General features: G+C 38.8%; 1 long non-coding RNA gene across 1 annotated transcript; it reads left to right on the plus strand.

The window, feature by feature from the left end:
• Window positions 1-14,267: 14,267 nt before the first annotated feature.
• On the plus strand, window positions 14,268-60,708 carry LOC137147623 (uncharacterized). The gene is made up of 4 exons (XR_010918264.1): window positions 14,268-14,330; window positions 14,649-15,002; window positions 57,683-57,832; window positions 60,336-60,708. It is a non-coding gene; the product is annotated as an uncharacterized lncRNA (long non-coding RNA).
• The last annotated feature ends 9,273 nt before the right edge of the window (window positions 60,709-69,981 follow it).

Genomic DNA, 69,981 nt, shown 5'->3' on the forward strand with positions numbered 1-69,981 from the left:
CTCTGGGTAAATGGAGATATGAACTGAGGACATTTTAATACTTTTATATAAAATATTGTTCGTTCATTTTATTCCATGATCCTCATATGCTTATAAGCATTAAATGAAAGCAGGACAATTCTTTAGGGAATGTTGCAGGATTTTTTTCAAATGATCTCTTCACCTGTGTTTACAAATAAGAGATTATTGAACCAAATAAGATGCACTGTTAAAAGAATCACTGATATAACTTTGATAATGGCAACAGTAGCGAAAATATTGAAGAGAACCTAATTCACTTAAGTGCCCAAAGTCTGTGGCGTCTAAGGCTCCTAAGTCATTTAGGCACTTTTGAAAATGGGATTTAGGCACCTAATAGACTTAGGCTCTTTTGAACATTTTATGTTTGTGTGTGTGTGTGTATATACGCACACACCATAGTTCATAACTTATGGTGCCTCATTTCTGTTATATCTCTTATTAGTTATATCTCTCACCCCTCATTTAAAATGCATGTAAGAAAATAACTTGTAGTGTCAACATTTCTCCTTACAACCCCCTTCTTCAACTTGCTGCATTTGGGCAGACTCCCACACCACAGACTTAACTGGGGTTCTGCATAAACTCATGAGTCCACCGGTGTGGAGTCAATTGCAGGACTGAGGCCAGAAAAAGCCCAGTGTTACAGCAGCGTATCCCAGATTGGGTATCAGAACTGAAAGTCATTAGCCGATAGTTCTCGCCTAACTGAAAGGGGGAAAATGTAAATCCCATTGAATGACTTTGTGCGCTTTTTGAAAAGGGTAAATGAAAATCACAAAAGCCATAAATATTAAGACACAAAATTTCAAATCTAAGTTTAAAGTTAACCTCCTAAAGCCATATTTAGGCAATCATATGAAAATTACTGCCATGCCTAATACAGAGTTAGGAACCTAACTTTGGGATTTAACGTTTTGGCCAGAATCATTTCTTAAATATTATTGGGACTAAGAAAATATTAATTCTTTCAATTATTCTCTATTACAAATGTCAAAAGACTTCCAGATTTATTTCTATGACGTTTCAGGCAGTTATGTCTTCTAGTGTTCCTGAAACCACTGATTTTAGGAGAAAACAATACAGTCCATTAACAAATGTAATCAACACCATGTGTGCTGGACCAAGAGCACAGGGTATGCTCGCTGCAATATTGCCAGTTTACATTATTATTCCATTGAAATCAGTAGAACATCAAGAGGTACCAGGTATGATCAGGAATGCAGGAGCTGGACATCTGCCAGTCATAACTGCTATCCATCGTCCTGCAAGTATTTATATCAATCATTGTATAACATTTTGTCCAGAGCTCTCTTTTTTTGGCCTTAGTTTGGGTTCTGCTAGAAGTGTGCATATGGAGAAGATCCTGATCTCTTCCTTCTTTGCCCTATTTGCAGAAATTCATTTCTCTCCATTCCCCTGGGTTGACCTCTAATTTGTTTTCTATTTGAAAGGCCAAGTCCATATGGCAGGTATTTTCAGCCCTTAAAGTCTTTTGACCTTTTGAACAGTTTCAGTCTATATTTCAATAATGAAAACACTTCTCTCTTTTTTTTTTTGGATACTTACAAATGAGATATTATATTTCCATACATTTTATTTCCAGCCACATCTGTGAATCTAATATTGACCTGGAGTTATCTGTGATAAAGAAGTTATTAATTTTGACAGATATAAGGGAGAAGCTAATATCCTCCTCTTACAAACACCTAATATTAATCTCTAGTGATGTAAACGAGAACTCCAGAATGGCTTGGGATGTGTGTGCAAATGATATAGGATCAACAGTTGATAATGCAAAAGGGAAAGATTCATTTTAGAAAATTGATAAAATTGATAAAATGTATTGCCTATGAAATAAGTGAAGGAAACTCAATTTAGAATTAGGTATCCATTATTCCCTCCATCAGTGGTAAAAACACAACGGAATCATAAGGGATGAGATTCTGTTCTGATTTACACCTCCACAACTCCTGTAATTCCATTGAATCAGAACAGAATTTGTTCCATGGTTTCTACTCAAAAGACATAAATGCAGTGTGGAATTAATTTTATTGTATGTGACCATACCCCCGTTAGTAAATCTGGAGATGGAATGTTATTGTTGGACAACAGAAGATTACACTTCTTCTAAGGATATCTTTGATATTTCCTCCCTTATGCTCTCTTCAAATGACTTTGTAAGCTGCCAAGGAGAATACTTTGACATATTGGAGTAATACTATGTCTCTGACTCTAAATATTTGGAGATCTGTCTTTGGATTTTCCCTCCAGAGAAGGTTTTGGCTCTCATTAGGGATCAAATTCCAATATTTTATCATACTTGGGACTTTTTCCTCAGCAATTTACTAGGTTATACTGGGGAAATTGCCAAGTCTGGAGATCCTGAAAATGTTTGGAAGTTTTTTAGTTCATGGCAGACACAGTGTGATGTCTTGGCCCAAAGGAAATTGGGAGTTGGTCTGAGTTTCACACAGTTGTGCTGTTTGATTTGGTTTAATTTTTTATTATGCCAGAAGTCACTGAAGGCTATCGTGCAAATCATAGACAGGTGGTCTGTTCCTGTTCTTCCTCTTCACACCTAACAGCACTTGGTAACATATTTCCATACAAAATTGTACCCATGATGCTTATAACCCCCCACATATCTCTGGGATTATTATTCAGCTTTATTGGAGGGCTTACTAGGGATAGTGTACAAAAGGCTGTAGCCTTCTTTACCCATAGAATGAAAGCTGCACCTATGGTACCTTTACTAACTGGTCATGGCATTGAGCTGTCTGAGACAGAATGAAACACGGCAGATGAGATTTATTAAATAGTTTGTTATAAGAACAGAAAATCCTACTTGTCCCATGAGGTTTCTAAGCTATCAGAGCTCTAGTTTTTAGTGTCACATCTTTTTGCTATCATGCATATTGCACTACTAAGTTTATTATCATATATATTTATTGCTACTTTAAATAATCTTTAGACACTTAAACAAAACTGCTACATTATATCAAATCTGTCAAAAAGACTGCTAAAGGGATCCCCCTCAGACAGCCTCACCAGGCCTCAAACTTACCCGTAACTGCAGCTAGGCCTCTTAGGCTATCAATGCACAACAGGAGGAAAACTATTGCCCAAGAAATCTCCTCAGCAATAAAACAAAGTAAATTCCTCCCCACCATCCACATCAGAAAAAACTTGGTCAAGACTAGGAGAACAAATGTCTCTTATAGTGTGAGATAAAGGTCACTGCACCAGGGTTCTGGCAGACCAAAGAAAAAGCAAGTTCCAGAAGCAAGGGCCCTTCACTCAGAACAGCAGGCTGCCAACTCTTTTCTGTTGTAAGCATTATAACAAGAGCACTCATTCACCTATAGATCTCAAAGCAGGTAAGAGTTTCCTCCCCAATGTACAGAATGGAAAACTGAGGTAACCAGATGCATATTTAGCTTGAGCTCCTCAGCTAGTCAAAACTGCTGGAGAGAGAGGCAGATCACTTGGCTAGGCTAGGGAGTGGCACTTGTGGTAGGGAGGGGGCGGCTCAAGGCTGGTCCAAGAGCAAGGGAGAAGAACAACAGGAGTGGAATATTCATAAGCAGCTGGGGATCCAATAACGTTGTGAAGTTGTAGATTTATGAAGCTAAAAGAACTTACTCCCTTGGTTGGTAGCATGTAACTTTTGTCCTTGTTGACGGTTCCTTCTCCCATCCTATAGTATAATCTCAGTCTTATCTGGGTTGAGTCTCAGCCAATTAATGTTCAGCCATGTCCCAGTTTACAATAGGCACTGGATACATCATTCCACAGCAGAGTCGGGAGATATGGAAATATAGAATTGGATATTATAGTGTATTGAAACTGTAAAGCATACTTCCCCACTAATTATCCCAATAGCCCTATATACAAATTGAACGAAAGGAGAGACAAAGAGAGCACCATGAGCCTCACATAAGATGGTCCTCAGCATAGATGAGCAGTTGCATTGTGCTACTCACTAAGCTTTCCCCAAAAGGGAAGAAACAGAGACTCTTTGGCAGGTCAACAGCAGTTCCTGATCAATGCTACCAAAGTTAACACATCTAAGAGAATCAGCACAGACACCTTATTTTTATTCATTGCATGGAGGAGCTGATTAGCCAGAGCAAGATACACTAAATGTGGCTTCTGTGCTATACCCAGACCTAACACCAAATTGACTGAGGCTGGAGAAACTTGAAGACTCTAGATAATGTGGGAGTAGTTTTGTCACAGTTTGCTCAGCTATCTTCCTCCTCCTAAAAAGGAAGACGCCAAACCGTTATCCAGAATCAGTATTGGAATTTTAAGGGTCTTCTGTAATATTTAATATAAAAACAAAAACACATGTTCTCAATAAATGAAACAGATTCATATTAATTATGTGTAGCTTTCCTGTTTTTATCCATAGAACAGGACTATTCCAGTGAGTCCGCTTGTCTTCTTATCACCCGTCAGATTTTAGGCATCTTCCAATTGCAGATTATAGGCCTCTTCCAGCTTCATAATGGTCATCTTGGTTTTGGTGTTGTTTTTTTGTTTAAATTTTATACTATCTTCTTTCTCTTTGGTAGCATTCTTTATAAAAAATAGTGTAATGGGGAGGAGACAGTTGTCCTTTGGTGATTTTTAATAGGTCCATTACTGCCCTTACAGTCAGTTGTGATTATCTCAGGTTTCAAGAGCTCTGTTCTTCATTTACTGCATACTTGAGATGGAGAGATGGATGAAAAGAGAGATACAGCAGGTAGAATCCAATCAATTATGGAACAGTGATAAAACCCAACAGATAAGAGGCATTGTATGGATTCCATCTTACTTAGGAAAGAAAAGCAAACAAACACCCACATGAAAGTCTCAGTTTTGTTTAAATTCTTGTGACTGTATTCAATGATCTTTGCTCTTAAGTTTGGAAGTATTTGTCCTGCTGAAGACAAGGCTAGTACTAGTGATTTCATATTGCTCTGCCCTTTGTGATCTGTACCTGTTTTATTGTCAAATAGATGACTATGAAGTTTCCTACCTATAGTATCATCAGCGTTATGATTAGAGAAACAACACCCACAGAATCTATTATTCATTAAGTGTAACCAATATATAATTTAAAACAGTGGGTTTTGTCAAATAATGTTAGGTCAGCATAATTTTCTGCCTATTACTAATATCTATAACATCTTTCCCTTAGTCAGCTCTATTTAAATATGCAATCATTTACAGCTTTTGACTATATGTGTGCGCACTCCCAATTTCCAATATTCAACTACTACAAATTTTATGCTGACATCAATAGCAAACTATTAAAGACAGTATTTCATTATTGGTTTTTCATCCCAAAAGTTATTTACAATTATATACTAAGCACTAATATTAAAGGAAACCATTTAAATGAGGTGCTATCTGCTTTAACAATATGTCTGTCACAGAATGAGATTGTGTTTAAAGATTTTATCAAGAAATGGTTGTTTGCTGAGGTTATGTTTTGTCCATGAAATATGCATTTCATATCTCTTTCATTTCATTAACATAATTTAATTTGTGCTTTGCATTTTGTGCATAATACATATTTGATTTACAAAACAAATATTTCCATTAGAAAATGAATTTCATGCAGGCAAAAAAGCAGAACCAAATGATGTATTGAAGGAAAATAAGAAGAAATGAAATGCATTTTCTCAGTCTATTAAAAAATCTATGGCATTGACAGAAAGTGCACTTAGTGCTACATTTAAAAAATAGCACATATGTCAATGTATTAACAAATAGAATTGGAAATACAAATATTTCCCTATATCAAGCCAAGAATCTCTTTATTTTAATTGAGTTGATTTAAAAGCCCAACTACAATTTAATTTTTATTTCATGATGTGGTACAGTGCCTGGTGCCATTATATCCATGTAGGATTTGCAGTCAATATACAAATATATTTTACCTTTTAAAAACTTTCTATTGATACTAGCAATAAATATTTTAATAGACTGAAAATGTGAAATTATTCATTTGCTGATTGTCTTTCAATATTGGGTGGGATGGGAGTGGGTGGAAGAGTGTCATGAAATCTGGGTGAGAGAACAATTGAATAATCTTTGTGAGGTTGCCATGAGACGGACCCCAGCAAACAATGCTGCAAATGGAATACATCAGATACTACATATCACTGCAAAAACTGATCAACATATTTAGGAGTTTCATCTCTGTGAGATCAGTGTAATGAGAAGAGAATCAGAACCAATATGTCCACCTGAACTATTTGGCAATAGCTATGAAGAAAACTAATCAAGCTGAGTGTCAAAGTTAATATATACCTGTTCTGGCTTCTGAAATGTGTGTTTTCCTTAATTTAGTTCAAAAGAACTTGGTGAGGATCTGGTGAAAACATTTAAAGGATCTGATTCTTATGTGAGTTATTCTTTTAATTCCCATTGGATTTAATGCATACACACAAGGGGTGAAATCCTGGCTTCATTGAAGTCAATAGCAAAGCTTAACATTGACTTGAATGGGGCCAAGATTTCTTTCACCCAAGGAACACAACTCAGTGCCTCTTCCACTCATCATCTTGAAAATGGTAAAAATATTAAAATGGCTTTAATGGATGATCTTTATGGAAAGTCTTTTTTTTTTTTTAACTGGGGTTGTGCCCATTACTAAGCATATGAACAGAGAGCTGGGTGCTGCAGTAATGTCCTGCCATCTTAATGGCCTGTTGGAAGTTGTTAGTAGTGGGTAAAAATAAGTGGCTTTGGGAAGCAGAGAAGCACAAAGATTGTGTGCAGCTACTTTTGCTTCTCCACTTGAATCCTGGGTTAAGAGAGCTCAGCTGGACTCAAAATCCACGTTACTGTGTGCATCTACCTGGCTAGCCTTAGACAGGTTGCATTATCTCTCTCTCTCTCTTGAGCAATAATTCTACGAACAAGCTACAATCTCTCACCATACTAGATGGCAAAAAATTTACCAGAAATCTTATGAGGCTATTTAAATATTGTTGTCAGAGGTGGCCCTTACTGCCTCATGTCACACTGTCTGGTGTGGCTCACGACCGTGAGTGCCAACCTCTGGCCAGAAACCCCAAACTGGCCATATGTTCCATAGTTAGATTTCACCAACCCAGTAAAAAGTGTGAACTCCTAAAGCACTATAACAGTCTTACCATGGAGTCACAGACAGTCCCTTTGGTCATTCCAGTCTATCTTGCCACCTAGGCAAGCTGGACTTAGTGATAATTGGTTGCTGTACACTAAAGATAAAAAATATTCAGGTTGTGACCAGTCCCAAGAGACTGGTCACTTATCTCAGGTCAATCTGTACCTTAGATCTCAAACCAAAGACAATGCTTGTAGCTAGTTCTATAGTAAACTATCTAAGGATTTATTAACTAAGAAAAGAAATGAGAGGGTTATTACAAAGTTAAAGTAGTCACTTATATATACTCAAATGAGTTACAGTCTATGGTTTCCAAAGGTGGCAGAATTGTAGTAATCTATCAGTGCTGAGTGTCTTTTAGGGCTAACCCAGGTTGACCCTGGGTATCTTTGCTTGTGTTTCGTAGCTCCGGCTCTGTGAGAGCCTAAACAGTAAAAGTTGAAATATGTTCTTGTCAGCTATTTTTATTTCCTTCTTCCAGAATTTAAGGTGATGGGATGAACCCTTTTGTATGTAGCTTGTTCATGTGTGTGAGGGGGCAGTTAATGAAGTCTTTGTATTGTGATGTCCCACAATGGCCTATTTAGCTTTGATAGTCCTTCTTGATGGGCAGGAGATGATCCCTCCTGACTGGGTTTAAGACTTCAGAGCAAACATTTTTACAGTTAAAAAGCAAAAACTTAAATAACACCTTATAGCATGTGATTGAGAAATTATAAGTAAGATTAATGCAGGCAGCAATTTCTGAGCATTTCACAAAGTCTAAACACTAAACACATTGTTATAAGCCCAATATCCACCTTAACCATAATAACACATGGATGAGTGGGGCTGGTTTCCAGCAATGAAATTGTCAGTGCTCAGCCTAAAGCCTTGGCAAGAGCTGGCACTTGGTCTGCCAGCATCACACCTTACAAAGAGAGAGAGAGGAAGCCTTTGTGTATATGTCTTCACACCCATACAAATCCATTGAAGTCAGGTGACTGAAGTAAGTGTGGGCAGAATTTGGACTCGTGCTTTCATTCACTCTGGAACTCGTGGATCCAATTCTGCTCTCAGTTATAGTCATACAACCCCATAGAAGTCCTTCATTTCCTTGATATAACTGAGGGCAGAGGTTATCCCCTGAAGGATTAGACAGACTGGCACAGGCCAGAGCTGGGCCTTAGTTGCTTAACAGGCCTAGCTTCTCCTGTGCCACTGACAGTATCGTCAACTTCATGCAGTCAAAAATATGAGTTAGTCCCAAAAACCCATGAGATTAATTTTCAAGACATAGGATTAAAAAACAAGCAAATACAATACATGTTGGGTTCTTTTTAGTTACCTTCTGGTCTTGGAGCCTCTGGAGTCACATTTTCAAGTGTTTCTCCACAACCATAAGGGTTAGAAACTTAACATTTAAAATAACCATGACTTCAGAAACAGGGCTTTAAGAAAATCACCAAATCTCATGAGACTTGGGATAAAATCATGAGAGTTGAAAACATTGTTCTGACTATTTAATCAGCTACTGGAAGGAAATGGAGAATGAGCTTACTAGCACCAGCCATACTACACAACAATTTTAAGAGAGGAAATGAAGAATAACTCCTCCATGTAAAACTAAAAAGATATCTTTAGAGAGGTTAGATTGTAAATACATTAGCTTAGCTGGAATTTTGCCAGGACTCTGGTACTAATACCCTTACTTTTATGAAAAGTGCTTGGGATAATGACTGCCAGTAACTGAGTCTTCTGTGCTGTACCTCAAGCTAATTGAATAGAGTAGGAATACATACTTGAGAACACCAGAAGGAGGTTAGGTGAGAAAAAGGAAGGAGAAAAAGAAAGCATGGTGGAGAAAGGTGTAACTTTCTGAGAATTAATCTAAATAAAAGCTCCACTTTAACCCTACTAGCTCTTGCTAGGATCATGCTGAGTATTGGTACAGTACTCCGTCAAAGAGAAGAGTGCTGCCTATCTACTGCTAACTGCAGCCACCAACTACTTCTTGCAGCATGTACTCGTATCCCTTCCAAATATTAAACAAGCCTGACCTGGCTTAACTATGAGCCTATTATAATAACTATAATATTTGAAGAATTCACAGCTCCTGGCCTCTGTCTATTAGATCATGGGCACATGCTGAGTTCTGCAAATCTAATAACTAAGTTTAACTGCTCTTACAAGCTCAACCTGTGATGTGTCTATGCTAATACTGTGCCAGGACACTTTCCTGGAGTTGGTCCACTCTCATCCCACATCCCAATTAGCAACTCAACAGTAAATTCCCTTTGAAGGGGTCTCATTTAGTCCTTCATAACAACCAACCAACCAACCAAACAAACAAACAAAAAAATAGCCATAGGCTAAACTGTACTCTCATTGACATTGGTGTAAATCTAGAATAACTTTATTGATTAAACCTCAGCTGGCCAGTTAAACCAGCTTCACAGTCCCTTTGACCTGTCACAAAGAAAGCTGTAAAGCAGCCAAGAATCTGGACTTCAGGATTTTGTGGCTGGGTTAGTTATCTCATTACAAGGGTGTAGTGTGTACTGCCCCTTTAAGAGTGAAGTAGGCCCCCAAGCCTACTGGGGTATTGCTTGTATATTCAAGATGACTGCTGCAGAATGAGTCAAAAACACTGTATTAGCTCATGGAGACTTTATCTCTGTCCTTTTATTCCCTTGCTTTTCTCTATATCTAAAAATAAAAGTCACCCATAAAGAAAGTGCCTTTTTGCTCTTTCTCTGTGGAATAGTATCACGTTGGCCCCACCATTGGTATTTCTAGTCTAGGGCCTAGTTCGGCTCTGAGTAAGGAATTTGGAATTGGGCACAGCAAATTTAGGGCAGTTTTTAGACAAACTCCCTTTTGATTTTTAGTTCACAATCATCAAAAAAGACATACATTTCCTTTTGGTTAGGTCCTAGTACATATTGACTGCTCATTAAAATGCATCCTTTGTAAATTCTTAGGTGCATCAAAAATTCCTGTCCTCAGCCCAACTTTAGAAGAAGTGAATAATACCGGTGTGATTACTAATTGTATGTAATACCTAAATTCATATGATAAGATGATGAAGGCTTTTGCAGAAAAGTTTTAAACTAAAATTACACCTACCTTTGTGGTAATATTAGTGTGTCAGAGTTGGCATAAAACTGTTCTGAATAAAAAATAAAGTACGTCTTAAATATAAAAAGAAAAAAAGCTTAATGCCTGCATACACAAAAGCAATGATCTAAGGGAAATCACCAGTTGCTGTTCTGTGAGATATAAAAATAAACTCTTGTCTCCTTTACTTTTACATCCACTGACAAGTGACTACATTAGCAATACGCGAAAAAGCAGATGAAAAGTAATGTCTTTTATTTAGCACCTACCTGAAACGTATTTAAGTTTTCTGCAGTGAGTGGGACTGTGCATAGGAGTTAGAAATCATGTAATAAGACACCGTGTGACAGTATCTATCCATGGTGCAGTCACTCTTGTGAGCAACATTTCCACAGAATCTTGGGAGCAAAGGCTATCACAAATAACTTCATACTTTCTCTCTCTTTTTTTTTTTTTTACTTTGTGAATGTGTATCTATATAAGATTGTGTTTTTTCCTTAAAGAAAGACGTTAAGATTCCTGTCCATCAAGTGGTCTGGTGGACATGACTCGTTTATAATATAACTAAAATTTTAAGCTGTGTGTTGTTTCCAAATGAAGCACATGTGTGCTACAGAGTAGAAAACAGAAATGTGCTGATACAGGAGACCCTACTTGTTTGTTAGCAGTGATATTGGAAAAAATCCATCTCTCCTAGCAGGACAATCTCATCATATTAAAAGTTATGGATTTCTTGCTTAAGCATTCTGCACTAGCTGCCGAGCTGTATAAACTTGCTTCTGCTTATCAAGCAAGCCAACAATACACAAAAAGAAAATTTAACATCTTTTAACATTTCTGCCTTCATATGGGAGTTCTTCTGAAATGAGTTCTTCAATTATCCTGATGGATCTGTTTAGTGAGTTGGTACTGTTTTCTGACTTATGAAGCCAGTGCATTGCTATGCAATACTGTGTATGTAGTATTGAAATGAGATCAACATCATTGCTTTACTATATTTTAAGAAGAAGTTAGCATGTTATAAAAATTATAGACAGACTTCAGAGTTAGGTATTCCAGTGATGTGTTTTAAAACCTATATTGTTTTAGTTGGCAAATTATTCAGTGTAGGTCGAAAGTCAGCTATCAATGCTTGTTTTCTTAAATAGCTGTGATTATCAATTGATACTGAACAATAACTGAACAGAGAAAAATATTATATTTAAATCTTGTGTCCCAAATAACAAAGAGAAACCTGATTTACAAAAGATGATAAACATTCTGACATAAAATTATTAATTTCAAAATAAAGTGGCAATGCTATAAGTATATATATACCTTTACATATATGAGTTAAACACTATTGACACTTTATTTTAAAATGAATCATATATATACACACATATTGACTTACTAACAAACTGTCAGAAAAAATCCATTAATGTGTGTGTGTGTGTGTGTGTGTGTGTGTGTGTGTGTATATAAGATTAATTTAACATGGATTCTGAAAACATTTTGGAACATCCGTCTTTGGATGTGTAATGCTATTATGCAAAATATTTATATCTGTGACTTTTCAAATTAGTAAGCCACTAAGGTTTGCCTATCAAAGAACATTTTAGCAAGACAATTCATAGGTGTCTCATCTCTACCTAATGATCCTTGGTTGCATGTGTGTGTGAATAGATTTGTAGTCTTTACACTGTAAAAAACTTCAGAATTGTTTGACCCTGTAAACACAAAATTCATGTATCTCACCCTGGGACAAATGCATTCTTTTTAAAAACAGCATATGGGCAGCCTTGGACTGATGTTAGTTTATTGTCACTGCTTGATAACGTTTAATGGAAAAGATACAAGAGTGCCAAAGAATTTTAATTATTTTTGTGATAAAGTTATATGTTCAGCCTTGAAAAAGTGGAGATAATGCTGGGATTCATTATTATTCCCAGTGTGTTTAAACAGACGACACAGAATGCAAACAAAAGCAGATGAAATTTGAAAAGTATTATCAATATTGCAGATAGCAGATGCCCTTTCCAATCAGAACAAGCATATCTTCTATAGCAACTTTATGGTTGAGTAGTTTATTCATTTCGATTAGAAGGTTGTACGTTTCTAAAATATGTAGATGGTATCTAGAAAACCAACCAACCAGTAGGGTCATTTTGCTTGTTTTCCTAAATTTATTATTTCACTTTTGCAGACTTGATCTGAGGTGCATTAACATAGGAGTGAAATCTTATTATGTCAAATTCTATCTTGTATATGACCTTTCATGTATTTCACTGTGGTTCTGAGATGGAAATGGTAAAAGGTGTCTACTCTGCAGAATTTTACCAGTGTGATCTGTGTGGTGGTACAGTTAAAATTGGACCATCTTTTCCGGAAACTTTTTCTGTTTGTGGCTGTATAACTGGGAAATAAAACTTTGCTCTTGATGAAGCTAAGTTGAAATCTTTATCTTTGGGGCAGTTTTTGAAGAAAAATGTGAAGACAATTTGGTAATTTTAAAATTAAATACAGATTGGAAAAAGGCCCATTAGAGCATCAAATACAATCCCTTGCCAAGACATCAAGTCCCCTGATAAATGACCTTAAAGTGGGAAAAAAGTTTGGTATCAAGATTTTCAGAATTGGCTGACTAACGTTTAGGCTCCTAAATCCAGGCCCACTGACACCAGTGAAGCATCTGATGAAGGCATTGATCCTGTAACTGAATTCTCACAGGCATACCTGTATGAAGCTATTGACTTCAGTGGTGCTTTTAGTGGGTGCTATGGTCTGCCCATATGTGTTGAGTTGCAAGATCAGGGCCTTTGTTACCTGAATAAGTGACCAGATATTAAAATCTGCTGAGCACCTATTGGATTTTAAAATCTGCTGAGTATCTCACTGGAATTTTTAGGATGCTTCCCAGAATTAAGTTAGTGAAACAAGAAAATAATATATTTTAATCATATATTCTAAGCTTTAAACTCTTAACGCAGACTAATATGTTGTCTATTTTGAAAGAAAATAAACCTTTAAAGTTGTTTTGCAGCAATATACTGTTCTAAATTATGAAATCAGAACCTCGAGGCCCCAGTTCTGCAATAGGATCTGTAAACATAGTTTCTGCATGGGTGGCTCATGGGAATCAGGGGCCAAGTTTGGAATCTTCAAAAAATATTCAGAACAATTTCCTATTGTGTATTTTTATGCAAGTTGTATTTTCATATTTGCATTAACTTTCTGTCTGTTCAATAACATCCTAGCTAATTAAATAGACCTGTCATCCTTAGTTGTATTTGAAGGTGCAAATCTGTGGTCCACTTTAAAGCTTCAAATTAGGGAATCTCTACACATAAGCCCATGAACTAAAAACAAGGCATACTAAAAAGAAAAAAGAAAGAAAGAAAAATCCTCATTGTAGACAATTTTAAAGGAACTGCTTTGTGAATTTGATTTCAGGCATCAATCTAAAGACAATGAGTTCTTCACAAAAAAAAAATTGAATGAACATTCAGTGTTTGAGCAGTGGCAAAAAACAAAATAAAACACACAAGGAAAATCAGCTCAGACCTTACAGTTAAGGTTAATGGGAGTTTTGCATGAGTAAGGGGCCCTATTGACAGGGAACAACCCCAGCAATGGTTCCTGAGAACCAAGTGAGTTGTAGGAAGCTTTGTGGTATGTTTGTGTGATAAAGAGGTGTATTGTAAGAGCTCTCTCTCACCACATCTGAGAGCCAAATCCCGGTTCCATTGGACTCAAATAGGAATTTAGTTACTAAGGTTCAGATCCACGAAGATATTTAGGCTCCTGATTTCCTTTAATTTCAGTGGAAGATAGCAGCCTCAGTACTTTTTTAGATCTGGGTCTAGCTGTTTCCTGTATCCTAAATTTCCCAGGATACTCTCTGAGTCTTCCTTAGTTAGGTACAAACTGGCTTTAAACTCACCCTCTCCAAGAAACCACTTCCCCTAGACAAGCAGGAAGCTGCAAAGAAGGAATCTCTTCAAACAAACTCCCAGAATGTCAACTACAGCGAGCACTCACTGTTATTACAAAAACCTTGCCAAAAAAAAAATGCCTTACAGGTGTGAGTATTATAAAGAGATTTAATTATAAATGGATCTGAAACATGCTATCCAAGTTTGGGGAAAGCAGTAAGTGTTAGAGTATGAGCTCCCCTAATCAGGATTTAGATTTTGTGGCATGTTTTATAATCCCTATAAATGCCTAGCACATGGTTGGGGCTAGAATTAATAAATAAATAACAATAATGGGCTAAGCCAAAACCCTAGATCAGAACTACCCTGACCCTTTTTTGAGGGGGTGGGGGAAAGGATGTTTGAAATTTTGACTAGAGTCTAGATCCACGTGTTGCAGTTTGTGCTCATCTCCAATTTTTCTACAGGACACTGCCCTCTTTATTGCTAAAGAACATGGGCCCCTGGTTTCCCTTTAAATTTGGGTTTCCTCTGGTGAAGTAGCTGCCTGATTTTCAAAGTGATTCCTGCCTTTATTCTGCTGTGAGTGTATAGCACCATCAGTTCGTCTCTATCACCCTTTTGCAAGCCAAGCTGGACTTGTTGAGGGCATCCTCTTGCCCTCATGTTATGAGTAGTCCTTTCTCAACTCTTCTACAGAGAATTGAAGAGACTCAGATGCCTGATCCTCCCAGAAAGGCTCAGTTCCTCACAGTCTCCAGAAAGTTACTTAAAGAGCATTAATGATATGACACGAAACAATGAAACAAATTTGCTGAGAGGTAAGGATGGAACACAGTGTTGGCAATTCTTGTGGTTTTTATTATGAGTTTCATGTTATTTGATGTTGTTCATAAAGCCCCAGTTCCTACAGTCACTTGATTGTATAAGAATTTCAGCTTCCATTTAAACAAAACAAGTTTCTAGCCTTCATGATTGCAGAGAGCAGCTTGAAAATGTGATCCATAAAGGCACAAAACCCATAAAGCAAATAAAAAGAACTCCACATTTACTATTTTTAAAAATCTCAGGATTTTTGCACTAGTCATGATTATTTGGAGGCCTGGCTCATGATTTTTGAATGCTTGGCTGTCTGGAAACAGGGTGTAGTAAGGGAGTGACTCCCTTAGTTGATGGTAAGAGACTGAACTTGATTTTCTGGATCTGCTTACCTGGCACACGTAAGGGCTGCAAAAGGTTAGTCTGTGTTGTCATATGAGAGGGGTCAGTGTCCACTGATTCCTGTTATGTAGGGCTGGGTCCCCATAGAACCTTGAAATAAGGATGAGTCAGCACCAGCTCAGTAGATTCAGCTACACAGTGCAAAATGCCCCACTGCTGGCTCCTTTCTCTCATTTGACCTTCCAAATCTATGGGATGGGACAAGTGTCCCTGAGTGCAACTCCCCTTGGTCTTTAGTCAGCAAGCTTGTTGTTTCCTTCTGCAGACCCTTAGAGGCTGTAAGTAGGGGCAGCATCTATCTTAATCTTAGAAATAGTCTTCATTGAAGAAAACCTGATCTACCCGGCCAAGAGGCCAGCAGGAGCTCAGAGCAACAGTGGGGACAGGGTTCATAGCGGCTCAGGTGCTACATAAATCAGGATCTCTGTGCTGGCTAAACTAACTCCTGTGGAGTAAACTGTGTGAGGCTCAGTTCCTATAAGCCATGCAATCCAAACTCAGCAAGGTTTGCTCAGCCATAGCAATATGATATGCACAATATTCTAACCCAGTTTCTTTATCAATGTGGCCTACTGTCCCTAGTGTATCTTTCTCTTTCTGTCTTCTGAACATCATTAACTCTCGTTCTCTTGTGCTATAGCCTTTATTGTGCATTTAATATAATTCTGTAGTGCAATTTTACAATACATATATAATATTCTTTGATTATTGTATATGTTGGGTGCTGTTTACTGTAGAGCCCACATAAAGGATCTGAAATTTCAGTGCTTGGAAAAGATTTCACTGTGTTTATGGTCATTCAGTGTCGTCGAAAAACATTTAGTTACTTAACAGACTCACAGAATAAATGCACTCCATACATATAAAGGCATTTCTAGAAAGTTAAATGTTGAGTGCTATAAAAAGCCAAAATGCTTAGTCATGTTCTTCCCAGCCAACAGGGCAGAGCCTGTGATTACTCCATGCCATGTTGTGTTGAACTGTGATCACGTTAGGGAAAACTGTGGCCACCAAAAATGACAACTCATGCTGATCTGCTGCAACATGCTCGCAATGCCATCTGTTAACACATGTCACCGCTATAGGTATGGAGACGTATTATACAGAAGACCTAGGTCTGTATTTCAGAGTTGCTGGGAAGCAAGATGCACACAAAGGAAAACTGTAATAAGTGCAAAGTATAATTAAATTTACTCTGAGCACTGCCAGAGTCAGTTAAATCAGCCCAGTTCAGATATCATTATTTAACCAATAGAGTAAATAAGATTTGTAGAAGTCCAGCTCTGAATCTGCTTGCTTGGTGGAGTTAGAGGAGCGGCACTAGTTGTCTGTTCACTGTAATGCATGATGTTCATAGCAGAAAGATGCATAAATATAGACAAAAAGCTGACAGAAGAGATCACTAAATATACAACTGTTGATGCCCTCTGCATGGGCAAGGGCCTGAGCTTAGGTTACAATTCCGGTTTTTGTCTCCTTCAACTGGAGTCTTGAACTGAGCTAGTAAAACATCCCCTCTTCCAATAGTAAACAAAGATGTGGGGCCTTCAGAAAATGCTGATGCTCCAGCTATGCAGCTTTAATTGCTGTTTCACCTTGGAGTCAAAAATCAGAACTGTGAAAGTAGGGATAAGATATATCCATCACGTGAACCAGAAAGAGGACAGTTTTCCAGGTTCAGGAAGATGGGTTTTAAAAATGAAGACACAATCTGGGAAAAACAAAGGGATACAATATGCTTGGAAAAGCTTACTGGGTAAAATTATATACCCTATTGGCCTAAGCACTTTTCCTGATTATCTGTTCTGCAAAATAACTAGATGCTACTGGACACATTTGGGACTAGTAACACCATAAATATAGCACAACCAGAGGTAAGGCATTTTGCAAGTCTACCGCTGCTGAAATCCAGAAGTACCGAAATACCTTGAGAGAGAGGGGGTTCTGGCTAGAAGCAGAAAACACTGGAAATCTCCAGAGAAATTGTTCTTGTGTGATTTCCTTCCTAATTTTCCACACTTAAAATGTTCTGAGAGTTTGCATAAGAATCCAGAGTTTGTGGTGTTTAAAATGAACCTGAACGCTGAACCTTTAGGAGTTCACCCCTCAATAGCTAAAGTGACTGAAGAAGGGAGGGTTAAACCATTTCTGAAAGTTCAAAGTTGAGTTATGTTTAGTTAACATAATGGATTTCAAAAAATTTTAAGTTTGACATCTACATACTGTCTATAGGGAAAAATAATTGAGAATGTGGTACTGGTTAGGTTCCCTTACAAAGGCAGTAGCATTGCTGGCAGAAAGCATCTGCAATAATTGACATCTTCTTGGAATTATACTTCCTTGGCATACCAGAATACGTGATCTGGTGCTGGTTCCAGATCCATTAGGGTGTCATCCAGAAAAGTGTTTGTCTAAGATTCTAATGGGGGGAGCTTAAAAAACGTGTAATGGCTACTTTGAGTAAAGGAGGAACCGAAAAGTCACCATGTGTGGAGAGAGAAATGTCAAGTGACCACAGAAATGTTCCTTGTCTGTAACATCAGTCTGGCAAGTGATGGCCTCCAGTAATGAGGCTGTATAGCACCAATCTACTCTGGACAAGCATGAGATGAAAACAGTGAAAGGGGACTTTGACCTCTAGCATTTCAGCTGCCTCCTCAGGCTGATTTTGGATGTGGTATTATCTGCTAAAGTGATAAAATTGAGAAAAGATTTTGTACTTTTTACACCAATAAAAATCTGGAGTAACAGCCTGATGTTCAGAGGTGCTGAGCACCTGCAGCTTCCACTGACTTGAACGGGAACTCTGGGTACTCAGCCCTTCAGGCCATAAATCCATAGAAACCAATGGATTCACTCCAGATTTATACCTTTATAAGTGAAAGCAGAATTTGATCTGTTGACTTCAATGGAGTTACTTCAGATTTACAGCAGTGCAAATGACAGCAGAATCTGGCCACTAGTCTCCAGTTACCATGAAGGTGAGCTTTAGTTTTCTACCACTTGCATATTATACATGGAGATAAATGAATGTGTAATGGTAGTACGCAGCCTGCAAATTGTACTCATGGTGGTGAAAATACTGTTGCTGTTTATGCTAAAAAATTAGACTCAAAAGGCCACAGAATGAAAGATAATTTGTTAAAAACAGGGAGTAATATTGATTAAAATGAAAAACAGCATTCCAGCACTTTACCATAGAAAAGTTTGTCCCCAGGTTCCGTGCATTTGCCCTATGATTATACAATAGATTTTAAATCTCTGATATCTACATGAAAATATATTCTACAGCTGTAGGAAACAGCTCTGAATTGTTAACCTTCTCTCCAGGTACTGGAGGTAACACACTGTGAGATTAGATGTATATTTTTTTCAAGATATGCCACCCATTGAGGAGTCCATATTTACATCTTTTGTTGATATTTTTTATAGATTAAAAGAGTCTCTTTACTGGGTGATAATTCTGCTAAGTACTATAATTTGCTGCCACTAATATTTGTCAGAGTCCTAGTTTGAAAAATATATTTGAAACCACTTTATAAAGTCTCATAATTGCTTCTTTTTAGAGCTGCTATAATGAGTAGTTTCTTTATCCAGCCTTTATCCTGTTAACCTTAGAGGTGAGTGACTGCTTGCTGGAGTAGTTGGGGAATGTCTTAGCACTGTTGAGCCATTTAATTTCAGTACTAATTTCAGAGTGGTGACACAGAATTGGCTATGAGAAAGCTTTCGGTTATTTCAAGGGTTCTCGGTTAGCATTGAATCAGGACCTGATTCACTAAAATGAAATTGAAATAAATGGACATATAGGTGACTTTTTTTTTAAATGCAGGAATTGATCCACCTGAATGTGCACAATCTACATTAAAAAAAATTGACCTACTGTTGGAGAATAGACACTATAGCATATAACAGAGGTTTGGCATAATAAATGAGAACTTCAGCTACAACAATGCTGCTTCTACCCTGCCTGCTCCGTTTAATGCTGGTGTTGCCTTGTGGGAAGCACAGCTTAGTCCTGTAAGTGTCAGAGTTGAAATAGCAGGATTCCTCAGGCATACAGGTTCAAATCCTCTCAGTTCTGACTCTGCCCTTCACCCTCAAAGTTGATAAGTAGTGCTTCATGCAGTTTAGCATGAAAGGTGTCTTCTAAATGAGGTCTTACATAGTCATCTCAAAAAGAAGTTGTCTGTGACAAAAAAAAGAGTAGGTGTTTGTTCCTGCATCTTTGACCAAAACACAACCTCCATACAATGCAATACCAGGTGTTTCCCATTTCTGGATAACATCCTCAACCCCAGAACTGGTATTTCACTGGGCACACTGTTAGTAGATACTTTTCTTTGACTTAGGAGTCCTTTAGGATGAAAGGCACTATTTAAACGTCAACTATTCTTACTGAGGGGGAAAAGCTATCTATCTGCACTGTGCTTCATTTGCTGTTTCTTAGAACAGGCTGATGATTCGAAGGTCATATCTATGCCTTGGGGAGGCCCAAGGGAAAGCTTTAGTCTTGGGACACAAGAGAGTAGTTATTGCACAAGATTATAAAATGCTACTAGAATATAATCTTGTTCAGACCTAAATGGAATTTTACAAAGACTATGAGGAAAGGAATAAAATGTAATAAAATGCTGGGGTATTCCAGGTGGAGCCCAGAAATAGAGAGACAAGTTGAAGTGCCTCTAGGAGTTATAGTCATTCATTTAAAAATGTTGCCCATAAAATATCCTCCCAAAAAACAGGAAAAGAACCACTATGGATACTTATCTACACTCTAGCTGAGCCTGAGATATGCTTTTTTCCATGCAGGTCACTAAAGAAGAGGAATATGTAGAGGTAAAATGCTTGGGGATATTGTGAAGATATTGCATATAAAAAAGTACTTGTACACATTCACATTAACCGTTAGCCCATCATAGGCAAATTCAGCAATCAAACTTTTGTTACTACTTGACAAGCTGACAAGCAGTGCTAGTCTGTACTTTAGTGAAATCATTATCCTTATATTTCATCCTATCAGCACCTAGTCCTGGGCAACAAAACGCTAGCTTATTACTCTCAGGTCTGAGCATGACATAATTGCTCTCTTCTACCATGTTAACTGGCATAGTTCATGTCTTCTCCTTAACTCATTGTTGCTATTGCTTAGAAGGAGAGAACAAAAAGAAATAAATAAATAAAAGTAGCTACCATTACTCTTGAGTAATTGATTTTCCTTCCCATGCATGTGGTTGTCCAAGTATTTCTCAAGTACAGTGTTCAACTACAAACTTAGATTTAGCTCTCTGCCGATGCCATCTCTCTTCAATGTTGCTGAAAATTTGCTGTCTTGTATTCCCACGCTCGCATTGTATGAGCAATAGATTATTCTACACACGTCACCTCCAAATTTAAAGGGCCAAATCTCAATAAGATGGGCAGAATTCTGACCCGTCTCATCTTTTAGCCAGTCCTGAATAGCACATTATGTATTTTACTTTGGTTCTCCAACACTTTGCCATGGTGGCTTAGTTTTTGTCTTTGCTGACATTGCTATTTAACTTGGACTTTCAGTTGAATGTATGTGTCTGAAAATGGATCTCCTGGGTAAGCATTTCAAATAGATGTGGTCTCTATTCTAGGTCTGCCCTCTATTTTGGACTCAAGGCAAAATTGATGGCATTTGAAATTTAATTAGTTCGATGTGTGCAATTTATCCCGTGTAAAAATGTTAGTACCAGTCCTTCTTACAAACTCTTCCTCTACTGATTACAAAGGAATTATCCAAGGACTGGAATCAGAAGAACATTGCTTACATGACCAATGCATATTGAGTTTTAATCTGAAGTGTCTCTCTTTGTGGAAAGTTTCTCAAAGCAAGGAACTTGTCATACTAAATTGATGTCAAATTCATAATTAAAAGTCTTAATTTTGGATCCTTTTCTTATAACTGTGTGTGTAGTAAGTAACAGAGGGACTGAGAATGTTTTATAAAAAGACTAGTAGTGGAAAAGCTCTGATACACCAGTAGTAGTGTAGTCAGAGCTCTCTTTTAGTTTCTAGGGTTGCAAAGGACCAGTTTTCATACAGCGTCTATAGTGGGTTCCTAAACTTAACACTTGACCAGCAGAGTTAAGGATTTGGTATCATGATAATGAATTGATTTTTCTAATGTCTGTACCCTTTTTTATCATTAGGATTATGTAAAATCATGTTTTGCTTTACCATGGGAATGGATGTATAGGCAACAGATAGCTGCAGTGAAGGTATTACTATGCCAGATCACTAATAAAAGGAAGCAATGTAAACTGTTCTGTCAAGTTTTATCCCTGTTTAATTCAGAAACTTTTCTTGAACAGTGTATCTCGAAAACCAGAGTATATGTATCTTTCACTTACTGCTCCATCCTATTCAGTCTAAAATTCAATTCCTGACTGTCCAGCATATTATCCAAAAAGTGTTCCTGTCCCTCCAAAAACATGGTCTTATTCTTCTAAATTTCAATTTTAAAATCTGGATGAGTGAGAGATCCAGGATGAGAAACGCATTAGCAGAACTGATTTCTCTTGTTACTAGTTCAAAAGGCTTCAGTATGCAGCACAAATGATTCATAAGTATCCATTGTTCAGAGTTCAGGATAAAGAGTTCAGAATCAAAGCTCTGCTTTAATGTGTGCTCATGTATTTCTTTTTTCAGTAAGAGCATTCATTCATATATATATAGCACATGAAATTCAAACTTGTTTAAGCTGCAGTTCTGGTAAATTGCTCAGGTTCTCAAGTTAGCTTAGAATGCTATGAGAGTTATACAAATGGTTACAGATTTTGCCAGTATTGCAAAAACTTAGTGCTTAGTTATCATAAAGGAAGAATTGTTTAATCAATACAACAGCAAAACAAGTGATCACTTCAGGCGTTTTCTGTGTTGGACCTCATATCAGAGATGACCTGGCCCCAGTAGAAAATCCTGAGAATTAAACCATGCAGAAATTTGACTGTTTGGCTCTTGCCAAATTTTGAAGAGTGGCCTTTACCAACGGATGAAATAACAAGTGCTGCTAACTTATGGGCAGATTTTTGCATGGGAACGTAGGGCTGCCAGTGGACAGTGATTGAGAGGTATTCCAGTGTCTAGACACTTGTCCAAATGTTTGTCGTCAAGTGAACTGTGCCCAATGTTGCTGTTTTCAGTGGCTTCTTTATCTTTCACTTTCATGTTTCATAGATCGGAGGGACTGTCACTGTGGAGCAATACTATGTTTTCTCCTGGCTTCTTGTATCATGGCTGAGCATACTGAATGGGCTCTCTAAAACCTTCCTTATCAAAGGAGTACAACAAGCCCAATGCAATCATCCTTTCAATTATCTCCTTCATCTCAAGTGTCACCAGATAAGTTCTGGCATAGTATTCTCTGAACATTTCAGATATCGTTACTTGCTTTTTGGCTATAAAAGTATGAATACTGGATAAAGAAGAAGAAATCTCATATTTTACCCATATTATTCTCAGACAAAACTATGCTGGATCTACTAAATGGTTCTTTCTCTCCCATCTCCTTAGTTTCACTTCTCCTTGAGGCATGGGTGATGATAAGACTATCATCTTACTTTACAGCTAAATCCTGTACATTCCACTGGGAGTTTTGTCCAGGCAATGATTGAGTGAAAGCTGAGGGCCTGATTCATTGTTGCCCTGGAGAGTTGACCAATACCACTACAAAGTGGGTTGAAATTGCTTCCATTCCTGTTTCATAAGGCTTTGCACTGTTGTAATTGACTATGTAGGCCCCTGAGTAAGGAGGTCAATCTTTGGAGATACATTCCTGGTCCGTTTGTTTTTATTTGCATCCAGGTTGATGGATTATTTTTATTTGATGGATGCAGTTTAGGGCTGAGTTATAAACCATTTCCCTTTTGGGATGTTGCCTTCAGCTTTATTGCTCTTCAAGCTCCAGAGGGGCTAACCAGCAGATAAAGGAGCCTGGCTTCTCCTATGCTGTGTGGGGATGGGTAATTTCTCCCCTCCCCAATTCATGAGGGTTTTATTTTAAGATGTTGCTTCGTGTGTAGCAAGGGCGCTTACTATAAAAGTAGTGGGGAGGGAGGGTGGTCCTTTTTTGTCATTGAGCTGACATGGATGAAGGTTTCAGACAGTCTCTACCTGCCAGGGCAGGATTGATTGTGTGATTCTCACTAGTGAAAATGTTTCAGTCTTCACATTGTAGGGGAGAAGGACAAAAGCCTGACATGTGCTAGTGAATGCAAACATTGCAGACATTTTGAAGTTTGAGAGTCTGGGCGAGTGTAATGAGAACTGTATGGCTAGCTTGATTAGACCAAGCAGCTGCTTATGTTCTGTGTGAACAAGGTACTTGTACAGTATATGTTACCGTGTGAACAAGGTACGTGTACAGTATATGTTCTGTGTGAACAAGGTACTTGTACAGTATATGTTACTGTGTGAACCAGGCTTAACATTTGGAGATTGTGGTAAGAAATAAAAAAGCGAGACACCTAATTCATGGGGGTCCCAATAGGTGATAAGTGGAAAAATTAGGCTTTTTTGGGGAAGGTCTAGATTTATAATTTACTCCAGCTTAATGGGGCGGAATTCTGACCAGGTATGACAGTATAATGCTATCCTACTAGTACAAGGTGACTATACATGTAGCAGAATAAAGCACTGGATGTAGGTAGGAATCCTCCCTAGTTGCATAAGGCTCCTATAATGCATCCTTCAGCACTTACCCCCTAATGTATTCCTCCCTGACCATCCATAGATCTCAAAGCACTTTATGAAGGAGGGCAGTATCGTTATCCCCATTTTTCAGATGGGGAAACTGAAGCATAGGTTAAGTGACTTGCCGGCAGGTCAACAGCAGAGCCAGGAATAGAACCCAGCTCTTTTAAGTCCCAGTCCAGGACTCTAATCACGAGGTCACATTGCTATGGCTGGGCAGAAGGGGAGATAGCTAGTGTGCTTGGCTAGTGTGTACACCGGGGACAGTATGGCACCTACTGGCCTCTGCTGTGGAAAGCTGAAAAACCTTGTCCCTGGACTTCAGCTGAGCACAGCTTTGCCATTCTGAAGGTTCCATGTGAAAATGCTTAAGTGTCAGGGTGCGCAGAGAGGGCTTGTAGCATTTAGAGAGACGCCCTCATGCAGGAAGGGACTTAGTGATGTGCAGTAGTGCTAATATGTGAGATAAGAGAATTCTTTTGGTGCCATGAGTGGCCATGCAGAGGTATGAGAATCCATGTGGTCCAGTGGAAGGGGACTTGGGTTCCTTTTCTAGCTCTGTCACTAATCTGCTGCGTCACTATCTCTCTGTGCCAAAGTGGTTTTACCGAGATTGTAAGCTGTTTGGGGCATAGACCCCCTTTTTGTTATGTGTCTGTACAGCCTAGTTTTATTATTAATATCATTGCAGTATTGCCAGCCTCAAACAGTTAGCAGTCATGAGTAAGGTCCCCCAAATGATGAGATTAGTTTACAATTCACAATTTTTTTTTAAAGGTAAAAATTGTGTTCTTTTTGTTTGCCTTTGGTTTTGAGCATTTAGGATTCACTTGGTGTCATATTTTTGAGCTTTTCTCCACAACTACAAGGGCAAGAACCTTTTTTTTCTTTTTCTTTTAAATGAAAGTTAAGATAGTGACATAATTACTTGACTCTAGGAGCTGGAGCTTTAAGAAATATACAGAATATTGCAAAACTTGTGATAAAATCACAAAACTCAGCATCTGTTACTAAAGACAGAGTTATTGGAAGAGCAGAGGAACTTATACTTCAGTTCAGAGAATCAATGTTTTCAGAGGAGAAAACTGGAAATACAGTATGATGAAAGAAATATGGAGCTCAAATGAGGGACAAAAGCCATGTATTGTTCCCCAGCTGTACTTTTTTTTTATTAGCTATTTTAAAGTTATGGGTGCAAAGTGATGGTGACAACCTCCCCACACAATCCCACCCCACAAAAACGAACTCCAAAACCACATCGCCACACAGGCAAGTTACAGAACAGATAAAACTTCAGTCTCTTCATTAACCAAATGTTTCATGGTTGTAAATTGTAATACTCAGCTACACAAAATGTGTTTTCATGCCCTCACATTTCTGGCTTTTTGAAAGTCACACAATAGTTTTGGTGATTTAAGTTTTAAATTAATTAAAATATTGGAGAAAGATGCTTACTTGGACAACCTGGGGAGGAAAAATGCTAAAATTTCTAAAGGAAATATCAAGGCTCTGAACTGATTGCTGTGAAAATTCATTTCAATCCCTCCTCCTTTTTTCATTAAATGTTTTAAAAGCTGTACAATCTCTGGTTAGACAAAAGGGTTGCTGTATGACTCTAGTGGCAGCAACCTTCATAGGTCAAATTTTGCTCTGTTATACCACTTCAGTGTAGTTACTCCAAATTTATGCAGGTGTAAGAGAGCGGAATTTAGACTCATGACTTATCCTGGCTCTGTATAAATGTATTACTAAATTTATGGCCATGGTCTCATCCTCCAACCTTTATTGAAAGTTCACAGTGATGAATTTTTGAGTTTTTAACAATAATATATTGCATTTCTAGAGTACTTTACAACTGATATTCTGAAATTGCTTTACAGATATTATTGAATTAAACCTCACAATAGCCCTGTCAGGGGAATGATAATTATTCCCTTTTTACAGATGGGAAAACTGAGCTGTAGAGTTCTGGATCCAGCTTTTCAAGTGCTTGCTAAGCCCTCAGAATTGGGACCTGACTTTTCAAAAGCATTCAGCATCCAGAGACTCTCACTGTGACTTACTCAAGATGATGTAGGACAAGTGTCCAAAAATGCAAGACTGGGTGTCAAAAGTTCTGGGTTCTACACATAAGGCATTGTTTACTTTTACAAACATATAGTGGGTGTGGGGGAGGGATATGGAGGGAGGGGCTCTTAGAATATAAGAACAGCCATAGTGGGTCAGACCAATGGTCCATCTTGTCCAGTATCCTGACTTCCAACAGTGGCCAATGCCAAATGCTTCAGAGGGAATGAACAGAACAGGACAATTATTGAATGAGCCATCCTCTGTCATCCACTCCCAGCTTCTGGCAGGTAGAAGCTAGGGACACCCAGAGCCTGGGGTTGCATCCCTCACCATCTTAGATAATAGCCATTGCTGGACCTATCCTCTGTGAATTCATTTGAATCCTGCTATAGTTTTCACCTTCACAATATCCGCTGGCAAGTTCCAGAGGTTGACTATATATCACGTGAAGAAGTACTTCCTTTTGTTTGTTTTAAGCCTGATGCCTATTAATTTCATTAGATAACTTCTGGTTCTTGTGTTATGTGAAGGAGTAAATTATATAGACCACTATCCTATCCCCCCTTAATCGTCTCTTTTCCAAGCTGAAAAGTCCCAGTATTTTTTCTCTCTCCTCATATGGAAGCTGTTCCTTACTCTTAATCATTTTATTGCCCTTATTTGTACCTCTTCCAATTTTAGTGTATCTTTTTTTGAGGGAGGGTGACCAGAACTGCATTCAGTATTCAATGTGTGGGCGTATCATGGATTTATATAGTGGCATTATGATATTTACTGTTTTATCTATTCCTTTCCCAATGTTTCCTAACATTCTGTTAACTCTTTTGACTGCTGCTGCACACTGAGTGGCCGTTTTCAGAGAACTATCCACAATGACTCCAAGATCTCTTTTTTGAATGGTAACAGCTAATTTAGACCCCATCATTTTGTATAGTTGGGATTATGTTTTCCAATGTGTATTACTTTGCATTTATCAACATTGAGTTTCATCTGCCATTTTGTTGTCCAGTCACCCAGTTTTGTGAGATTCCTCTGTAACTCCTTTCACTCTGCTTTGGACCTAACTATTCTGAGTAATTCTGTAAATTTTTCCACCTCACTGTTTACCCCTTTTTCCAGATCATTTATGATCAGGTTGAACAACACAGGTCCCATTACAGCTCCCTGGAGGACCCTGTCTTTTACTTCTCTTCATTCTGAAAACTGACCCTTTATTCCTTCCCTCTGTTTTTTGCTTTTTAACCAGTTACTGATCCATGAGATGACTTTCCTTCTTATCCCATGACTGCTTTCTTTACATAAGAGCCTTTGGTAAGGGACCTTATCAAAGGCTTTCTGAAAGTCCAAGTACATTATATCCACTGGATCACCCTTGTTCACATATTTGTTGATCCATTGAAAAAAGTCTAATAGATTGGTGAGGCACGATTTCCATTTGCAGAAGTCATTTTGACTCTTCCCCAACAAATCATGCTCATCTGTGTGTCTTATAATTTTGTTCTTTACTATAGTTTCAACCAAGTTGTCTAGTACTGACATTAGACTTACCGGTCTGTAATTACCAGGGTCACCTTTGGAGGCTTTTTAAAAAAATTGGTGTCACACTAGCTATTCTCCAGTCATCTGGTACAGAAGCTGATTTAAGTGATAGGTTACATATCACAATTACTAATTCTGCAATTTCATATTTGAGTTCTTTCAAAACTCTTGGGAATACCATCTGGTCCTGGTGACTTACTACTGTTTAATTTATCAATTTGTTCCAAACCTCCTCTATTGACACTCAATCTGGGACAGTTCCTCGGATTTGTCACCTAAAAAGAATGGTTCAGGTGTGGGAATTTATCTCAGATCCTCTTCAGTGAAGACTGATGCAAAGACTTTCATTTAGCTTCTCTGCAATGGCCTTGTCTTCCTTGAGTGCTCCTTTAGCTCCTTGACTGTCCAGTGCCCTTACTGATTGTTTGGCAGGCTTCCTGCTTCTGATACACTTAAACTAAATTTTGCTGATATTTTTTGAGTCTTTTGCTAATTGCTCTTCACATTCTTTTTTGGCCTGCCTAATTAGACTTTTACACTTGACTTGCCATAGTTTATGCTCCTTTTCTATTTTCCTCAGTAGGATTTGCCTTTCAATTTTTAAAGAATGCCTTTTTGGATCTAACCGCTAATTTTACTTTCTTGTTTAGCCATGGTTGCACTTTTTTGATCCTCTTACTATGTTTTAATTTGGGTTATACATTTAATTTCAGCCTCTATTATGGTGTTTTTATAAACTTTCCATGCAGCTTGCAGACATTTCATTTTTGTGACTGTACCTTTTAATTTCTCTTTAACTAGCGTCATCATTTTTGTGTATTTCCCTTTCTGAAGTGAAATGCTACTGTGGTGGGCTTCTTTGGGATTCCCCCTCCCCCCAATGATCAATTTAATTATATTATGGTCACTATTACCAAGTGGTTCAGCTAGATTAATCTCTTGGACCAGATCCTGTGCTCCAGTTAGGAATAAATCAAGAATTGCCTCTCTCCTTGCGGATTCAAGGACGAGCTGCTCCAAGAAGCAATCATTAATGGTGTCTAGAAACTTTATCTCTGTATCCCATCCTGAGGCGACATATACCAAATCAGTTACGGGGATAGTAGAAATCCCCCATTATTATTGAGTTTTCCATCTAATCTCCCAGAGCATTTCACAATCACCATTGCTATCATAGAATACTAGGCTTGGACAGGGCCTCAGAAGGTCATCTAGTCCAACCCCCTGGTCAAAGCAGGAACAACTCCAACTAAATCATCCCAGCCAGGGCTTTATCAAGCCGGGCCTTAAAGACCTCTATGGATGGATATTCTACCACCTCCCTAGGTAATGCATTCCAATGCTTCACCACCCTCCCAATGAAAAAGATTTTCCTAGACCTCCCCCACTGCAACTTGAGACAATTGCTCCTTGTTTTGTCATCTGCCACCACTGAGAACAGCCTAGTTCCATCCTCCCTGGAACCCCCCCTTCAGGTAGTTGAAGGCCTCTATCAAATCCCCCTCATTCTTGTCTTCTGCAGACTAAACAAGCCTAGTTCCCTCAGCCTCTCCTCATAAGTCACATTCTCCATCCCCCTAATCATTTTCGTTGCCTCCGCTGGACTCTCTCCAATTTGTCTACATCCTTCCCGTAGTGGGGGAACCAAAACTGGACACAGTAATCCAAATGTGGCCTCCCCAGTGCTGAATAGAGGGGAATAATCACTTCCCTCGATCTGCTGGCAATGCTTCTACTAATGCAGTCCAATATGCTATTAGCCTTCTTGGTAATAACGGCACACTGTTGACTCGTATCTAGATTCTTGTCCACTGTAACTCCCCAGGTCCTTTTCTGCAGAACTGCTGCCTAGCCAGTCAGTCCCCAGTCTGCAGCAGTGCATGGGATTCTTCCGTCCTAAGTGCAGGTCTCTGCATTGTCCTTATTGAACCTCATCGGATTTCTTTTGGCCCAATCCTCCAATTTGTCTGGGTCACTCTGTATCCTATCCCTAACCTCCAGCATATCCATCACTCCCCCCTAGTTTAGGGTCATCTGCAAACTTGCTGAGGGTGCAATCCACTCCATCCTAAAGATCATTAATGAAGATGTTGAACAAAACCGGCCCCAGGACTGACCCCTGAGGCAATCCACTGGCTGCCAACTAGACATTGAGCCATTGATCACTACCTATTGAGCCCGCTGATCTTTCTATCCACCTTATAGTCCATTCATCCAACCAACCCATATTTCTTTAACTTCCTTCTTTAACATCCTGGTCACATGGTTGATAGTATATTCCTACTGCTATATTCTTATTATTCAAGCATGGAATTTCTATCCATAGAGATTCTATGGTACCATTTAATTCATTTAAGATTTTTACTGTATTTAACTCTATGCTTTAACATATAGTGCCATTTCCTTACCAGCACAACCTGGTCTGTCATTCCTATGTATTTTACCTTGGTATTACCATGTCACATTGATTATCATTCCATCAAGTATCTGTGATTCTTGTTATATCAATATCCTCATTTAATACCAGACACTCAAGTTCACCCATCTTATTATTTATACTTCTTGCAATTTTATACAAGCACTTATAAAATGTGTTACTTTTTAGCTGTCTGCCATTATGTAATGTAACTGAATGGGACTCTTTTTCATTTGACTGTTCCTCTTCAGTTCCTACCTGTACTTTATCAGCTTCCATCCTCTCCTCTTTACTAGGATATAGAGAATGCCCATTAATAGAGCCTCTTCTAAGGGATGTCTCTGTCTGAACCATGTTTCCTCCTCACCTGTTGGTTTTCTCCCAGCCCTTACTTTAAAAACTCCTCTGACTTTTTAAATTTTACATGCCAGCAATCTAGTTCTGTTTTGGTTTAGGCAGAGCCCATCCTCTCTGTATAGGCTCCTCCTTTCCCAAAAAGTTCTTCAGTTCCTAATAAACCTAATCCCCTCCTCCATACACCATCACCTCATCCACACATCTTGCATGAAATTTCATCAATAAAATTCTCCAAATGTTTCAACTTTTGCAAACTTAAATAGGCAAACATCATTGGAGAAAAATGTTCTTGTGACCCAGCTCAATTCATTGCTCCTCAGGAAGGGAATTGTTTGTAATCAATGTACTGATACATCTTGACCTCTAGAATATCGCTACAAACTTGAAATGGTGGTTTGACTATTGTCAATTTGATCACACCACCCAGTCTTGGTTGGAATTGATGGGAAAAGGTTCTGGTTACGGTTCCTCACACTGTTAAGGTGTAGGAAATAATTCAAATAATCTTGGACTACCATCCTTTACCAAAACACTTCCCAAAAGGTGGCTACATCCAAACAGAACAGAGCACACACATCCTAAAATGAGACACTGTCCACTCTCCTCATCCAGCCCATGCAATCTATTGATGGCCTTCATTATAGTAGCATCTGCGTGTCTTCGCAGTCTTCAACATATCCAGTCTCTGAACACCTTAGGGAGGTAGGCAGTACTATTATCCCCATTTTACGGGTGGGGAACTGAGGCACTGAGGGTATGTCCACACTGCAGTGGCTGTCCCATGCTGGCTGATTCGGGCTTGTGAGGCATGGGCTTAACGGGCTGTTTAATTGTGGTGTGGATGTTCTGGCTCAGGCTGCAGCCAGAGGTCTGGGACCCTTCCCTCTTGCAGGCTCCTGCAGCCTGGGCTCCAGCCTGGGCCTGAATGTCTCAGGCTCAGACAGCTCATTAACTTAAGCCCCAGGAGTCTGAGTCAACTGGCATGGGCCAGCCATGGCTGTCTAACTGCAACACAGACATGCCCTGAGAGACAGTGACTTGCCCAAGGTCACAAGGGAGTCAGGGGTGGAGCAGTGAATTGAACTGGAGTCTCCCATACACTCTTACAACTGGGCCAACCTTCTCCTTTCCTCCCTCTCTGGTTTTGTTTCCCTTTAGAAATCACCAAAGAAATGCACAGAATAACACACCTGTATTCCTCTGAGTTATTCTCAGCAGATTCAAAAAGTCAGCAGGCAGTTAATCTTATCCTGCTGATTATCAGCACCAAAATGTGTCCCAAATCTGGAAATAGGTAGTGATCATACAACAGTGTGACCTCTGAAGAGGAAGCAGAATCTAGTTGTTGAAGAATAATACTGGGAGTCAGGGGATCTGGGTTCTCTTCTTTGCTCTTCCATAGACTTCCTGGGTGAATCGGAGAACATTTGTATGACTGTTCAGTGCCTCTGTTTCCCATTTGTAAAACAGACATCATAGTTACCTACCTCACAAGGATATTATGAGGATTCATTCACTGATAGGAGATGCTACAGAAATTTAATAATAATACCTACTTGGTTTGTATAGCTGCTTAAATTGCATAGATGCCACTGATTGATGTAACCACCAAATTGGGCGTGAGACCTTCTATCAGGGAGAGACGGCAAAGTGGGAAATGCAAACATTTACCCAACAGGTGCTTGTTTTTGTTTCACTATATTCAGGTTCATTTTAATTCTTTTATTAATACTTGTTTTGTTTTAGCTAGTCAGAGTCAGGAATCCGGTCTAGTAATGGACATTCAGAGAGACAGTGTGCTTCAGTGGAATGAGCGTGATGCTAGGAGCCAGGAGCTCCTGAGTTTTAAATCCTAAGTCTGACACTGATTTTCTCTGTGGCCTCAACCAAGATACTGTCTTCTGCTGTCTTCATCTGTAAAAAGAGGACACTTACCCTCCGGCACCTCCCAGGGGTGTTGTGAGGATTAACACATTAATATGTGTAGCGTGCTTTAAAACCACACTATGCAGTTGTACATGAAGGCTGAAAAGTACTAGAAACGGTACTCGCAATGTCAGGAATGGTATATCCTTATCCACATCTCTTTCCTTTCTCAGCACTAGTGTGAATGTGGTACATTATTCATCTTGTTGTCTAGCTCTCTTGGTGTTTCTTTTTCTCAATGTCTTATAGTCTAACCAAAGGGTTTTTGGGCATACTGTATGTAGAGGGGATAACAAATGATTATCTTTCTTTGTGAGATATTTTGTGTTCCCTATTGTCGCTTGTTATTCTACATGGCATAAACACTGTTACAGTAACAGGTTGATATGTTTAAAGTTAATGAGCCACTCATCAGCATCTGAGAAGCGACTTAACAAAAATGTGCTTTCTTTGATTGTCTAGGATTCTTTAATACATTTTATTAATTAATGAAATCGAAGAGTCCTTTGTATAGTATGTTGGAAGAATGTTATTCCACTGCACTGTATTATCATTATTGCCATTAATGAGTGTGTTACTTTGTCACTAACATTAATCTACCAAAAGAAACACATACCTTGCCCACTTAGCCCATGGTGTCTTTCAGAAAGATGTATGATGTGATGCAGGAGTCACTAGGTTAAATACTCACTTCTCTGACTAGTGATAAATAATCCAGTCTAAATGGTCAGTGTAGTCAGGAGGCTGCTTTTAGAGACCCTTAGCATACATAGATTTAAAAATACACAAGCAGTTCTTTTTTCTGTCTGTGAGATACCGCTTTTATGAATGATTTCCTGTCTTTTAGAATTGGCACCTCCCTAAGGATAAAGCGCAGAACAAATCAGTTATGCACAGCAGAAGAAGGGGCATTTTTATACTTTGCCTTTTCATTTAGATTTGATTCCTCAGAAAAGCTGCTTAAATGGTGTTGCAACCACTTTGATATGGACTCTAATTATGAAAAGGTAGCACCAGTAAATAGTGTTAGGTGAAAAGAGCACAGAAGGGAAAGGGCCAGGGAAACCTGGGCTCTCTCAATGCTTCCAGAGGATGAGTCTGAAAAGCTGCACGTAGTGTTACAAATTCCATGGCAAAGCTATTTTAGTGGCTTTTGAGAAAGGAATGCATGTCAGTCTTATTCTAGTTCCCTGGGGAAATAGGTTCCACATACAGAAGAGGAGGAGAGACTGGAGTGAGGCATCTGTTGTTCTCTTCCAGTGTTTATGATCTCTTAAGATTAAAATGAAATGAATGAGTTTGTCATTTCAAAAGTTCTGATGTTCTTCTTCAACCAGCATCTTAAGGTGGCTGAAGTCTTCTATACTTTATTGTAATTATTTGTGGTGTGCAGCCCTCATTTGTTTCCCTTCTACAAAACACACCAGGTCTGTTCTTTTACTGTGGGTGCTATGAAACAAACAGCTGTCCATGTGTTGCACTGAATTTAATGCACATCATGATAACAAAGAATCCGTCTCAGAGGAGACTTCTTTTTCTTCTTCTTCAAAGGCGGCTAGCTTTGGATTTATCTATTTTATTAGATATCAGAGCATTTTCATTATTGCAGCTATTGGTTAGACCCACTGGAACTCCAATAAAACTGAGAAACACAAAACCGCAACACTTACAAAATGCAGTATGCACACACAACCTGGATCAACCTAATTTCAGCATAGCAAACACAAAACAAAAGCTGTATATGACTTCTTAGCCTTTGTGCACATCTGCATTATTATAAATGCTAATATAATTCTGCAATGATAAATAATTAAACAATTATGGTCATGAATCAATAAGTTTAGCACATTTTTTCATCAGCAAATTGTACTGTATAAACAAGAAATATAAATTACCAAGTCTAATTTTCACTGAAAATTGTAAGCATTTTATATCTAATAATTAAAAAAGTATTAGAATTCAATGTAAGATACTTAGAACTTTAAAATTTTCCAGTTTTAACCAAACACCATTAAATTGTCATGTTTTATGTTTCTGAATCTGATTAACATTTTGAGATCTGACTTTTGTAATCATTCTCTTTGTTCCCTTCCCTCCCCCACACCTCTGGTTGTTCCTAAACACAAATTATAAGATGGAATCCTGCTTCAGTTGACCCCATTTCATTTCCTTTTAAAAATACTTTTAAAAATAAAGATGGTATAAAACCTCTTTTCTAATACTCTATTGAAAGAGCTAAATATTTTTAACATGCTCTGAACATAGAAATCATAGAAATGTGGGGCTGGAAGAGATCTCTGTGTCATCAAGTCCAGTCCCCTGTGCTGAGACAGGACCAAATAAATCTAGACCATCCCTGACAGGTGTTTGTCCAATGTGTTTTTAGGAGCTTCCAGTGATGGGGATTCCACAACCTTCATTGGAAGCCTATTCCAGAGCTTAACTACCTGTGTAGTTAGAAAGTTTTTCCTAGTATCTAACCTAAATCTCCCTTGCTGCCGATTAAGCCCGTTACTTCTTGTCCTACCTTCAGTGGACATGGAGAACGATTGATCACCCTTCTCTTTTAATATCAGTCCTTAACATATTGAAGACTGTTTTCAGGTTTCTTTTCTCCTCACTCTTCTTTTCTCAAGACTAAACATGCCCAGGTTTTTTTAACCTTTCCTTATAGATCAAGTTTAGTGAATCTTTTATCATTTTTGTTGCTGTCCTACGGACTTTCCAATTTGACCACATCTTTCCTAAAGTGTGGTGTCCAGAAATGGACACAGTATTCCAGCTGAGGCTTTACCATTGCCAAGTCCTGCATATAGTACAATATGAAGTGGGAGGGGAGAAAGTTTTTACAAACACATTTATATTTAATCCAAGGTTGTTGGGTTGTCTCTAACCTTTCCAGCTAACTCTGGCATTTGTAAAGACCCATCATCCCAAATATCTGGCACCTATCTAAATCAGACATCTTGGTTTTTGAGTTAGTTTTTTTCTTTCACTGAAGTAGAAATAGGGCTAAAAAAACCTAAGTCCAGTATCACTATACAAGTGTGCATATTTTCTCACCTTACCTAGATCATACACATACTAATACTGTATACAAACATACTGATAGCCCTAAAGATATTGGGCCAAATTTAGCTCTGGTGGAACTTCACTGAAATCAGTGATGTTGAATCAGCTTATATGAGGGTTGAATTTGATGCGCTGTTTCTCTACTGTTCTCTTGATCTGTATTAGAAATGAAATGTGTTTTCTGTGTATCTGTGTGTAATTCTATAGCTACCCTCCCCAAAGTTTATATATGGCTGTAGATATTCACAGCCACTCTAATAGTACTCTTATTGCTCATTTGCCTTACAGTTCCTCAGAACACATTTTTCTTTCTCTCTCGGCATACTATTCAGATCATGGCCCTCTCTCTGCAGATTACAGTCAACTCTCATACAGATTTATCAGCCTAGATGATTACATGAGAGCATGCTTAGCTGGAAGATGGAGGCCTAACTTCTCTGTAGGCCTCAGTAATCCTGGCACAGTATCTTCTGACTCTCTTTCCCAGGACAATCACTGTATAATATTGAGTCTAAGAGTCTTGTCTGCTTCCAATCTGCAGAGAAATCACATATGTTCCTCTCCTTTATGAATGCTTTCTTTACTCGACTGTAACCCTTTTTTTATCCCTGCCCTATGTGTTCATTGATTTTTAAGGGTTGAAGAGACCATTAGATCATTTGGTTTGACTAAGAATTCTATGGCTTGTGTTCTACTGGAGGTCAGATATCACCCTGTTATGCATGGCATCATGGTATAAGGGCAAATTTTCTTTTTCCCTTGATGTTTTCATTTGTATAGCAAGTATGGAAGGTGCTGGTCTAACAGCATTGAAGACTGTGGTCTTGTATTACTCCACAGAATAAGTATGTTCTGATCAGTAGCTGTGTATGTTTCCCACACTTCCCCTCCCCACCTCCAATATGCTCCACATGTAACCTGGAGGGGAGACACTGCTCCCCGAGAAAGGGAACATCTGCCTCCATGTCCAGTCAGTTCTTGGCCCCTCTGCTGATACTGCCAGTGTTGGTGGCAAATATAATCATGGTTTTGTGATACATGCCGCCTTGTTGCAGATAGGCCTCCAAACAGCCACAACCGTGATTTCCATTTCTACTAGCCTGGGTGCATTTGAAGAGGCCTCCTACAGGTGAAAGGCTCAGTATCCCTTTATTAATCCTCTGTGCCCCCTGTGTGTTCTACTCCTACCATGGTTAATATTGAAGCAGCAGGGGGTGTCTGATGGAATGTGGCCGAATCACATTTTCTAAAATTCTCACAAATTTTAATGCAGCCAGAGCTCTCACATGGCTGCATCTGCCTCATCAAGAGCTGCAGATCTGCAGCACCACTGATTCATTTCCCATTCCCACAGCCTTTCTCTCAAACCACAACCACCTGCAACCTGGTATATATGCAGTGGGGAAAAGTGAACTTGGAATACTAAGTTACTGCTTCATCCAGTGTGCCTCTGATTTGAGACAATAACAGTCTCTGTGTTTTGAGGACCCCAGGGCTATGTCCTCCTAGAAACCCCAAATTGTTCCCTATAGAAATGTTTTATAGAATTTGACAGAAAATGACCCCCATCCCCTTTCCATAGGGGTTTTAAACCATCCTACAGAACCCAAGAGATTCTATCCTTGCTACAGAGATCTATAGGATACTTCATAAAATCTATAGGAAAGGTTCTCTGTTAAATTTGGTAAGATTTTAAAGTAACTTTTACAGATCCTGTTGGTTTCACCCCTATTAAAATCTATAGGACTTTTTCAGTAGGACTCCAAAGGAAGAGACATGGCCATGGTACTGCCTAACTCTTCACTTCCTCAAAGGGATAGAATTCTCTCGGGTTATGTAGGATGGTTTAAAATCCCTATGGAAAGGTGGTAAGAGGTCATTTTATGATTTAATTTTGTAAGACATTTCCATTGGGAGCAATTTGGGGTTTCTAGGAGGACACAACCCCTGGGCTCCTCAGACTGTTATAGTCACTGGCCTTTCTACAAGGGGTGGTGGAGAGACACTTAACCTCAGTCCATAACACAGGGAAGATGGCAAAGGGATTGTGCCTTCTGGGGCGTGTACTACTTGCTCAGTACACAATCTTGTCCTAATGAAGGAAACAGATTTTTGTCGAAACTGGTTATATTACTTAAAAGTTGTGCATGCTATCTCAACTGTTGATATTTGTTAATTTTGTAATAGAGGAACCAAAATTTGATTGGTGAGAAGGATTGTGCTGTGTACGATAATATTCCCATTAACCATAATGATATTTGGACCCTATGATCCTAGGGGGTGGGGAAGCAATGGCTATATGGCATGCTCCAGCCATGGAGTAGCATGAGACATCTGTTCCTTTGTTATTCTGTGTATTTAATGGAGATTAGAGAGGCTTTCAAGGGGGTGAAGTGGCATAACTTTCACTGCGGTTTGCTCTGGAAGTTAATTCTGACTCAGTCAGTGCTCATTTTCTTTACATGCTTGGTCACCCTTTGGATGCATTGTATATGTGGTGCTGCTGGGCGACAAATGATGATGTAGCAATTCAGTTAGTCATGCTGCCATTGATTGTGAGATCTGGAGGAATGACTTGCAGCATACCTAAATCCCTAGGGTTTGGCACCTCATACCTGTGAATCCTTGGCCTTAGGTGTGTGTTGGAGACCATCAGCCTCACTCCTTCTACATCACCACCTTTCTGGCATAAGCAGGGGACAGTATGGCACATCATCAAAGGGGTCTGAGTGGAGTGTTCCACTGAAGTTATCCCCTTCTGTGCGTCACCCTCTCTCCATACCACCTGAGTAGGGGTTTGCAAGTCCAAGCTGAACTTCTGCTGTCCCTTTTCTATCCTTAGACCTCTTGCTCTCACATGAGTATTGTCAATCCCAGTTGAGGTATACAGAAGAGTTATAAGACAATAAATATCCATTGTGTTGGAAGAGCATTTAGTATCCATTTAGTAGGAAGAGTATTGCAACTGTATTCAACTTTTATCCACCAGGATATATTTTCTGTATTGAGCGCCTGGCCAATAGCTCCATTTTCACTTTTGCCTGTGCACATCTGAATCTGAATCCGTCCTATGCTGTCAAGAGCCGTGTCAGATGCAAACAAGGCTCCATCATCTTTGCTAATTCTGAATTTATGGCTGGTCAGAAGCAAATTCCTTCCAGACCATTAGGAACTGAAGATTGTGCAATATGTCTTGGGAAAGATAATTTTAGATAGACTTGAAGCAGTGGCTCAGAACTGAGCAAGGCTTTCTTTCTGCTAATCTGGAAATGGTTCATATGCCCATTGTTTTTGTGATGGGACTTCCTCCAATGAAGTATTAGCATGTGCTCACACTATTTCAGCAATTTGGGGTCACTAGGTATCTAAGTCCATCCTGTCAGGGAATGAAGGACATTCTTCCTGGTCTCAATACTCATTTGACAAGGAAATAGTCATTTGCATCACAGGGAAATCTTAATAATATTTTTAGAAATTAAAATAGTAATATTCAGTTCATCTTGTATCTTGCTTGCAGTGCTCCTCGGGGAGATCTGTTTAGGATATGGAACTTGGCTCCTTACCTACCTCAGAGACATGCTCCCTTGCTCCTTTCATCTCCTCTCCTCTCTTCCCCTACCCAAACTTTTCCTTTCTCCTAGTTATCAAAAGAGGGAACTACATCTGAAGGCTGAAGAGCTTCACTTTGGGTTTCTTCCTTCTGCTGCTGCTGCAGCTGCTTCTCTTCCTCTAGTTTTTCAGACGTGTTGTATTTCCATTTGTGGGTGTAAATGTCTTTGCCTCTGATGCCAATGTCACTATTCTTGTGGCATCCAGATTTTGTTTTATTATATGGCTCTTAGCAACATGTTCCTTGCATTCTGCTCATTCTGTTTCAAAGTTCACACTTTCAGAGCCTAGAGATATAGATCACTCTACATACTTGCTTTTAAGCTTTCTGAATAAGGGAAGGCACAGTCTGAACCTTTGAATTCATGCACTTTCTTTATACGGAGAAAAAGCCAGAGAGCAGTTTTATACTCAGCTTGTGTGTCTCACTTACATTGCTTGACTTTTTCACAAATCCTGTATACCGTATATACCCAGACTCCAGTGTGAAAAATCCACAACAGAGATCTGTATGTGAATTTAGTTTGATTATATGGGCTAAAATGTATAGTTTTTTTCCAGTTAACATAGTTTCTTTGCTTGTAAAATTCTTTATCCTTAGAGCATCATCAGTTTAATGTACAACTGACTGGACAAGACCCCTAGGAACTTATTGCCTACCTGTTTATTTTATAAAGATGTGGGACCTGTGTAGTCATATTATTACCATCACCGATTTATTTATTTATTTATTTTGAAGATATTCTAAAAACACTTAGATTTAGTTTACAAAACTGGATTACATGATGCACAGCAGGTTTAAAAAATATTTCAAAGATGTTGCTTTCATGCTTCAAATCCTTGAAAAGCTAAATACATTCACTTCTGAAACTAAATCTTGGTTTTCACTGTACAAAAAAATAAGAAAAGTGTTTAATAGCACATATGGCATAATTTCATTTGACATCTGTTTTGTAACAAACAATATTTAGCTCACTTATTTGCTGAATGATGCAGTACATACTGCAAACAAAAAGTCCAATGAACATAGTTTGTAATATATCAATATTTATTGCAAAAAAATGCAAAACTTAAACATTTAAGTGTGTTATTGATTGTAATATGCAAAACATTGATTACTGCATGCTGCCAATGCAAAGAGAGTCTACTGAATGCCTTATGGGGTTTGAAGATTAGGTAGATTTTTGAAAGAATAACTGATATCCTCCCACAGGTGACATTTAGACTTATGCCCCCTCAACCTAATTTATGTCATCTTATAGGAGACAGCTGTCAATATATTTAAGATGGTTTAGCTCATAACAGCAAAAAAATGGTGAGACTATTGGCTTAATTGCATGGCGTGATTGATTCTAATGGAAACAACATTTGAAAACTCAAAATGCACTTTGTTGTCAGACCTAATAGAATGCCATAATGAATTGAAGCTTTGTACACAAATACATTGTACTTTCAGAAAGGATTAGGAAAGGACAGCAGTGTTTTTGTGTAGTTTTATTTTTTTAATTTGACTCTAAAGTTGAATTAAATTATTTGTTTAAATAACGTTACAACCAGGAACTAACAGAGGAACATAATCCGTTATAAACCAGAACATCAGGATGATAACTGAAATAACAAAAGGATACAATCATGTTATTAACAAAAGAGAGAGATGTTCAGGTAAATTACTTGCTGAAATAGCCACACTTTTCTGCTGTATGCAATTGCAATGCCTTGAAACTGCATTGTATTTCTCAGCTGGTCTGACTGGTACGATGACATGGATTTGGGGCTAATGAAGTACATCCAATTGAGCACCTCCTTAATGTAGTTCTAGGGTTTGGAAGGGCTGAGAAGTGAACAGTTTCAGTAAACCCAGCAAGTCGCTTTCAGTTCAGCCATCATCTTAAAACTAAAGAGGATCCTCAGGAAGCAGGTGACTTACTGCCTTCGTACAGCAGCACCTGGATCAAACAACCTGCCTGGATGGAGAGAGGGTGTAATGCTCACACTGAGGGCTGGCATACTCCATATGGTCTGTGGTAGGCTGACCTGGGCTCACCCACACCTTTGTTATCAGCGAAATCCTAAACAGCTGTTTATCTTGTGGTTATTTTGATTCTCTGTTGTAGTGCCTTGCTCCCCCAGGGCTGTCTGCATCTCATGTATTTTTTTTTATGATGGTAGCCTATAGTGGCCCTGGCACCATTGTGCTTGGCACTGCATGAACACATAGTAGAGAGGATCCCTGCTCCAATGAGCTTCGATCTAGGTATAGACCAGAGATAACAGGTAAAGCCAAAGGGTAGCACAGTGCAACACTGCCTCTTGCTGTCAAAATTATTTAAAAAATGAGGTGCCTTTCTCTACCACAGGTGCCCTTTTGTTGCTACCATGGCCTCTTCCTGCCTCTGAGTTACTATTTTCCTCTATTGTTTCCATTATAAACTTTTCTGACTCTATTTCCAGAACAATTGACCATCTGAATATTAGCCTATCCCCGCTGTCTCTGCCTCACCACCCGGTTTGTTAGAAGCTGATAGGGTGCAATGGCATGGAGCAGTCACTCTGCACTCAGCAATAACTAAGATGCAGTCTGCAACATGGACATTTGCTCTATAAAGAGAGGGAATGTTGCCCACCAGAATATTTCAGAAAGTGCTACGGGGTCCTTCGCTACCAAAAATGGGCATAAAGGGACGTTTGACTGTAACATCCCATTGGAGGATGATGCTCAAGAAGTGCAGCACCTCCACCCGGAATTGAGTTGCAGTCTCAATGCTGATTATATGCCCAAATCCCAGTTTAGGACTCAAACCTGTCTGGATTTAAAGCTAAGAATATAATTGATATGAGTCAACCCCTTTGCCTTCCTGGGATTTTGCTTACTTCTTTCTCTTGTTAGCTACAGTGGAACACTAGCCTCTTGCCTTTCACGGGAATCAAAGGTTTAGTGCCCCTATCCTTGGACACAGGTTCCTTTTTTACCCCATACAGCCAGGTTTCTCATCCCTGTTGTAATTTCACTATTGTACAAATCTAGCTCTTCCCCATCTTCATGATTCTGTACTCAACCTCAAGGTCGCACATCTTATTCTTTTTTTAAAGATGTTCTGCAGCTTGCTGCCCGACACCCATTGATTTATTTTTTTTGACGATCTAGCAATGTTTAGGTTCTATCAGGGATAAATAAATTGTTACAGATGAAAGGCTTTCTTTTTTTCTTTGCAATAATTAAAAAGGTATGAAGAATTGGATGCAAGATTGAACAGTGTAAGTTGTGCAAAATTAAAAGCATTACAGAACTGGAATAAATATTAATAATAATTTGGAAGCATAATGACATGCTGTAGATATTTAAGGGGGGAAAAATCCAGCAGAAAAAAGGGGAAATATTTTTACAGACCTTAATTGCAGCAGGGTTGTTAGTAAATTTACTGAATTACGAATGTAAAAGATTCGGATGGCCTGAGTAAAACCACATATTTAAGCCTTCTAAATGAACATTTCTGTTTTTTGAGTAATTTGTACCATCTGTGTCAAAATTCTGAGCCTAAAAAGAAAAAGCAGTGGAACAAATGTTGGTTCCATAAAACAGTCCTAGTTCATTGTTGAAATTGTCACACATTAACATTGCAGGCCATCTGGGTAGACAAAAGACTCTAACCAGATTGCTAAAATGATTTTATTGGTCTGGTATTAATCAGTATGTGGCATAATATTTAAGCAAAAAGAAATGATGAGGTGAAGTGGAGTGTCTTTAACCACCCTAACTATGCAATAGTTGCACAATAACTTTATTACACCATGGAGTGCTATGTTTTTAAGCAAGAATCATAATTCTAAAATGTAAATAATAAGCTATCTGGTATTTCCAATTTACATTTTAAAGTAAAATAGGTAATTTAAAGAAGTAATGATTGTTGGCATATTGTGATTCAGAGATTTAAAGGCCACAGCATGGTTATATTAAATTGTGGTATACCCACAATCATGTTGGAATTAACTTTAATTTCTTTTTGTAACATTATAAATCAGATCACACTTCATCTCGAAGAATCCTGAACTCAATTTACGATTGATTTCCAACATTCTGCACCATTGTGAACTAGGCAGCAGCTTGTCTCCGCTCCCATAACTGGAAATGGCTGTGCGTCATGCTTGTTCTTAGAAGTGCTAACTGACTTTCTATCCCTTCAGAATCCTCTTAGTCTTAAAGATCATCCACGGATGTGCTTCCTCTCCTGTTCTCAAGCCCCATCTCCTTCTATTGCATAGTTCTTTTCCTGTGTTCCTCAGATACCCAACATCCATCTTCATCTCCTTCCCCACCTTTGTCACACCCATCTTGAACATCCTTCTTGCTTCTCTGTGTTCAGCTGACTTTTCACATCCCATAGCAAGACCCTTCTCTTCCCTCTAGATTTTGACACCTAAACAGTGTCAATAAAGCTATGAAATCCCCTTACCTTTTGCCCTGTTTCCAATGTGTTCTCCAAAAAGGTCCTCTGCACCACTTACGCCTCCCCATTAAAAATTGCCTGGCGGATGGGAATGCAGCCAGCACACTCCCTTTGGATCACCGAGGTTCTTGGAGTGTCTTTGTGTAGCCTGGCATGGAACGCTGAAAAAGGGCCAGGCTGGGACTGTCCAAAGGAGGAGTCCATTTACATGGATACAGTGGTCCCAATACCCAGCACAACTGGTCCAAAAAGGAAGGGACTGCTAATCTAGCCTGTAGGTTGGACTAGCAGCCGTGTGTATGTGTTGGCAGGAGGAGGAGGGAGCAGTGTATAGCAGTGCAGTGCTCTTGGCCCCAGATGCAGTGTGGATTTTACCACTCCAACCCATCTGCCCAGTAAAAGCCCATTTACTCTGGCTGTATGTGAGCTGAGAGAATTTCATCCTTTGATGCTTGCACTACAAATGTTTCCTGAGTATTAGAGGTTGGTTTGTGTGTTCGCATTTTCTCATGGTTTGCCTGTTTGCAGAAGTACCTCCCGGAAGTAGTTACACATCCAGTGTTTGCTGCAAAAGTAGCTTCATTATATGCCTGTATTGTGGTTGTCAGTAGTCCCTGGAATAAAACATGTGACTGGATAGTTCCAGCTCAGAGCATGTGTATCATTGTTGTTATTGACATGGGGGGAGGCCCCATTCAGGATTCATAGATTCCAGGGCCAGAATGCCAAGGAACCACTGTGATCATCTGGTCTGACCTTCTGTATAACACAGGCCATAGAACATCCCCAAAACAATCCCAATAGCAGATCTTTTAGAAGAATATCCAATCTTAATTTAAAAATTGCCAGAGAAGGAGAATCCACCATAACGCTTGGTAAATTGTTCCACTGGCTAATTACTCTCACTATGAAAAATGTACACCTTATTTCCATTTTGAATTTATCTAGCTTCCACTTCCAGCCATTGGACTGAAGAGTTCATTATTAAATATTTGCTCCCCTTGTAGATACTTACAGATTATAATCAAGTCACCCTTAATCTTCTCTTTGTTAAGCTAAATAGATTGAGCTCTTTGAGTCTATCAATATAAGGATGAGGGGGCTTGCTATACAGGGTGCTGCTGTTCATGGGAAGCTCATAGGTTCATGTCCCAAAGAGCTTGTATTTGAAATGGGCTAAACCCAGACAAAGGTTGTGGGGTGAGGGAGGGGAAGTGGATGCAAGGTACAAGCAAATTGATCATGTGTCTTGTTAGTTCATTCCCCCCCGCCCTTTTTTCTGCTTTTAATTACTCTGGGCAGTGCTAGGGTAAATGGGAAAAAAGGGAACGTCAGGTGGGGTGAGTCAATAAAAGGAAGGAGAACATTGAGTGGGATGTGGTGTAAGGAACTTCAGGTGATTGAAGTGGGAGGAGGAGAAGGATACATAGGAGCATGGAAGACAGAAAGGAGTGTTGAGCGTGATGGATTTGGGACAAACAACCAGTAGACAGGAGACAACATCCAGAGTTCAGACTGTAAAAAGCAGCCATCTGCCATCACTGGTGCTGTGAAGCTCCTCTCCTCTCCCGGCCTAGCTAGTTCTCCTACCTCTGGCCACAGAAGTCATGCTGCAGCCCGGGGGCTGCCTCCGTCCCTGAGAGGTCAGGCCCTACTTCCCCCAGTCCATGTGATGGGAAACCTCTGTCTACATAGACAGATCAGGAAGCTAGCAAAAATGTTTACACATGATTTTTAGGGTGCAATTAGTTAGTTACATGTACAAAATTAGACTCTAAGAAAAAGAGGCAAACCTGACAATCTGGCCTTGGTTTTAGTATTTAAATATTTTCTGCTGAAACAGCATTTGTTCCTTGGGATGTAAAGATTGGTTGGCAAGAATGACGGCCCAAGGGGCAGCTAAAAGTCACTGACCCTCAGCACACCACATTTCTCCAGGCAATGACTCAAGAGAGGTATGCCTTTTGTTTTGTAGATGATACAGTTTCAGTTGGGATAGACAGGGTATTTCTGTAGAACTAATGCCTGACACGTTAGCCAACCACATTGCTTGGATCCTCTCTCAACATTCCATTCTACTTATACTTTACATGAGGTTTTCAAAGCTTCCAAACAGGTTTGGATTCACAAGTCCCAATAATTTTAAATCTGAATGTTTAAAATGTTAAATCTTAATCAAATCTTAAAAATGACTGAAATCTTTGTTAACCATTCAAATAATTTCTTTGGTCTTACCCATTTTATAAAGATCATATAGCATACACGGCCCTGGAATTACCTCATCACTCTATACAATATAGTTTAATTGAAACCTAAATAAATAAAACACTTAGAATTGCCAGTTAGCATTAGATTGCTGGGAATGTTATTATGGATTGACTGGATTGTCCTGAACCCTTGGTGATGAATGGTAATGGTGGGAAAATGTCACTGCAGCCACACAAAAGTGTTGTGTTATCAGTCACATACAAGTGAAATGTGAATTAAAATTCCATTAACGTAACCAATTAAACATGTGAATAAACAAACCTGTGAAATCAATAATAATAGCTGTTGTATTACAGAAATTGTGCTTTACTATTGCTTATTTTGCTGATCAGAGAGCTGTCTGAAAGGACAATGAGTGTGAAGCACATATGTGTTGAAAGGCAAAGACAAGTGTGTGCATAGTGTGCTGCCAAAAACAGGGTGACCTACATCACCACACTATGTAGTGGGGAAGACAAGTATAGTAACATTTTGGGGTGGAAGAAGGTTATTCACCTTCCTAGCTACGGTCTGCATCATGTGACATTATTGTTACACTTCCATTTAGCTCCTTTTGGTGTACACTCACAGTTCAACAGCTGACTTTACTATTCTGTTTTGCACTATATTCAGAGGCTCGCGTATTTCATGATTCTGCAGCCACTGAATATTTTACCCCATATGTTTGAGAATGTGAGCTAAGGACAAACCCATCTTTTTAGACTATAAGAAACCCGAAAAGTAGGTCTGAACCACTCCATTCAGTTCAGTAGGTTGTTAGCCATGAGACTGACCAGCAACAGTTTAAACAGCAGCACTTTAAACTATTTCACTGGTAATCACTTTAATGGAAACATCCAAATAATCTGTGTGCACTCAGTCCCAAACTCACCACAGATTACTGCAGAATATAGCATGCCACAGAATTTACATAACACTTACTGCAGAGTACAGGTGGCGTTGTCCTCAATTACCCAGTGTAACATGTATTTCCTAAATTATTTTAATATGTGATCATCTTTAGTCTTGGTTCATGCTCTCATTATAAGAGTATTTTACCCACCTGAACAACTGCATTATATTCCCACTTAATCTCTCTCTCTTTTTCTAATAAACACTAACCTAGTTTTCCTGGTCCTGGTTCCTCCTCAGCTATCATCACTGAGCCCTTTCTCTTCAGCACCTTCAGTCAAAGTTCATGTAAGACACCCCCAAAGTTTTACAGAATATTTCACTGTGGTCTCCTCATTAGCCTTTTCAGATTCTGCATTGGATCAGCATCATTCTGTTTACCAAAAAATCAGTCTCCTTTGCCTGAAGGGTTAAAACAAGCCACTAATATGTTAATGGAATCCTTCGTGTGAGGCAAACCCACAGCCAAACCAGGGCTGCTCGTTCATTTGCCGCTCTAACGGAGCTGAGGTGAGTCACCACTCAGGGCATCTGGGTTGTTGCTACATGCCTAATTTACTCTTCCCATCCTGACTAATAGCCATCGATGGATCTATCCTCAATGAATTTATCAAGTTTTTTTTTGGATCCTGTTATAGTCTTGGCCTTCACAACATCCTCTGGCAAAGAGTTTCACAGGTTGACTGTGCATTGAGTGAAGAAATTCTTCTTTTTCCCTCAGACTCTGACTACCTAGCTTCAACCTTTAGCCTGGCTACAATACTGATATGGCGTTGCCCCCTGACTTGCACCTGGACTCTGGCATGGTACTGGTTCTGGCTTGTCTACTGACTCTTATCTTGGTTCTGACCCTGGCCTGTCCATGAATCTTGATTCTAGTGCCACCCTTGGCCTAGTCCCAAATCTTCATCCTGTGTCAACCTCTGTTCCAACCACTAGGCCTGACTACTGGGAGGAAACGCCTGATACTTAGTGTTAAGAGACAGGAAATGTGTTGAAAGTCTGGACTTCCCACCCTCAAGCTGGAGGACTTTGGGGTCTTCTTCATCATTGTTGGGCAGAGGAGATCATAAATGCCTTACATGTTTCAGCAAATTCTGTGGCAGCCCATCTTGTGGCCAGCAGCTGACCAGTAATCACAAACAAAGATCACAATTGGAAGGAATAGTCTGCTCTCAGAAGGATTCGGTCAATCTCTTCAGCTGAATCCAGCTTATCCCAGCCATTGACTAGGCAGGAACTGGAAAAAGCTATTTCTTAAAACCTTACAAGGCTCCTGGGCTTGACAACATCCATGGCGAGTTTCTGAATCACATCCACTCATCCTATTGTGACTTGCTGCCAAGACTGTAATGCTCCTTTGGAATGCTATAAACTTCCAAAGGTCTGGTGAAGATCACATGTAGTGGCACTTCTTAAGCCTGAAAGGAAAGTGGATGAGCTGAAGAACTATTGCCCAATTGCTCTGATCAGCATCACTTTTAAGCTGCTTGAAAGACTGGTACTTAAAGGAATATTGTCTTTTTAATCGATCCATGGTTACCTCATTACCAGGCCGGGTTCTGACCAGGCCGTAGTGCTGAGGATCAAGTGATTAGACTGACATCTTTTTATTAAGGACACCTTTGAGGCACAACGGAAGATCAGCACTGTTTTTGTTGATGTTTTGTTGGCATATGACACAGTTTGGCACTGTGGACTAGTCCTCGAATTATACTTACTCTTTGCCCCAGACAAGAAACCTGTAATGTTAATTATGCTGACGATCACTGTTCTGTAAGAAATCATAAAGTGTGGAGATGGTTCAAGTCGATCACATCATATGAACAATGGACTTTCCCAGAGATCTGTACTTGTTCTTGTTATAGACCATGCACCCAGCAGACCTGCTGCCTACCTTGCCAACTAAGCTGGTGTACACTGATGAAGTCTGCCTGGCAACTGCCAGAAGAAGTTTTGAGGCGCTACAATCCTGCTTGTCATCTGACTTGACACCTTGGCCAAAGTGATGACTTAAACTCAGTGAACTAAAGGTGGTCTCATTTTGTTTCCATCTCACCAAACAGTTAGCTCACCAACAGCTGCAGGTTCTTTGGAACTAGCCGACTCTTTTTGAATCGTACTTTACTTATTTGGGGATAAAGCTTGGCTGCTCTTTGTCCTTTTGACAACACATTGAGAAGACGCACTGAAATCCAGCTGAGAGTTTCAGTCCTCCACAAGCTTGCTGACAGGTCATGGGGCACTAGCACTGCATCCTTATGCACATCTGCCAATGCCCTAATTATTGCACCTGCCGAATATTGTGCAGCATCATGGGTGGTGGAGGGGCTTTAGCTGCCATTGTGGCAAGTTGGAATCAACAATCAATTCTGTCCTTCAGATCATCACTGGTACGACCTGGATATCTCCAGTCTCCAACCTAATGGTCCTGGATGGCTTGTCCCCCTGTTGTTAGAAGCAAAGGTGGGATCCTGGCTGCATCACTTTGTGCAGCCAACTTTCAAGACAGATTGCTTCACAATTTCCTCTCAAAGCCACATCAGAAATGCTAGCTAAAGTCAAGATGCCCATTTTCTGAAATAGTTGAGCCTCTCAGAAAGTACATCGGACACAACTTTTTCTAAGGAACAGCGCCAATTTCTGATGTGGGACTATGTTTTGGTTCAATGGTGCATCTCTTAGCAGATAGACAACTCAGATCTGCATCCTCTAGTCTCTCTAGATCACCTCTCATGTGTCCCTGAGAACAACCATATGAACCAAAATATTCTTTTTCATTACAACAGGCTTTTTTGTGTCATGAGCAGTTTAAATTACATCTTTAACAAGGAGGCTTCTTGAGCTCCCCATCCTGCCCCCCAAGAACTGCCCTCTTTATTACCTTGTTGGTGGATGAATATGCTGGATTTCTCCAGATGCGATCATAGTGGTGGCTGCATCATTTACCCAACATCTCATTCATTCTTTATGTGGTCAGAAGCCATGCACCAGAAAATTCTGTTTACCCTCCTGTCAACAGACAGAGACTGAAAACTGTACCTGGGCTTTTCTTTGAAACATTTTTCAGCAGATGAAAGTCCTACTGTGAGGACTATGTAGCCATGAGTATAAGGGAAAGTAAATTAAAAGGCAGTAAATACTGCTAACTTTATTTTTCCAAGGTGCTAAATCTAATTCCTGTTTCCGGTCAGTTGGCTTTAAATTTAAAAGATATTGTAAGATTTCTCTAGGTGGCTGGTGTTTTAAAGCCCAAAGCCAGAAAAATCATTTCTGCACAGAAACTCAGCAATGCTTTACAAACTTTGTTGAAATCACCATTTGAGCAGCCAGGTGAAGCATCACTGCTTTTTTAATCTCTTAAACCACCTTCATAATAGCTATATGTTTGACAATAACAAGGGATCACTATGTATTTTCAGTCAGGGATCCTTTGTTTCATGAGAACAAAGTGGAAATAAGTATTCCTCTGGATTCTGTTCCTAAAATCAGCCTAAAACTACATATAAAACAAGATATCCTTTCCCCATCATTTTCTTTAAATTTTCAGAATTATGAATAGAAGATAGCACATTCTTTAAATATGGAGGTGGACACTTATTAGTTGAAGAAAATTTGGTCACTTTTCAATAGACTGATAATGTTTTGTTTCCTTTGTGGCATATGGGAAAAGGATACCAGCATCAAAACTGCTCGTACGGGGATTTCTTTATGTAGCAAAGAAGCCTTTACTAAGTGTCAGGGGTTTGCATGAAAGGATCAAAGATCCTGTAATGAGCCAAACTGCTGAGCACTAGGCTTGTAAATATATTGACTACATAAGAAATATTCACCTTGATAACACATTAAGCTTTGTCTAGAGTTAGTCAACCAGTACTTGTATTTAAACAGTTTGGTAAATGATGATGGAAAATATAGAGTTGGAAGGTATTCTGTTTCTAAATTCAGTTACCTGGGTGATTAAGAGGATTGTTATTTATTATTTGTATTAAAGTGGCACCTAGAGGTCTGAGGTGAGATCATTGTGCAAGACACTGTATGGACTCAGAGTTTCTGCCCCAAAGAGCTGACTCTCTAAACACAAGACTGGGTATATCAACATTGCAATTAAACACCTGCAGCTGGTCCATGTAGACAGCTGGAGTCTGAGCTATGGGACCCTACATGGTGGGAGGGTCTACAGAGCAGTTAAACAGCTCCTTAGCTGCAGCCCTGCAAACGTGAGTCAACTGGCATGGGCCAGCTGTGGGTTTTTAATTAGACGTATCTACTGACAAAGATTGGGAGGGGAAATGGAGGCAAATGGAAGTGGAATGACTTGTTTAAGGTCACCAAGAAACTCAGTAGTACAGGTGTCCTGGGTCCCAGTCCAGTGTACTATGCACTAGATGACATTGCCTCACAACACCACTCATAGGTGACATGCTAAGAGTCAAAAAGAATGTTACCAATGAATGCATCCCTCATGCTTGCTTCACTCCTATGGACTTCAGGATCAGGCCCTACAAACCAGGAAATAAATGGAGAGCTTGATAGGGGCTTTATATAGTGTCCTCGAGACTTATGTTTGTGTCTGACGCAAGTGCTGTGTAAAGAGAAATGAAACAACAACCAATTTTTGCTTGTTTCCCATGTTCATACAGTACAATCTCTCCAACAGGTTTTTTCACTGTAATTTTCTCTCTTGTATGTTATACAGGATCACATACTCTACCTTGTCATATTGGAGAAATACATGTTCTTTTAAGTAGTCATTTGGTTGCACGAGCAGGTGAACCCAGTCTTGACATTGTGCAGTTTGTTGTTGTGGGGTGTCAAGGAGCAAGCCCATGTGTGAAAAAAGAAAAGAAAGTCAGGAGAGAAAAGGAATAAGAAAAAGGCAAAAAGAAGGGCTAGCGCAGATCAAGAGGGAGAAGAAATACTGAAGGATCTGGCTAAAACAAGGGGTTCAAAAAGGGAGAGATTTTCCAGAAAGAAAATCTCCCATCAAACATTGCCAGTGTAATTTTTTTGTTGTATTGTTTTATGGGGAAGCTGAAGTCTATGTGTGGAATGTTTTAGCTTAAAGGAAATGTCCAGCGTCCTCAATTCTGCCTTTGAGCACTGTATTTTTGTCTTTGTAAATTGTATTTAATTGCTGCTGCTTTGTCCAGCTGTCCCAGTCACTCTGGGAAATACCAGCCTATTCAACTTTAAGTGTAAGGCTTCAAGTTTGCCTTTTAGCACAGGCCCTTGAACTGTAAATCCAGCCTTTGCATGTGATTATTGGTTTCTGACAAGGCTTGATGAAGTGGTTAAGAATTTTTGTAAGTTTGAAATTATCTTTACATTGGCCCCTGTTAAGGTTTCTGACAATTGCAGTTAATCTTTGGTCCTGGGGAAAAGGTTTTTTACACACCATATGGACTAAACCAGATTTATCTGCTGCCTGTTGTCCTTCATGGGACACAAAGCACATTCCGTCGAGTGATGGATCACCTCCCAAGATGTCATAGCAAATGTGCATTGACATGTTAAGTTGACAAAGTCCTCCTTAACAATATCTAGTCTATTTATTTATTTACAGCATTTTACCACTTTATTTACATTACAGCACTTAGTGCACATTTTCACAGTTACATCATACTGGCTCCAGGAACATCGCTACGCAGGAGATCAGTTTACTTGTGCAGTGTGTTCAGTAAACTATCCTCTTTCTCAAATGTGATCAGTGGAAATGTGAGCCATTAAAGACTATGATTAACTCCAGACTAAGGCTTTATTCTCAAATGGCTTATGTACTATTGAAGACTAGTTTTTTGTTCTTCAGTATTTTCCCCATTGTTTCACTCACACAAACCAGCTTACTGTCATCATCAGGAATGTAAAGTAATCTTTTTACTGCTATTTTTTAACTTGAAGAAAAAAATTAATTGAGAGCAGTGCAATGAAGACTCCAAATTCTACTACTTCATGAAATAACTATGCCCATTTTACAGTGTGTCAGGATACTGAAGCACTGCTGTATCACGGTGTGCTGATGGTCTCTGCAACAGCAGTCTTGTTTTTGTGAATGGCAATTTATTTCCCTTATCCTAGTATCAGAAGATCCATGGGCCACATATGGCTCTGGAAAGAAACATATGACTCCATTTCAATGAGAGCTAAATGAATGGATGATGGTGGAACATGGCTTTATGTCTAGCAGAGGCGGTGACAGTACTGAGAGAGATTTTTAAGCATTAGAAAGCACAAAACTGAAGTGTTTGTTCAGAATTCCTTTCTGTTGTGTCCTGTGCAGCTTTTTTCCTTCCACATGTGTTGACCAAAGTACTTCTTTCCTGCTAAGTGCCGTGTGAGTATTTAATCCATGTTAATGAAAGAACAATAGAGTATAAAATGACCATACCTGTGATCTCTTTAAATTGTGGGGTTTCTGTTGCATGGCTAAAGAGACATACTCAAGACTTCTTTTGACTTGATACCATTTACCCCTAACAGCAGCAATTAATGAAGGAAATAAAGGAAATATACAGGTAAGGAAAGCAATGCTGTGATCATTCGAAACATTAAATGATCTTCCCAAATGTATCAAACATGATGAACTTAAAGACTTACAAAACTGATACAAAATGGTCAAAGCTATTGTACAATAGTTTTCTTACCTAACTTATACTCTGGAAAGGTGTTAGTTTTAGAGCTAATACTTTTGGCAGAAAACCCATTTTTGTAATGGATCTTGGAATCCTTTGAAACAAAGAAGACTGGGAGAAGACTGCTACTAAAGAACAATTCAAGTTGGCAATCATCAGATGGGCATATTAAAATAGAAAAAATAGAAATGGAAAAGAAAGTTCTAGAGCTGATGATCTGTGGTCTGAGAAAAATCGTCCTAAATAGCTTGTATTTGTAGCATGTTATAACTGTGGAGAAAAATAGGAATATAAGAATATCCTGGTGCTGCTATTACAGTATGCATATCCTTTACAAATTGACTTAGAGTTCTGAGTGTCATGGCATCATTATCTAATAAATGTTCTTTTATCCAAATTAGTGCCCAGGGTGTGTGCATTAGAAATACTTCACTGTAGTGTATAACATTGACTTATGTTCCTGAAAAGCAAATTTTATACTCTCGTGGCTGTTTTCATCCTCCTTTCTGAGGTATTTATTCAGTAGAACACCTTTTGTCTTGGGCTGGTAAAGAGAATGTAACCTATTGAAGAATCTCACTTTTTTTTTAATGCTCTAAACCATTGTCCTCAAATTCCATATCAGGACTCCCAACCTCTGATTCATATCCATGAATGACTCTCTCAGAACAATGAGGAAAGGATGATTCAGTGGTTCATCAAATTGTGAGGCACTCAGATACTATGGTGAAAAGGAAAAATATAAGAACCTAAAATAATGTCCTTAGCAATCATGTCCTTTCTCAGCTCTTATCTACAGTGTTTTTCTACAGCAACAGTGCAGCTGTGCCAATGCTACCATCAGTAGAAGCTATAATATGGATAGGGCACAAGGGCCTAAGCCTTTTATGAGATTTAGGCAATATGGTTGTTGAAAAGACCTGCATCCTGTTCATACAACAGCTTTAACAATTGGTAGCATTGATGCAGCTTTGATGGTGCAGAAAAACTCTTTATCTTTTTCCCTAGTGTAGGATCACCCTTAGGTGTTCCATGGTTAATCTGTTTTATTTTGAGAAGACTCATAATACTGCTGACAAATTTATTTTTTTTGATGAAATCATGCTCAATTTTTCATCTCAAAATGAAGATCTCAACACAAAACAGAACTAACCATGAAACTCAGGAGGCTGCAAACTTATGAGATTCAATTAAAATGTTTTGCAGGAACTCCAATGGTGTGAAGATGCTGAGATTTGCACAGAGTTACTGGTTTTCCTTCCTGCATTTGTTTGCTTATGAACGAAGGGTCTGAAAATGAGATCTACCAGGGAACTCAGCAAAGTGGTCTTGATTACTGTGCAGCACAGGCGTCTCACACAATGAAACAAAATATTTTCTGCTTTGTGTTTTTGAGTTTTTTTGCAGACGGCTTTCTTCAGGAAATTTGGTATTTTGGAATTGAAGTGACAGAATGTGGATACGGTGCAGAGCAAAGAGAAAATCTAAGTTGTTGACTTTGTCAAGAGCAGTTTTTAGGAAAATTGCTGAAACAAATGGGCATCATAATCAGTTTTGATAAATAACCATTGGAGGAAATTCTTTAATTTTAAGCTTACTTTTACTGCACAGCATATAGAACATATTGTTTTACACAACTATCAGAACATCTGCAGGTGTCTACCTCTAGGGCTTTCTGACCAGAAGGACCCTTCATTACATATCTAAGCTCAGGTTGGTATCTAATGGTGGCTCTGTGAAATAAATTGGTGGTCTAAATTGCCAGTTCCTAGCAACCGCTACATATCTCTGAACAGTTTTCTCTGCTTCTTCCACAACCTTATTTATCCCTACTTATAGTCAAAGCTCTCCATGTACCCCTCTGACCTCATTTCCTTTGCAATCCCCATTCCCACATCCTCTTTTCAAGTCTTATTTTCTGCACTTTCCTCTTAGCCCCCTCTTTCTCTTCTTATTTTCACCTTCTTTCACATCACTCCTTATGCTGAGAACACTCCCCTGAGGCATGCCTGCCCTTCAAAGCACTGTTGATACCCATCAATTCCACAAAGACCCCCTCAGCAACATCAGCGTGTGGTGCTTGATCCTCTGCATTGTGCCTGTTCATGGAAACTCTTCAAGGTAGAGATTTTAGTCTTTTATTTTTTTAAATCGCTATATTAAAGCATATTTAGTTGTAAAACATTTTGTACATTGGTGATTCTATATAAATAAAAGCTCTCATCTGGCATCATTGTAGATAGTCTCTGTAGAAAGGTCAAGAATTGAATGTACAATATGTCCTGGACAACACTGCTGTAATAAGAATCTTTCCAGAAATCTGTGAGGTTACCTATTAGTGTTATGCTGCTTAACAAACAGCAAACAATAACTAACAACAATTATAAAGAGTTACCAGAAATTATTCTGATAGAAGCACATTTTAATACACTAATTAAGACAACTATAAAGCACTTTTTGCATTAGAAGTTAAAATCACTTGTATGTAAGTGTTTTTGACTCATTTTCAGGTACAGATCTCTTTCTCTAAAGCGTTTTCAGTCATGTTATGCAAATGCCTGTTTAAATTGCATGGGGTATTTGTTTTCCATTTCTACCCTGTAAAACATAATTTTAATACAAGTTATTTGTGAAATGCACTTCGGAAGAAGAAAATAAGGTTCAAGATAGCATTTCTATGGTAATTTTACTGCAAATGTTGACCATGTTTTCGCATTTGTCTGTAAAAGGTAATGCAGACTGTTCGTAAGGCATATTTCAAAGACCTAATATTGTATGCTACTAATTTAGTAAAGTAGCATTGGTTTCCCTTTGAAGAGCTAGTCTACACTAATCATACACAGTAAAATAGATCACCATGTTGAATACACTTTATAAGATGCAGTTGTTGTACGCTGTTCCAAACTGAACAGGATCATAAAGATCAAACATACTCACTCTCTTTGCTTGAACAAGAGTTTCCGGCATGGGTGTTCTGCCGTACATGACATCTGAAGCAGCAGCACGGGCATTCTCCCAGAAGATGGAGCAACAATTGAAAGCTGGGCAGCACAGCCTGGGAAAAAGTATGATTGGAACCATATTGTGTGTGTGTGTGTGTGTGTACATACATAATATATGTAAATATGAGGTAACATATGCATGAGAGAGCAAGTCAAGGTGAAGGACATACAGAGGACCTAAAAAAAACCCAAAAGCCCTCTAACATGGTATTTCATATTGCAAGAAGGAAAAGATGATGAAAAGTTCTACTGGGAACCTTGCAGGACCTGATGTGCTTAGCCCCAGAGAAGTGCCTAGTATCTCCCAGGTGAGACCTTCATGCTGCCTTGTTAAATGCAGAACTTCAATTAAAGTCGCAGTTCCTATTTTAGATTGATTTGCAACTGACCTTTATTTAAGAAACATTTTAAAATATATGTGCAGGTTTGCTGCATGTGGAGAGAATAACTGATCTTGCCAGCAAGTGGTATCTCTTAACAAAGTGTTTCCATTTCAAACCATATTTTAGTACAATTTTCTTTGCCTGATACCTTTACTTTGTTAGTTCTTTTGCCTGTAAAATCGAAATGGCAATTTAAAAACAAAAAAAGTTTGCAGAGGTGGTAGAGTTCTTTGCTCCTTTTAATCATATTATTTGCATTAAAGTTTGATTATACCTGCTGTAGTGTCATGAAGAAAAGGCTTTTTCATAGAATATGAAAATAGCAGATACATGTTTTATTAACCATTACTAAATATAGCTCTTTAAACCCTTACTCTGTCTCTAATGCTCTTTAAGTATCTTTTCAATGTTGCCTTCACTATTAAGTCCCTGAGCTTTGGAAATAATTTTGAGAATCTTTCTACTCTGTACACCTTATTTTTTAAAATGTTTGACATTCATGTTCTGTTTGCCTGTCATGTGCACTTAGGGCCTTAGCCCATCAAAGTCAGTGGATGCGTTTCCATTGAGTTAATTAGATGCTGTATCAGATCCTCAGACTTGGTGATAAGGCAAACTCCAGACCTAGTATAAGTGGGTACAGCTCCCATAGAACTTGCATCTCTGAGCCACATCCTGTTGTGGCTTGAATTGAAAAAGAAATTAAAAGAAAACTTTCACTTTTTGCTGTGATGGTAAGAGAAGTTAGACATGGAGGGGGCTATCCCTTCCTTTTTGTGGTGTTCGCACAATGTCAAAAAATGCATAACAGATTTGGCTGGGGAAAGGCCATTTTGTCCCCTCAAAAGTCTGGAAGATGACACACATGGTGGTATATTACAGCAACATCTCTTCACTGTCCAGATTTCTCACTCTATTAAGAATGTATAAAATGTTTTCTGTTTTTCAGTTGTTTTTTGTTTCTGTGCACTGGCAAGAAAAAATTAAAAGGAATGCAGAAAGGGTTTGCAAAGTCAAGAGCAGAGGAGCCAAGAAAAGGGACAAAGAAGAGAAGAGAAATAAAAGATGATGGCCTGCCCCAGCTATGAGACAAGCTACGGTAAATATTTTATTGGGTACACTATACAATTCAATAATATATTTGATCATATGAAAATAATGATTGTGTATTAGGCTTTGCAAGGCATTTTAAATGGTACCTGCTTAATTCTATGATAATTTTAACTTTCTAGGTTATGTTTAGGTCTAGAACCATAGGCTTAATACTCCAGATAGCTGAGTGTAGGGGATTGGATACAGAGTTTACATTCTCCCCATCTCTTCCCCCTTCTGAAATCAATTGGCACTTCCAGATTTGCTAAAGATACCAGAGTGCATCATTCTCTGACATCGCTGATAACATGAGTTCCATGTTTCTCTTTGCTGAATTCTCCATCAGCCTGATTAGCAGGGGCTTTCAGCACCAATATCTGCATTTAATTCTGTTTCACTTTTAGCTCTATGGATCACCATAATATGAACAAATACTTACAATACTCAGGAATTTAATTGGAGACTTTTGCCTCCAAAAGTAGCAGGGCTACCTATTGAAACTGCTTTTTCTTTTATTAATCCTGTAAGAATGAATCCTGTGAGGCCTATAAGCAAAAGGTTTTAACCAAAGGCTTTAAACAGCTGCTTTAGCCCTTCTCTTGAAAAAGTGAAGGTTAAAAGGACTAAAGGATTCAAGTGAGTCTAGTAAAAAGATGATGATGTCCATATGAGGAGACATGAGGCATTGTCACCATAACTAGAGCACTATCCCAGGATGATCCTACTTAACATTTAGAATCAGCACACATTGAGCCTGTTCAGACTGGTATGCCAAACTTCTTTCAGCTCTGCAGCTTCTGCTCCTTCAGTTTCAGCTTGTGGTGAGTATTATGATTCCTCTATTTAATGCATCCCAGTCTGGCACACTGCTTTCAAGTCTTCACAACCAGATTTCTTCAGCCAAAATAAAGATATTAGTTCTCATTCAGGACTATGTACATGCCAAGTTAGAAGTCCTAAAATCAACTTTTTCTTTTTCGAGTTATCCAAGCAAGAAAAAGCATCTGAAAGATTTCTCTGAGAAAATTTTCCTTACATATCCAGGTAATTTAAAAGGAGCCAACCATATAGTGATGACACTTTTCAAAATATTTCAGTTTTGGGCTGCATCAGTCATGAAGAGCTCCATCCCCATAATAACTTTGTTTAGAAGTTTATAATCTGGAATTGGGTCTAGCCTGGAAGTGCCATCAACTTCAACCATAGTGTTACTACCTTTGTGTTACAACATGGGGGAGGTATGAGTGAATGAGGATTAGCTTGCTGAGACACAGAAGACTGCAGAGACTAGTTTCTGTTGGACAAAGCCCAAAATGCTTGACTCCCAAGAATGGATGATATATTAAGACAAGAGTGTATTACATAGTTAGACATTAACAATGAAACTGAAAAGGTATTGTGAATGTTAAAATTGCACTGACTAAAATATACTGAGGTTAAAATACAGGGTAACTTTACAAATCACTATTAATTTCTTTGGCTTTCATTGCAATAACATTGATTTAATTCATTAGATCCTTTCTAAATCTATATTTCAGTTTTAGAGTTGTCAGTTTCTGTTAATGACAATTTTGCCCATCTGTTCTAACATGAAAATGAGGCTTCATGTAGCACACATGATAGATCTCTAATAGTTTAGGAAGTAAGAATCTTAAAGGTATTTCATTTGGATTATGCCCCCTTTCATGCAATTTACCTTTGAAATTAAGCCTAGTACTAAAAACTTTTAATGGTATAATCAGAAAAACAAAAATGTCATATCTTGTCATTTAGGCCACTGTCTAGTTCATATTTTACAGAAAAAATTTCAAAACATTCCCACTCATTCTCTCTCTAATGACAGAGCCATAATTTTGGGTGTCAGCATATCAGAATTCCAACGGATGTGATTAGAATAAGAATTAGTTTCTTTAATTTGGCCATTCAAACGGTAATATTACTACTGTAAGTCATTGTACTGAGCCAATCTCGCTGCCAAGCGAGGGTACAGTCCAGGTTTAAAACTTCAGTTCTTTGCACGGGTCAATCTTCTGAAGGGGTAATTTTTTGAAGCAGTGTCACAAATCCACTTAGCAAATAACAAGATTACTTTCTGCGCACTGCTCTGAAAATGTACCCCTAATATCCTAGCAATAGGAACAGGTTATTGCAAATATTGCATATAAGGTATAATTTAAATTGTTTTTAGTAAGCAATACACTACATTTGTATAAATGCAATGTTATTTTTGGAAAAAACGCTCAGCTAATTGTTCTGCCTCGAAAAATAAACACATCCATTAAAGGCTAGACTACACATTAATGCATGACCTTTGCAGCCATTGTGATTTTATTTGCAAACCTTCCAGAAAGATTTGTATCCATTAAAACACATGTGAAATTAGATTGATTCCTTATCACTGAAAGTCATCATATGTATTTACATTTGACTCAAAGCCTTCAAATGTAGTATTGCATAGCAACAAAGGGAATTGTTCTTACAATGAACTTCATTACTGTTTTTTGTTTTAGACGTCTCCCGAAATTCTGAATGTAGCTGGTAAAATCAGACTAAACAAGCTCCTACAGGACCAGACTTCTAATTTCTAAATACAAACTATGGAAAATTTTAGCATTTCAATTGTAATACTTCTAACAAATTAAAAATCAACAAAAATATTATGCTTCTATGTTACCTGTTCAAGTGTATAGAGTGTACAGAAACTTTAATCAAATACTCAGGTTTGCTCAGTTTTAAATTGTGTTAGTTTAATAGTTTCTATTCTGCTGTTTATATTAATGACATATTCCCATCTAAATATATTGCAGTGCTGAAAAGCCATCAAAACATTTCTAAGGTTGAATGGGTGCAGTTGCATTCATGATTTTTTAATAAAATGATCTTTCTATTGAACTACCTCTTTTTTTTAACAGAGATTGAGATTGTATAATATATATACAAACATACACACAAATACAAACTGCAGCTTCATTTACTGTCTGAATGTTTGATTTCAGTTCATAGTTACACAGTAGGCTGAGAAATGTGAGTTACTGTACATAAAATATGAGGGTAAAAGAAAGAAGGATAAAAAATGAGATGCAATTGATTTTTTTGCATATTGATTACAAGCCTTATAATTTTGAAGATGCAACAGATAACTTGCTAATAGTGATTTTCCAAGAGTTGATATTTTAAAAAATGATTCTCATCTACTCTGTTTTAAAAAAAATTTCTTTCATAGTCCAGGTTGGGTTATCTGTTTCTTGGGTCAAGCCTGTTTTGAAGGAATTGGATATTTGTATTATTCATCATAAAGATAAGTGTTTTGGTTACTAAATCTGGGTCCAGCTAGTTCCATGGACATATACAACATTTTCAGAAGAGTTCAAATTCACCAAATCCAAGTGCTAAAACGATAGAGCTGAGCAAATAATCCTCAGTAACTAATTTAGTTGTATTTTCTTTTTCTGGTTGAGAAATGTTTGTGAAATTCTCCAATTTATTTGATATTCCAAAATTTCTTGAATTTCTTACTGAATGTTTACCTCTGTGTGATTAGCCTGGAAATGATTCATTGAAAATATTTGATATTCAAATCTTTGTATGACCTGCTTACTGGTGACACTTCACGTGGTATTGTTTGTGTTCTTTGTCTGGATGGCTAGTCAACACAGTATGAATTTCAAATATTTAAATTCGAGCATATGATTCAGAATTTGTTTTAGGTGTTTCAATTTAAAATTTGCTTTTCACAAGTATTCCTGTTAGCAAATCTCAGCTACTCAGCTATTTGGGGAAAGCAAAATCAAAAGGGTCCCACACAATCAAACTGAGATTTGTTTTCAAATTCAAATATTCTTGGAATTTTTCCCCTTATCTTTTTTGCTCAACTCTACTTGAGAATTTTGTTGAAATCCTCCCATTTAAATCCCAGGATGTATATCTGTGTTTATTTACATTTGTTGTGTTGTTATTTGAACCTCACTCAAAGGTAAGCTTGTCACCTTTTTTCTGAAAATAGACAAGATCTCTGCCCTGAATTTGGACACAACCCATATAAGCAAGAACAAAGGAGCTGGACAAAGTGTAGCTGGAAAGGGTAAAGTGAGCGTATGGTTTGCCTTTTCTGCGGATGCTACTGTTTTTTCATATGATGTCCCAATGTCCTGGGAACTACTTCTATTTTTGTGACATGTGAAATGATCTGATTTTGTCTTTTAACCAACCAATATGTTTCTTTTTTATAGCTACAAAATATTTGTTCAAGACATATTACTATACAAAGCAGAATATGACCTGTGTTAATCAGGAACAATTGGCTCACTAGAATGAGTGTTCAGTGTGATGAATATTGCTTGGAGTGAAGAGAAAAGTCAAATGAGCATAGATGCTATCAAAGCTCTTCTTTTGCTCAAAGTGAATGTTAATGATACTTTTTCAGTGTTTCATGATAAACTCATTTAGAAAAATAAACTGTTGGAAAAAATCCTTCATTTTAAGACATACTGATTTCACTGTTGAAACGGTAGCTGGCAGTAGCAATTTGAGGCATACACTTTATTTTAAAATGCATTAGATGACTATTTCATCATCCTAAAAATGTTGTCACAAAACTGTCCTTGTTTTATATTAGAGAGGCAAGGTGGGTGGGTAATATATTTTATTGGACCAATTTCTGTTGGTGAAAGAGATAAACTCTGACTATCTTTCCTATACCTGAAGAAGAGCTCCAGGTAGTTTGAAAGCTTGCCTATTGGTAATTTAAAAAAAATCTTCACGTATTATACATCCATCTCTTGATTAAGACCCAGCTTGACTTTTTTCTGTATTTTTAAAGTTTAATATAACTTAAAAATCTACAGTCTCCTCATGCCAAAGTATCCCGTACCCATGGCTCCCACACAATGTCTGTTGAGATGGCACCCGTAAGGCTCTCATTCAGGGTCCTTCATACCCTTTCCTGCACCTGCCATTTCATTTGATCTACAAAAATTAACAGGGCACTGCTGACATCACCGGTCTCTGGATTGGGGATCTGGACCTACCCTCTTTGATAGGTAGATGGATCTCCTAACCTAGAATCAAAGTGGCCATTGGGATATGCCGCTCTTTTCAAGCACAGCATTGAAGGTCATGACTTCAAGGGCGCTATTCTTGCTTTTAGAGTTAAGCACATGCATTAGAAGGAGGGGCTATGATGTGGGCAGTAGATGAGCAGAAGCCTAGCAAGTGCCAAATGTCTATGGATTTATTAAAAACATAATAAATTTACAATTGTTTAAATATAAAAGCAAATTCAAACCTTCAGTGAAGCTAAAACATGAGTATTTCCAGTCTTGTGCTATTCAGCATTACAGGATATTTAGATTTTAAAAAGGGATCTAGATATACAGCTGCTGGTCCTTTTCCTATATGATTATCTTAAACGTTGTTGTCCACTGTTATCAAAGCAGGCATGAATTTCATTTCAGTTGGTGAATCAGTTTCTGCTTTATTCACTATAGAATTGTATTTAAAAACATGAATCTTTCATAGCTTCACTTACCAAACACAATGTGTAAGAAAAGTTAACAGATCCGGAACGTAATTGTTATGAATGTCACAATCTGAAAAGGATATTCATACTACATGTTTCAGATCTGTAGGAAAACAGACTATTGCACTTTTAAAAAATTATTTAATGAAAGTAATGGGAGGATTTTCAAGTATCCACTTCTATTCTCTGCAGAATAGAGAGCCAGCCATTCCTAAAAGTTTGTTATGAATTGAGGCAAGTTGGCCAAACTGAAATAGAGCAACTAAAGGGTTAGAAACAGCAACTCCATAAATAATACTGTGTCTCTTTCCTTGCCTGTATCCACTGTGCTGCCCCAGGACAGCTGGGCCTATTTTGGCTTTTATACAAAACAATGGCACAGGAAAGTCATAACTCCTCATTATGCATGGGGAGTCATTCACATTATTTTCAGAAAATAATGTGGATGTTAATATTCATTGCCAATGTAAGTGGGTACTATTGTTTTGTTATGCCAGGATTGAAGACTTAAGACAGCAGTGCCACAGATTAATTTAGTTATGGCTACCTTTGCAGCAAGAATGGGCAGAAACTTCATTGTTTCACTGAGATTCTGGAAAATACAGAAAAAATCTTCAGAAATCTCCTCTGTCCATAGACCCCTTTGTTAATTAGATATGCTGGGGTGTGGTTAATGCAAACTAATCATACTCTGGAGTGCTAAAATGTACATGGTGCAGCAGAGTGCCTCTCATATCCTGGGGTGTGATTATTTAATGATAATGATGCCCCCTGCAGAGGCACCTTATTGCTCTTTTGCAAAAACAATCTTTATTGAGGGGAATTAATTGCATTGTTGTTGATAGCAAGAAATAAGTTAATATTTTGAAATGATCTCTCTGCTTTGCACAGTTCAAAAGGATGCTCTCACAGTTATGTCAAATAAAAGACCTACTTTGAAAGTTGCCTCATATTTTAGGTTTAGGTTCTGAAGATGCCCTGTCTGTGGCTGTCCCTGTAAGAGATGATTTGGTTGAAGTCTTGAAAATGCTACAAAGAGTTGATTTCCCAGTTCCATGGATACTTTGTATTTCTTCCTAAAAATGGATTTTTTTTTCAGGGTCATAGTTTAAATAAACAAAACCTACTGTATTGTCTAGCTAGAGACAAACCAGCAAATGTGCTGTTATACTGGGTTCCTACAGAACATTTACAGTTTACATAGCATCTGGGAGAGCAACTTTTATGGTAAGGATTTTAATTAGTAACATGTATAAAAAAACAAAATTAATATGGGTGAAATTTGCCAGTACACTGACTTCCATAAAAGCTTTCTGTCATGGTCATAGCCTAGTAATTTTGACTTAAATATCGATACATATTATTGCACTGATTATACATATATGCTGTAAGATACCATTTACTGCTCATGTTTTAGGCAGAGAGCAAGTAGCAATGTTTACATTACATATATGTCTTACCATCTTATTTATTCCCTGAATAATCAGAAAACTTATTTATCTCAGTGTTAATATTTGTCAGGGTAGTTTGGTTCTTGTTTTTTATTGTATGGAAGTCATTGCATCATTTTTATCACCTGCTTCCCTTTTTTACACTAATGGTTTTAAACATCAGTATCAGAGTACTAATGTAGGTATATAGTCATTGTAAAGTGGTGATTCAGTGCCGGAGGATAGGTTATTTGTCGTTTATACAATATTGAGACAAACAAACAAAAAATCAAAAGTATGTGGGGGATATTTCAGTATATATGTAAGCAAATCTGAGCAGGTGTGAAAGAGGGTAAAGCGACACTCTAGGAACTACATCATATTCTATAGCGATTTCAGAGCATTGTGCATCTTCCCCATTGTGTAAGAACCACACACAGGCTGAACTCATGGTAGAGCATTTCACTGACTTGGTCAGCCATGTGGATGTTCCTCAGCTTGTTGTTTCTGAAGCCATTTCAATTACATCCACTGTTGGAAACTCAACCTTGGTGCAAACACTCCAAGTTTTGTGTTTGGTAACTGGAAATGGTTGCTTGGTCATGCCAGCTTCCTGCATTTTTCCAGGTTTTCCCTTCCTTTGGACTTGCTGCATATTTGGCTAAGTATGTCATTGCCTTTTTCCATTGATGGATGTTAACTCCCGTTATTTTGCTCAGGAAAGAATATTATTCACTCCAAAATTGAAACTGCTAAAATATGTGGATTTTGTGTGAGATTCCACAGACTCATCAATGTCTCTTTCAGGGGGTGGGGCAGGAATGCATTGTCAATTCCTTTGATGCCTTAGTGGACTAGCCTAGTCTTTACCATTTGGGAAGTTCCATTTCATTGGTCTCTATGCTATATGAAAAGCACAGGGCCTAGGCCCTGAGTCACTATTTCTAGTGTATGATTAAAACAAATGTAATGGCTGGTATGATCTAAGAATTCTTAGTTTATTTAAAAAAAAATTCCAGATGAGCTGCTCATCAAACTTATCAAAATACTTGTATCCACTGTATCACTGTGTTGTCCAGTGATTACAATATCAACCATTCACCAGTACTGCCAGACAAATGTTAGTTCAGAGTGAAAGAGCTTTTTCAGTTTCAGTTAATTGCAAACCACTGACACAGATAAAACAGGGACAAAACCAAGTCCTACCTAAAAATAAAGAAGCTTCTTCTAAGTCAAAGATGGCATTGTGGACTCAAATGTGTCCTATCCCCCTCTCGAGCTGGTCTGCAGAGAGGATAACAACCTATTACCGCTTTCAGTTATTCCATTCGATCAAGTAGCAGAAGTCTGTGTGTTGGATCTGAAGGTTCCAACCCTGCTGATGAGCCATATGAGTATCAATATGATGCCACAATCCCATCATGATGGAAATTCTGTTTTTTCAGTACGCATTTTTAAAAGACTAGGAAATTGAACACACAAAAAGCATCTTAAAAGAACATTATTAAGGGTACAAAGTCAAGCACTCAAAAAATAGGAAATGCCAGAATCTTGCTTTTGCCTTAATAAACACTCCTACTAACCCAGAAGAAAACAGTGAAATGTGGGGTTAAAGGTGAACTGTGGCAATAGATGCCTATTTTATTCACCATCACAGCAGGCAGATGACCACAGCCTTTGTACCTCTAATCTAATAAGGTCTGTCATGTAGGTTCCTGATCTCAGCTCTTTAACTAAAGAATGTATTTACTGGAACTCTCTCCAAATATTCCCCTGGAAAAAGTTATGTAGCTGATCCAATTTATGTCATCGAATGGATTATAACTTTGCAGTGATATTGGTATATTTTTTGGGTATGAACATGATTTGGGTAGCTTGGTGTCTGCTATTGCTATCATATGTTATATAAACCAATGGGGAAAATCTTTTATAAATTAGTGTGTGCACACACAAAAGACAAACCCAATAAGGTTTAATAACCAACACAGTAAGGTTTGCAATTATCTTCTGTATCCCCATTTTTTCTAAATGATGCCTGTGCTCAAGAGAGGGTGCCTCTTGTTGTCCATGCCCACCTGTTGTCTCTTGCCTTTGACTTAGATTGTAAACTTTTTGGGGCAGGGATCATCTTTTTTTGTTCTGTTTGTATGGCATGGTGGGGTCCTGCTTTATGACTGGGCTCCTATGTGCTACAGTAATACAAAAAATAATTAAAAGCAAGCCCTGCACTTTTTTAATCCACAGCATGGATGGGCATGAAGGGAACTCTGTCCAGTGTGTCTTGGTGAGTCAGAGCTTCAAGAGCTATGGGGCTAAATATACAGAGATTCTCAGTGATAGGAAGGACCATCCTGGGGGAAAAAGAGAAATCCCCTAAATGATGTGATGTATATGTGGGAGTTTGTTTAATGTGTGGCATATAATGCCATTAATCCCCTTACAAAGTCACTGCTTAGAGAATGATATGAAAGGAAATCCTGATAACGAGGCAGCAATGTAAATTTGACATTCCATGTAGCAGTCAGTTTTGCAGGTTATAATGTTAGGGGGAAGAGCAGTTGTTTATTCAAGGAGGGGAGTGGATGGCATCAGCTGCAGGGTTGAGATTTAAAAACCTTAAATTGACCTTGTTTTAAAAAATCTTCTGCCCTTTCACGCTAATGCAGTTTGGCCGGTCTTCCCTGGTCTTAATGCACATCCTGCATGCAGACCAGAGACCGTCACTGGCCAAAACTCCCACATAGTAACAGTGCAGGGGCAGCAACGACCTCTCAAGCCCAGGTTTGGCGCACTGTGAAGGCTTCCATTCCCAGCAAGCTTCATTTACTTCATGAGGAGGGACCAGGATTTGGCCCAGAGTGTGATACTTAAAGTAGATCAATCCTGCAGTCTAATCCATGCCGGTGGACACTCATGCTTGGGCACAGAGATTTGTCTGCACACATCGGGCCATTGGACTGAAACCTTGGATTGCAAGGTATATAAGGTAAGGTGCCATGTCTCATGTGTGTTTATACAGCACCTAGCACAGTGGAGTGGTGGTCCCGGTTAGGGGGGACTGGGTGCTAATGTAGTACGAATAAATAATAATTTTCCAACAAAGAAGCAGCTCCCTTAGTGTGGACGACACCAGAAGAGGCTCGTCCTATGGCTAAGTGCAGGGAAATGCTTTAGAGTAGTTATTTCACGTTGATCCTACCTCATGCTGCGGTCTTGTTAGATCTCATAAGCTAAGCAGGATCATGCTGCATCAGTGTTCAGATTTTCTTAAGACAAAGGGCTGAGTGATTTTGGTTTCCAAATCCCATTGACTTTCAATGCAACTTAGGCTCCTAAGTCACATAAATGGTAGCTTTGTCTGCTGGGAACCCCTGGATGGTGTACAGCCCATGTAGATTTTCTTCCACACAGGATATGTCTACACTATAGTGTGCACCCTATCCTGGCTTATGTGCGTACTCTTTATTTCTGTCTGTTCCAGTCAGGGCCAAGCCATGGGTCTGGCACCACTGAATTAGCTGCTCCTGCCTGGGGCTGAACTGCGTGTTCAGCAGGGTAGATGGTCTGTGAGATGGTGGAGGACATTTCAGCAGCTGCTGCTGAACCACGGAAGGTGGCAGGACTTACAGGGGTGCTCATTCATGGCAGACTGGAGACACCAGTCCCTTGTTGTGGATAGCCTTTCTGTAGATCGGTGGTTTTGGTGGAGGCGTAGTGAGATCGCATCATCGTGTAGACTTGGGATGACCAGCAGTGGCTCAAGAGCTTCTGCATGAAGAAGCAGACCTTCATGGAGCTGTGTGAGGAGCTTGCACTGGTGCTGGGAAATGCCTCTGAAAGCTGGGCACTTCAGACAGCTGCAGCTCAGTGGCTAAGCAGTTTGGTGATGGCAAATCAACTGTCGGTGTTGTGGTGCTGGTATGTGAAACAATTAATACTGTGGCTTACCCACAGGTGGGTGGAATAATTATAATGCCTGAAATAATAGTTGTCTTTTAGAGAATGGGATTCCTGAACTACACAGGGCCATCAATGGCACTCGTGCCCATAATATGTCAACCACAACGGGTACTACTCCATTGCCTTGGTCAGCCACAAAGGCAGGTTCATGAACACCAGTGTGGGATGTAACAGAAAGGTGCATGATGCTGGAGAGATCTGGGGGAAGAGGGAGAGGCAGGGAATTGTTATGGTTCCCACCCTCAACTGAAGCTAAACCCATCTCATTGCATGTAATATCTTCCATAACAATTGTATTGGTCACAACCCAGAAATCTCTTCCACTTTTGCGGTAATTTCTCCCGTGACAATAAAGATGGCATGTGCCATGTACCTGATTCCTGGTCCTGGGCCTTTCTCTTTCCAGGTTGTTCTCCAGGCCTGTCTGCAAACAGGAAGCCCACTAGCTGCTCGTCCGGCCATGTGGGCTGACCCTGGGCTTCCAGCACTGTGGTCCCTTCCTGGAACTGAACCCCTCTTCCACCACGGTCTCCACTGGTACTATCCACATAACCCTCCTCTCAGGGTCTAATCATTAAAACCATCCCTGCTCAGAAGCACATCATGCAGGCCTGTTGGTTCTGAGCTTGTGGCAGAGGTGAGCACTTGGGTGAAGCCCTTGTAATAGGAGCAGGTAATGGGGGGTTGCTGGACCTGCAGTGCCACCCTTCACCTTGCAAAATAGGGTCTTTAGGCATTTGATGCACTCCCTATGCTGTGCATGAGTCCCATTGTTCCTCCCCATGTCTGCCAGTCTCTGAATGATGATCTCATACAAGTGTAGATTTTGGGTGCTTCTCCCAAAATTATGCTCCTTGCTATACTCTCACCAGAGGTTAACCAGAACCAGAGAATTCCTTATATTCTGAATCCCTCCACATGCAGATACTTTGGCCCCAACCCTGGCTGGAGTTCCACTCAGGACTGGAGGTCCATCCATATTGTGCTCATTGAAGGATAAGGGCAGGGTTTGTAAGAGTGACTTTAGTATGGAGGCTTCGTTTTCAGCCACTGCACTCGTGAGTACGTTTATTTTGGATGGGGGTGGTCACAAGTTTTTTGTACTTCATAACTAGATAAATATTGCATGCAGCAGGTTCGCTAGAGGACTGCTTTTGCTACATGCATTGTACATATATATGTTCATGTCTGGCATTAGTGGTACAGAGAGTGAAAATGAAACACAATGCAATTAGTTTAGAGGGAAAA

This window comes from Emydura macquarii, unplaced genomic scaffold (genome assembly GCF_026122565.2).
Source record: "Emydura macquarii macquarii isolate MOO-44397 ecotype Brisbane River unplaced genomic scaffold, CSIRO-AGI_Emac_v2 contig_561, whole genome shotgun sequence".
In the NCBI taxonomy this organism is placed as follows: Eukaryota; Metazoa; Chordata; order Testudines; family Chelidae; genus Emydura; species Emydura macquarii.